This window comes from Geotrypetes seraphini, chromosome 4 (genome assembly GCF_902459505.1).
Source record: "Geotrypetes seraphini chromosome 4, aGeoSer1.1, whole genome shotgun sequence".
Classification (NCBI taxonomy): Eukaryota; Metazoa; Chordata; class Amphibia; order Gymnophiona; family Dermophiidae; genus Geotrypetes; species Geotrypetes seraphini.
Window position 1 is genome coordinate 73,909,524 of NC_047087.1, and position 60,948 is coordinate 73,970,471.

The 60,948-nt window shown below is 45.5% G+C and overlaps 1 protein-coding gene across 3 annotated transcripts; it reads right to left on the bottom strand.

Annotated features, from left to right (window-relative positions):
* Nucleotides 1-23,534: 23,534 nt before the first annotated feature.
* On the bottom strand, nt 23,535-60,586 carry NSUN3 (NOP2/Sun RNA methyltransferase 3). Of its 3 annotated transcripts, none has more exons than XM_033943669.1 (6): nt 60,488-60,586; nt 60,027-60,258; nt 52,378-52,709; nt 50,404-50,558; nt 44,110-44,231; nt 23,535-24,148 (listed from the first exon to the last, which is right to left on the bottom strand). In XM_033943669.1, the coding sequence occupies exons 2-6, from the start codon at nt 60,119-60,121 to the stop codon at nt 23,890-23,892; spliced, it is 963 nt and encodes a 320-aa protein (XP_033799560.1). In that variant the 5' UTR covers nt 60,122-60,258; nt 60,488-60,586; the 3' UTR covers nt 23,535-23,889. The 3 variants fall into 3 exon arrangements, 2 of the variants coding, with proteins under 2 accessions (XP_033799560.1, XP_033799559.1); XM_033943668.1 differs by lacking the exon at nt 60,488-60,586 and adding an exon at nt 60,410-60,428; XR_004539351.1 differs by lacking the exons at nt 60,027-60,258; nt 60,488-60,586 and adding exons at nt 41,288-41,346; nt 59,709-59,922 and having other exon boundaries at nt 24,078-24,148.
* Between the last annotated feature and the right edge of the window lie 362 nt (nt 60,587-60,948).

Sequence of the window (60,948 nt, forward strand, 5' to 3'; positions counted from 1 at the left end):
GTCTACAGAACACCTCCCACAATCTCTGGCGTGTTGTGAAGGGATTGAATTATGGAAGAGGCATGTATTGGGCACTGGTTGAGGGGGCGGGCCTGAGGTACAGGCAGTAGCCAATGGAGAGGTGTCATAAACATATCCTGCTTTGAAAGGCTCTGGGTCATGTGTTTGAGAGCGCAGGTTTCCCGCAGGAAGCAGCAACCTCTCTCTTCCAGTTCAGGCCCAGCATTCTAAGCTGCAAGTTCTTTAACTACAGATGCAAGAGATCTGCTTTTTCATGATTGAGGGATTGTAATAACAATACTGAGACCAGGAGAAAGGGGGGGGGGGAACATTTTCTTTCTTAAGAATTTTACAGACGCTTTTAGCATATGTGGCCCTAACTGTGGGTCAGGATCCCAGATGGGGTTTCAAAACTGCCTGAGGGAGTCTCCATAGGTGCATTATTCTTCACCTAGGGTGTGGAATAGTTGCATAGATTGATAAGCAGTGCCCTAAGACAGTTTGGCTAAATGCCTAGGGTCTCGGTATTTATTAGGGACTTCTCAAGTTCTCATATTCAAGTGTCTGATCGTGCAGTCCCATGTTTTGCTTACAGTTTGTTATTTTCAGAAGATGATTAATGCACGAGGATGGAGCGTGATATGGTGTCTCAGGGTAAGGAAGGATCTATACTTCTACTAAGACTAAGTATCTTAATAAAAAATTTGGCCTGCGACTTAGCCTGTGTTTTAGATTCCGGCCCCTTATGTAATTGAGTTTGACATCCCTGCCTTAGAGCAATAGAGGATGATCTCAGTGGGCTGAGAAAGCCCTGTACATATCTCACCAATAATGCCAAGTACTTATTTTAACATGAACAAGCCTATAACTACCAGACCATGCCTTGAGGTTTTTCCTTCCCAACCTCAACATTTGATTACTTTATATAACATTTCTAGTTCTTTTTATGATGAGCCATTAATCCTTGATTGATTGCAGTGGAGAAGGTATTTGGTTGGCAAGCCCATAACTATCCCAGGCCCTTGGCAAGGTACCTAAGACAAGAGGCTGACTCCTTCCCTCAGGTATGTGATGAGGTGGGCATTATGAGTATGGTGAAAGAAAAGCAGGGGGGTTCAACCCTCCTCCCCTCCTGCAAGGGAGTATAATGGCCTCTTTTCCTAGACTTGGCAGTACATTGAACATACCCCCAACTATCGCTAGCTTAGGCTGATCATCTTTATAGGAATTGATCTGATTAGTGCTGCTTATGTTTGTTCAATAAAGATGCAACTGTTATTTCTCTACATGTCTTTACTGTGTTAATGCTACACAGGTAGCAGATGGGGGATGGGGGTTGGAGAGAGAGATAGAGAAACAGGAATGGACACAATTCTTCAAGACCTCATGCCAAAGTGCCTGGGAGCAGACCTGACATGGAGGAGTGCCTCCCTCTCTTCCACCCCCTCATCTGCCATTCTCACCAAGCTTCCCTTTTACTCTCAGCTCACTTATAGCTAATAACTGAGCAGCAGCAGAAACTAAGGTCTAGATTCATTAAACCTTCCGATCCTGTAAAGATGATCACAAAACCAGTCTTACTGGTTTTGGGATCGTTCCTGTTCCCCGACCCAATTCACAAAATGGCCCGCTGCCCACTTAATGATCTTATCCGATCCACCCATGCCAATTGCTGTAGACCTGTTGGTAACAGTTTTGAGAATTTATATCTCCTGTCTATATTTTGCACTATATGTGTCTATTTTACTATAGTTGTTACTGAGGTGACAATGCATATTTTAAAGTCATCTGCCTTGACTTCTTTGGAAACCCCCCCCCCAAAAAAAAAAATATAAATGATAATTAACATTTTCTCTGTGTACAGTGTGCTTTGTGTTTTTTTTTATTTTATGGTTGCCATTATGTATTAAGATTATATTGTGTGTACAGTATATGAAAAATGGATGGAAGATATTGCATTACAATTAGTACTATTATTATGGGGGTGGGGTCAGGGGCAGTGCTTGGGTGGGTCTGGGGCTGAGCCTGGGCAGGTCTGGGGTGGAACTTGGGCAGGGGTACTCGGCTGATATTTATTAGACTTAGGGAGTACTTGGCTTGAAGAAATTGAGAAACACTGGCCTAGCCCTATACTTGCTTCTCACAGGTCTCTCACATAACCTTCTCTCTCCCCTTCAATCCATTCAAAATTCTGTTGCACAACTTATATTCCACCAGAGTCGCAATACTCACCTCACCCTTCTCTTCAAGTCACTTCATTGACTCCCTAACCATTTCTGCATTCAGTTCAAATTCCTCTTATTGACTTACTATGCAGCTCCTCAGGTACAAAAAAGTAGAAACATGATGTCAGATAAAGGCCAAATGGCCAATCTAGTCTGCCCATCCGCAACACCCACTATCTCTTCCTCTCTCTAAGAGACCCCACATGCCTATCCTATGCTTTCTTGAATTTAGACACAGTCTCTGTCTCCACTACCTCTTCCATGATACTGTTTCATGCATCTACTGGCACCTTTCAATGAAAAAGTATTTCCTTAGATTCCTTCTGAGCCTATCACCTCTTTACTTCATCCTAGAGATACGTCTAGAGAAAGCACAAGCGCAGGCGGAAGAGTATATAGCTAAAAATGAGAGACAACAATTTTTTCAGATATATTAGTGAAAGGAGGAAGATGAAAAATAGAATTGCTAAACTAAAAGATGCTAGGAACCGATATGTGGAGAGTGATGAGGAAAAAGCAAATGTGCTAAACCAATACTTCTGTTCTGTGTTCACCGAAGAAAATCCCAGAGAAGGACCGAGATTGTCTGGCAAAGTTAAGCAAAAAAATGGAGTAGATTCTGCACCGTTCATGGAGGAAAGTGTTTATGAGCAACTTAAAAAACTGAAGGTGGACAAAGCGATGGGATTCTTCCCAGGATACTGAGGGAGCTCAGAGAGGTTCTGGAGATGGGAGTGGTTCCTGGGGATTGGAGGAGAGCGGATATGGTTTAACTCTTCTGGGTATGGCGGTATACAAGAATAAAGTTATTATTATTATTATTATTATTAACAAAAGTGGTCACAGAGATGAAGCAGGAAACTACAGGCCAGTAAGCCTCACTTTGGTTGTTAGAAAAATAATGGAAGTGTTGCTGAAAGAAAGGATAGTGAACTTCCTAGAATCTAATGGGATACAGGATCCGAGGAAACATGGCTTTACTAAAGGTAAATTGTGCCAAATGAACCTGATTGAATTTTTTGATTGGGTGACTGGAGAGTTGGATAGAGAACATAAGCTAGATGTCATTTGCTTAGATTTCAGAAAAGCCTTTCACACGATTCCTCATAGGAGGCTCTTGAACAAACTTGAAGGGCTGAAGTTAGGACCCAAAGTAGTGAACTGGATTGGAAACTGGTTGTTGGACAGACACCAGAGGGTGGTGGTTAATGGAAGTCGCTCAGAGGAAGGAAATGTGAGTAGTGGAGTCCCTCAGGGTTCGGTGCTCGGGCCGATCCTGTTCAATATATTTGTAAGTGACATTGCTGAAGGGATAGAAGGTAAAGTTTGCCTTTTTGCAAATGATACCAAGATTTGTAACAGAATAGACACTGTGGAGGGAATGGAAAACATGAAAAAGGATCTGCAAAAGTTAGAGGAATGGTCTAATATCTGGCAACTAAAATTCAATGCAAAGAAATGCAGGATAAAGCATTTGGGGATTAATAATCAGAAGAAACCGTATGTGCTGGGAGATGAGAGGTTGATATGCACGGAGGGGGAGAGGGACCTTGGGGTGATAGTGTCTGAAGATCTAAAGGCAAAAAAACAGTGCGACAAGGCAGTGGCTGCTGCCAGAAGGATTCTGGGCTATATAAAGAGAGGCATAACCAGTAGAAGAAAGAAGGTGTTGATGCCCCTGTACAGGTCGTTGGTGAGGCCTCGCTTGGAGTATTGTGTTTAGTTTTGGAGACCATATCTGGCGAAGGACATAAGAAGACTTGAAGCGATCCAGAGGAGGGCGACGAAAATGATAGAGGGTTTGCACCACAAGACATACGAGGAGAGACTGGAAGCCCTGAATATGTATACCCCAGAGGAAAAGAGGGACAGGGGAGATATTATTCAGACGTTTAAGTACTTGAAAGGTATTAACATAGAACAAAATATTTTCAAGAGAAAGGAAAATGGTAAAACCAGAGGGCAAAATTTGAGGCTGAGGGGTGGGAGACTCAAGAGCAATGTAAGGAAATTCTTCTTTATAGAGAGGGTGGTGGATGCCTGGAATGCACTCCCAAGAGAGGTGGTGGAGAGGAAAACGGTGACAGGGTTCAAAAAAGCATGAGATGAACATAGAGGATCTAGAATCAGAAAATAATAGTAAATAGTGAAGAACTAAGGCCAGTACTGGGCAGACTTGCACGGTCTGTGTCTATATATGGCCGTTTGGTTGAGGATGGGCTGGGGAGGGCTTCAATGGCTGGGAGGGTGTAGATGGGCTGGGGTGAGCTTTGAAGGAGACTTCAGTAGTTGGAACCTAAGCACAATACCAGGCAGAGCTTTGGATTCTTGCCCAGAAATAGCTAAGAAGAAGAAAAAAAAAAATTAAATTGAATCAGGTTGGACAGACTGGATGGACCATTTGGGTCTTTATCTGCCATCATCTACTATGTTACTATGCCCTCTCATTCTACAGCTTCCTTTCAAATGAAAGAGACTCAACTCATGCGCATTTATGCCATGTAGGAATTTAAATGTCTTTCAAGATCAAAAAGTAGTGACAGTAAAACCAAAAAATTACAAAAAATGTCACTCACTAGCAGTGGGCTACCTCTCTAAGATCCAACATTGAAATTCAAAAACAGATAGAGAAAAAGCCTCTAAAACGTTTTTAGCATGCAGCAATCATTGATGATTCACAGCTGCCATTCTTTTCTTATCATAGGCAAAAACCTCACACCTGCAGCACAATGTAAAAAGATCTAAAAGGGGAAAAACCCCACTACTGTGCACAGTATTTTAATTCTTTTTTATAATACATTTTTCTGTAAAAACTTTTAAAACTTTTTATATAGAAATATATCAAAATACAAAATCGCTGAAAAAGAAAGCAAAATACTTAGCTCTGGCACCAGAGGACGTAACTGGGAAGGATTCACCTGTACAGACTTCTTTTTCTTTTTCCAATGGCAAACATTACACAGCTGAGTCCATGACAGAGCCAAAACCTCCAACAAGCACTCGTTTCACCAACACATTTGGTTTCTTCAGGGATTCTCAAAAAAGCTTCCAACAGCCAAAAAGTTTCACACCCACTTCAAACGTGCACAATAGCACAGAATAACCAGGAAGTAGAAATAGCAGGCTCAGGGCTAACTTCCGGGACACTCACTTCCGGTATGAAATCAGATATTAGTAGAAAGCACACCATTTGATTTTTTGATTTAATCCAAATGTCTTTATCATATTACCTCTCTCCCGCCAAGTCCAACTTTTCTGTCATGCACATAAGTTCTTTACTCCCTAAACTGCACCATTTCCTCAGGTTTTTGCAGCCCAAATGCATGACCTTGCATTTCTTAGCATTAAATTTTAGCTGACAAACTTCAGACCATTCTTCATGCTTCGCTAGGTCTTTGTTCATGTTATTCACACTAGAGAATGACACGGTGACAAAATTCATCACCGTTTCCGTCCCCGTGGATAACCGTGGGAAATAATCTCATTTCATTTTTTAGTGTCTATTTCAGCCTCAGTCCTTCTACACCATCATTCTTCAGAGCACAATAGGAAGAGACAGGAGGAAGGGCTACAAATTATACAAAGGGAAACTAAGGTAGGGCAGAGCACAAGGGAAATATCCACTCCTGGGGCAGGCACTGGTACCCAGTGGCGTAGCAAGGGTAAGAGGTGTTCCCTCCCTGCCCTCTTCTCTCCCCCCACCTCTACACGCTCCTTCCCCACTCCCTCCTGCCATGTGTGCATCGCTTTACTTCCCCCATAACTCTGTAACGTTCCTGGCACCAGCAGCAATCCCAAGCTGATGTTGCACCAGCATCGTATCTTCCTCTGACATCACTTCCTAGACGCAGGTCCAGGAAGTGACATCAGAGGAACAATCAACACTGGTACAACAGCAACTTAGGGTTGCTGCTCGCACTAGGAATGTTACAGAGGGAAGGGAAGTGGTGCGCATGTGCAGCAGTGGCGGGGGGAGAGAGGAGGACAGGTGCCTGCACCCTCACCAAGATGGCTCCTGGGGCAAACCGCCCCTCTTTGCCCCCTTTTTCTATGCCACAGCTGATACCCACCGCTTATGATTACAGGAAAATAAAATAAAGGTGGTTTAAAAACTTACTAGTTATTACTAGAAAAAAAGTGAGATTTGAGTAATGATTTAAACTTGTCATAGGAAGTCTCAAATCTAATATGGGGGAGAAGGCAGATACACTAAAACATGAGGTACAGATTCTATAATTGGGTGCCTAAAACGACAGGTGCCTACAGTTTGGCACCTATTTCATGTCAATCACACTTAGGCACCCATTAAAGAATCATGCCTAACTAAAACGTAGGCACCTACAATGTAGGCAATGGTTTTCAAAGCCTACATTAAAGGTGCCTAAGGACTTTAGAGAATCACGCCTAAGTCATTCTCCACCCCCTAAATCTACCTACTTTGGAGTTATGCGCGCATCTTATGTGGAATTGCTTCTAAGAAGATAGGTGCCTATCACCCAAATTTTTATTTTTCAAATTAAGTTGGATGCCTTTAATAGAATTTCCATCTGCCTAGTATTCTCAAATAAACCTGTCAATAAACAGAAACAGATAAAAATATTCTGTTGGGATAATCTAAGGGCTCTCTGTGGCACATATGGAATCGATGATTAGCTAAAAGTCATCAGCAAAGACAATGATTTCTGCCAACTACCAGCAGTGCTCAGGCTTTGGACAAGGGACAGTCAGCAGTAGGGCTGCATGAAGAATACCAAAGTGTGAAATGTGCCACTGGGTACTGTTACCAATGTAATAATGCACATTACTGGGCGATTTGGATGAAAAAGGGAAAGCATATGTTTAGCATAGGTCTCTCATCTCTGGCTATTTTGAATAACAATTTTTGTCTTTTGTTTGTTTACTCCTTTCATAGGATTCCCTAGTGATCGCAGTCTATTCCCGCTGCCTCCCTGGCATCTGCTTGAAAAAGAGAATGGATTCATTGGAAGCGCACTAGCATCTGCTGTGAGTCCTGACTTGACTCGCTGTTCTCTGGAAGCAGTTCTCCACGGAACTAAAGCTTCTCTTCTATTAATGGCAGGCACAGAAAGAACCATGCAAAATAATGTATTATTATCTTTCATTGCTTTTCATTCGCAGCAAGATGGAAAGCGTGAACAGCCATGGCAATCAGTTATCAAGTGGTCATTAGACCGATAAGCAGATTAACTATCAGTGTCTCCAAGAAAGAAAATAACTAAAAGCTTGAGTTGATTAAGAACAAAAATAGAAATTGGGGTCTTTTAAGATCCATAGTTAGAGGAAAGAATCCAGTCATGAGGGATAGAGAATGACACGGGGACAAATTTTTCCCCATCCCCGCAGATAGCATAGCTGATTTTAAGAAAGGTTTGGACAAGTTCCTGGAGGAAAAGTCCATAGTCTGTTAATGAGAAAGACATGGGGGAAGTCACTGCTTGCCCTGTATCGGTAGCATGGAATATTACTACACCCTGGGTTTTGGCCAGGTACTAGGTACTAGTGACCTGGATTGGCCACCGTGAGAACGGACTACTGGGCTTGATGGTCTGACCCAGTAAGGCTATTCTTATGTTCCCGTCCTGTCCCTGCAAGTTCTTTTCCTCTCCCTGCCCCATTCCTGCAAGCTCTGTCCTCATCTGCACAAGGCTCAAAAACTTTAAAATCATAAGCGTTTGAGGCTTGTGCGGTTAAGGCAGAGCTTACAGGAATGGAGCAGAGACAGCAACAGCAACAAAAAACTCACAGGGACGGGACGGGGAAATTGAGCTCCTGCGGGGACAGGGACAAATTTGTCCCCATGTCATTCTCTAATTCTGAAGTAGGGGGGTGCAGAGTATGAAGTAACCTCAACAGCAGAGATGCTCCCCCTCCCCACCCAACAAGCTGAAAGGGCACATTGTTACAGGATACTTAAGGTAGCCAGAAAATCAGGATTTCAAAGGTAAAAGATATAACAACATCATCATAAAAACAGTGATTTTGTGAGTGGGTCTCTTAAAATAGACTGCACTTGAATGCAGTGAAGTCTCCAGGGCCTGTTACTCAATTAGAGAAGAAATTTGCCAGAGGCACAAGATGAGACAATCAATGGGCTCTGAGTGATTATTGGGTTCTCTTTTAGAATGTGCAGACAGAGGCTAAATCTTTAAAGTTTCAACTATAGCTTACATAAAACCTGGAGTGAGAGAGGCAACCTGCATACTGCTTAGTACAGGTAATCTTATTCCCTATTGCAGAGTTTGATGGGAAGAATACAAAGTCAATTAAGATCCAGGGTTTTGGTGCCATTTTGTCTCTGCAAAATGTATGCAACCATTTTCCAGGCCATTAGTCAAATTGTAGCTCTTAAGAAGTATAACCTAGCTGAGAATGCAAAAGGCAGAAAGATCCTTCCCTGCAATCACCAAGGTATGGATTGCTTAAAATGCCCAAGAACTTTTCAACATAACCACATTAGAACAAAAGTCTTGCGCTGAAAAACGAGCCCTCTGCATTCATGTGTGCCAAAAGACAAGACCATCAATAATAGTTGGCTCCTGTGAAATTAATTCTTAATTACCAGTGGTCAAAGAAATAATACAAATGTATCTACAGAGAACCAATGCACCTCTCACAATTACATATGCCAGGGGGAACAGCAATGTTCTACATCAGTGTATCACAAACATCTGGGTGCCTTCTGGCCGTGGCACTGGGGTTAGTGTGCCCCACTGCCGAAAAGTTTGAAGGACACTGTTCTACATTGTTAAAATCACTTTAGGGGCAAAAATAGATCATGTCCATGATAGGCCAAAAAATTCCCTTATATGACAGGATGCACTGCGCAATGCAAGATGCCATTTTTTAAGATTGTGGTACCAGAGGCAGGCGTGGGTGGCCATCGCTCCTGTCTCTCTTGTTAGGTTCACATCAGGTGGGTTTGGACGGGAGGATGGCACTAAATAGCAGCCCCTCCCCCTTATAGTCAGCCAGTGGCAGTCGGTGTTTTTTAAATGCTTACTGTTGCCTGCTAAATTAACTCCTAATATTCACTGCTGGACCATGTCCGAGCAGCACTGAATATTGGGGTCTATATCTGGTCAGAAAGTCTGCTCAGAGCTTATGTGGGTCCACCCAATATTCAGCCAGTCCTGCATAAGAGTTATGCGGGCCCTGCCTTTATTAATAAAAATAAAAAATTCTGTGCCCCCTCTTGACTCCCCTCCACAAATGCCTCCTCTCTCCACCTCCTCTCTGCTGGTGTCAAAGACCCACCCTGCCTGGCCACCTCCTCCCAATTTGTAAGTAGCCCCCCGGGCCTACCCACATGCCTGGTGGTCCAGCAGGGTCTTCAGGGACACGAGCACAGCTCTCTCATGGCACTTTCTCAAAATAGTTCGAGTATAGAATATCTTCATTCAGTTTTAAACATCAATATATACATAGATGTAGTGGGTTGCTAAGAAAGCATTTATATCACCAAGAGAACGTAGCAACGGGAGTTCAGATTTTGACCTTAGAGTATAGAGTGCTCATTCGGTCTGTCATTCGTCATTAATCCCTGCTAGTGTTCTCATATTCTTATATATTTTTTTAGAATCTTTTTATAATCTTTTTGTTGTATATTATATCATTTAAGTTATCAATAAACTACTGTTTATCTATAGTATGTTTTGATCACTTAGCTTTTTTTGCGTATCTGCATTCTGTGATCTACTGGTTCACCAGTGCTGTCCCAGCATTAGATTAAATATTCCCCCATGCCAACGCGTTTCGCTTAGCTTTGTCAGGGCTGGGGAATCTGCGGGAAACATAAAGCACAGAGAAAACCTATTACTGTATAGTAGTAGTTGCATAAAGCAAAGTATTCATAAATTAAAACATCTTACCATAGTTTTAAACTTCCATACTATCACGCCGGCAATAACCAAAAGATGGCCGCGGCGTGCACCCCACAATATAAATACACACATCCCTTGACGTCATCTCCAATAAGGAGCGAACAGCTGAGAAGTACAAAACTGTCAGAATACTAACAGGCTAGTTAGACGTCAGCCTGAGCTAGCCAATCAGAGGCTTCATTCAACCCCTCAGGAGCCATCGACCCTAGCATGAACATCCAGCGTAATTCTTTTAAATTTAGATTCCTCTCTATGTTTCCACCCTCCCACCCTACGTAGACAGAGTCTAAAACCCTCCACCTAAGGTCATCTAGAGTATGGCCACATAATAGCCAATGCCGGACCAAAGGGGAAGTTTCGCTTTTTGTGTGAACACGCGATTTATGCTCTGTCAAACGTGTTTTTATAGATCTCAAAGTTCTGCCTACATATAGTTTAGGACAGGGACATTGGATCAAATAGATGACATGATCAGAATTGCAATTTGTTTTAGTTTTTGAGCGATAGGACTCCCCCGTACGAGGGTGAATCCATACTTCTCAGCTGTTCGCTCCTTATTGGAGATGACGTCAAGGGATGTGTGTATTTATATTGTGGGGTGCACGCCGCGGCCATCTTTTGGTTATTGCCGGCGTGATAGTATGGAAGTTTAAAACTATGGTAAGATGTTTTAATTTATGAATACTTTGCTTTATGCAACTACTACTATACAGTAATAGGTTTTCTCTGTGCTTTATGTTTCCCGCAGATTCCCCAGCCCTGACAAAGCTAAGCGAAACGCGTTGGCATGGGGGAATATTTAATCTAATGCTGGGACAGCACTGGTGAACCAGTAGATCACAGAATGCAGATACGCAAAAAAAGCTAAGTGATCAAAACATACTATAGATAAACAGTAGTTTATTGATAACTTAAATGATATAATATACAACAAAAAGATTATAAAAAGATTCTAAAAAAATATATAAGAATATGAGAACACTAGCAGGGATTAATGACGAATGACAGACCGAATGAGCACTCTATACTCTAAGGTCAAAATCTGAACTCCCGTTGCTACGTTCTCTTGGTGATATAAATGCTTTCTTAGCAACCCACTACATCTATGTATATATTGACTTTCTCAAAATGGCTGCCAAGACCTCTCGCAGCAACTTGGAGTACTTTTGAACAGTCCTAAATTCACCCACTCATCTTATGCAGACCACGACTGAATATCACCAGAGCCCACATAAGCCCCAGCTCCTCCCCAGCACTGCCCCTGACTGGCCCATGTTTTGGGAGGCCAGCCAGAACTGATATTCAGTGGCACTAGTGTTGTTCAATATTGGTGTTTAGCTGCCAATGGGCGATTTAAGTGTTTCAGAGTAGAGAGCTGCATGGGAACGGGGATGACGGGAATCCCGCGGGACCCGCGGGGATCCCGCGGGTTCCCCCTTTGGGTCACGGGGATCCTGTGGGGACGCCCCCTAGGGTCGCGGGGATCCTGTGGGGACGCCTCCGAGGGTCGCGGGGTTCCTGCGGGGTTGGATCGCAGTGCACTCGAGCCGCGAGGGTAGTCTCCTTCTCCTTACCTGCCCTGTCGCAGCACACAGCCGAACGGAAATCTTCCCGATGTCAGCGCTGACGTCGGAGGGAGGGCTTAAGCAAAGCCCTCCCTTCCTCCGACGTCAGCATTGACATCAGGTGTTTGATCGTCTAGACCACAGGTGTCAAAGTCGGTCCTCGAGGGCCAGAATCCAGCCGGGTTTTCAGGATTTCCCCAATGAATCTGCATGAGATCTATTTGCATGCACTGCTTTCAATGCATATTCATTGGGGAAATCCAGAAAACCCGACTGGATTCCGGCCCTCGAGGAGGGACTTTGACACCCCTGGTCTAGACCACCAGTACGTCTATCTTTATACCACATTCTCAACCAAAAATTCATCCAAGTCCCAAACATCCAGAACAAGACCATTTGGATATGGGAGGGGCCAGCATTGTGATGGACTGGCCTCCCAGACATGGCAACAGAGCATTGGAGCACTGCTGTGAACTTCACAAAAAGGGTGCCACATAAACATCTCGCCAGAACTCCCTTATAGAATATGGTGTGCTCCCTAAAACCCACTATACCCACCTGTCTACAACCCCAATACCCCTTATGGCTGCAGGTACCACCTATATGGCAGTACAGTAAGATTTGGGTTTTATTTTGTGGGCTTACATTTTCCACCATTAATGTAGTGGTTAAGAGTGGCTTATGGATCTGGATCCTCCTCTCTATGGTTCACTAGCACCCCCCCCCCCCCCCGACTATTTAAGCCACCTCTCTGCACCTCTACTAGGCTTTCCTATGCCAGGTGTTGATGTTCTGGAGACAGGTATGTACGTTTTGATTCTGCTCTTTGTGGGGGTGCAACAGGGTCATTGAATACGGGGGGAGTGCGTGGGGTCTTTACTTTGTCTCTGCAGTGGTTATCTGATCACTTTGGATACCTTTTGGGCACTTATACCTGGTTTTACACTGCTCCCTTGGTATTTACAGGGGTTAGGGGCAGAGCTGGACCGCGAAGTGTGAAAAATCGTGAATAACTTTGTGCCGGCTCTGACCTACTTCTAGACCTTATCTGGTGGTCTCCGCCTCCTCCGATCACCTCCCTCCTTGCATGTTGTGTGCTTGTGGGGGAGGGGGGGCAGTGTGGGTGCTTCAGTCTCCTCTTTCCCTGCTTTGGTGTCGGGCTGAAGAAGCGGCAGAGGGAGGATGAAGGTAAGAGGCGCTTGCCGGGGAGGGGGGGGGGGTTAATAAAGGGCAGCAAACCCGAATCTGTGTCCCTGGAACTTACCTGGTGGTCTAGCGGTGAAACAGGGTAGGAGTGATCTTCCTATGCTTCTGCCCCATGCAGAGCCGTCATCAGAATGGCTGCTGGGAGTTCCCATTGTAATCTTGAGACTACAACGGGAACTCACGGCAGCCATTCTGATAACAGCTCTGCACGGGGCAGGAGTATAGGAAGATCGCTCCTGCCCCGCTTCACCGCTAGACCACCAGGTAAGTTTCCGGGGAGGCTTGGACGGCTTAAAAATAGCCAAAAAATGAAAATAGGTTTTTTGTAAAAAAAAAATTGCGAATAACCGAATCCACGGATACTGAAACCGTGGATTCAGAGGGAGAAGTGTACATTGTCTAAGTCACAACGTATAAGTTCCATCCAGGAAGTCTCGTTAAACCTTCGATTATCTCTGCAGGATGACCAAGTCTAGGTCAGCCCACATCCTTCCCACCTCCTGCACTAACCACGCCTTCAAAAGCTGTTTCGATTATCGGCACTTGACTGACCTGTCTTTTAGATTGTCCAAGTGCCAACTTGGGTGGGTTTTTGTATGTATTTCAGTTTCGATTATGAGCCCCATAGGAAGCTTTCTGTGCCAGCTTCAGACCAGAAAGATGCACAAGTGTTAAGTAAAATGAAAAAAACTTCAGGTCATCTTTTATTACTTTCCAGTCTAAGCTTGAATATATCACAGACTGCTGATAGGCTGGTCTTCTTTCTAGACACAAATAGCTTGGAGTTTCTGGAAGGCTTGATATATTCATGAACATACTTCAATATTATTGCTACTTGAAGTGAATTAGGTGGGTTATATTTTGCCAAGGTGTTTACAGTAAGGAGAGTCTTGTTTTTATAAAGTAGACAAAGGAGCCAACTTTTCAAAATGATTGGAGGTGCTATAAGGCACAATGAAAATTTACCTCTCCCTGAATACAATCAAGGAGTTTGGTCAATATTGAGCTGGCTCCTATGACTACAGAGGTCAGCAACTATTAACACTTTCTTCATTCTCCCTTTTCGGGTGAACTACATTTGAATAGCATGGGACTGTAATTTTTTTGAATGGCCTTTGTAATAGCAGGTTATCGGAAGTGTTCCTGGTGAATGGCATGCTGTGTAACACATACTCCAGAATAATTGATAACAGCACTACTCTGTTCATGAAGGGGTGTTGCATAATGGCAGCCAGAAAGAGCCCAATGAGATCTAATTTGTACTTGGCAGTATGATGAGCCTCCTTATTCAGTGAACTGTGATTTGACCTCGGAGTTGATGGGTTTTACAAGAGATAGAATTGCAAGAGAACTTAGGTTATTATGTACGATTTCCACAATCATATTACATGGAGATTTCTCTGTTTCAGGCTAACTGCAAGCTTACAAAAATAGTAAGTGGGGGTACATGTGTTAAGGAAAAAAGAACCACAGCTGGGTTCTTTCAGGCCTGGATTCTCTAACCAGCACTGATTTTTTTAGGCACTGGTAGGCAATCAAATTCAGTAAAAAATAAAATAAAATGTCATTGAAACGTTTGAAACTGAGTTTCAAGGCACCTACCAGCGCCTATAAATTGGTACCGGAATCACGCCTCTGTAGGCGCTATAGGTTGCCTAATGCCACTGTGGGTGTGCCTAATGCTAGAAGGAGCATAAGGAAGTCCGTGATTAGCCAATCAGGGACTTCCTTAGGCTCCTTGGCTAAGGCCCAGTGGCATAGCGCCCAGAGGAGTAGGAGGTGTTTTCGTTATCTCCTGCTCCCAACTTTGAGGTACAGGCACTGAGGCTGTGAGGGGAAGGGGGCACTGCGGTGGCAGGAGGGAGTGGGTATCCCTCCTGCTGTTTTTTTGGGGGGAGGGGGCGGGCAGAGCCTTCATGGCAGCAGGGAGTGGGCATCCTGAATTCTGATGAGAATTTCCTACCAAACAGAAAACAAAGAGGAAGAAAAGGGTGGGGGGCATTGTGCCTTTTTATGGGCTGCTGCACCCTTACCTATTGTTTTCTGTATTCATTTAACTATATGTCCATACTCTGCCAATTTCACTCCAGCTCATCTGATTTTATACTGAGATTAAAATTCTCAGATAACTTCCTTAACCTGTACTACACTCTTTTGCATTAAGGTTAATATTGTGCTATGAACCAGTGGTTCCCAACCCTGTCCTGGTGGACCAACTGGCCAATCGGGTTTTCAGGATAGCCCTAATGCATGGAGCAGATTTGCATGCCTGTCACTTCCATTATATGCAAATCTCTCTCATGCATATTTATTAGGGCTAGCTTGAAAATCCGATTGGCCTGGTGGTCCTCCAGGACAGGGTTGGGAACCACTGCTATGAACTACCAGCTAAAATGAGACACCCTCAAAGTGCTTTTATAAGCTGGACTTTCAACATCATGTTGACTTGGGACTGAACTGAGAGTGTAAGACGCAGAGGCAGCCCACAGCTCATATGTTTTCATCGAAAGTGCATCGTTAGCAGTAAGTAAAATAAAATGACTTGTCGTCTTCAGCAAAAATGTCATCATTCTTTTTTTCTGGGTTAAGAACCTTGAAACAGACAAGAAGGTGAATCAGTTTCAACTGATTTCACCAAACTTCCAGTGCATGGCTTTATTATTAGCATAATAATTCAAAGACCCATGTGTAACTTGTGAGAGAGATTTCTGTTGTCATGAAGAAAATTAATTGTGAGGTTGTCTTATTTAGTCTTGTAAAATTGTAATCACCTTTGATCTGATTATCATGGCACTTATATTCTTAGGTCACTATAAAGCATAGGTGTCCAACCTTTTGGCTTCCCTGAGCCGCACTGGCCGAAAAATTTTTTTATGGGGCTGCGCAAACGCTGCAGCAAGACAGAGGAGGGAGCCGGCAAGACAGTAAACACCCGGGGGCAGCAGAAGAAAACACTGCATCGCCCTCGACCGGGGCCGCAGGTTGCACACCCATGCTATAAAGTCTCTCTCTTTCTCTACACTTCTAAAACAGAAAGATCCACGAAGAACTGGGAGGCAGGGGCTTTGATGAAATATTCTCATTACATGAAAGGGCCAATTCAGGTTCCCACATCACCCTCTCTTCAATAGTGGAATCCATGAAGCTTTAAGGACAATGGGCCCATATTAAGAACATGTTGAGCTCTTAAATTTATGCCTTATTTTCAGCCCAAATTAAAATGAATTTTCAGCTGAAAATTAATTATAATTTAGGAGTTTAAAGTTTATGCTAATAAAGGTAAGCCTGCCATCCGTTTGCCTAGATTTATAAGCCTAATTTATGAGTCTAGTGCTGAAAATCAGTGCTAAGCTCTTAATTGTCTTGCTCAAAACCTGCCTTTGCCACCCACTTTTTATGCTTCTAAATTTAAGAGTTTAGTGAAATTTTGAGTAAAACAATACACTATTTAGCTATAGTAAATTTCAGAGAGGATAATTTATGAGCACAACTCTCAAAGTTAGCAGCATAAATCTTCGAACATCACCAGGCCCTATATTTTTCTTTTTCAATAGCTTGGTTTGCCACTTTACATTTTCTTACATACTCTTCAAATGGGTTTGTTTTGTGCATAGCATGACAGGAAATGAATAATACTGTTTTTCTTTGAAATAAGTGACTACCGTACTTGAGAGGGGCACAGCTCCCCCCCCACCCCCCCCACTGTGTTGGCCCGGCCTACTCTACCTCATGGATCCATCCCCTCATATACCTCAATCCCAAGGCCATTCTAGAACCTTATTTACACCAGTGACAGTAGGGATGAGGAAGTATTTCAGTGCACTCTTTCCTCCAGGGTGTAACCATGAGGGGGCCTTCTCCCCCCCCTGCAATTTGGACAAGCCTTCTACAAAATTCCAGTGCCATTTGAATAGCGGGCAGATTCCCAAGCTCTGCTAGCAAAAGAGGTCCACTGCAAGAGCCCCCTACCATGCTGTTTGTGCAGTATGGAAATCAGTGGTGTGCTTCATCCATTGATGCTGACACTGACACATGTGCTTTTAGATACTTGAATATGGAAAATAAGATACCTTTATACTGGACTAGATACATTTTTTGATTAGCTTTCAGAGGCCAAACACTTCTGCTTCAGGTCAGGTCAGTATGTTGCTGTTATTGGATCCTCTACTGACATGAAGAACCAAGGAGCTTTTTTGTTGACTGCCAATGCCATGAGAACGAAAGTCAGTCACCCCCAGCGTTTCAGTACAACTGAAGGCTCTTTGGGACAATGACCATTCCCCTGGATCCAGTGTCTGTCTGCAGAGGTAGTTGGCCTGGTCATTGTCCACTCCCACTACAGGTGCTGCTATTATTGTCTGCAAGTGGGCTTTTACCCACCAAAATAACAATTTTGCTTCCAACTTCAGGGCAGGACTCTTGCTGCCCCCTTGCCTGTTGACGTACACCACCAGTCACATTGTCCGAGGGTTCTGGAAACCACAGTCCTTAGGGGTATTTTAGTCTTTCCGTGGCTGCAAGGGGGCATTACACAGTATGGGGCTCAAAATAAAATAAAAACAAACCGTCCAAATAGTGGCCTATATCAGTACTTGGACAATCAAAAAGACAGATCGTCCAAGTACCGATAATCAACAGCTGGTTTAGATGTATCTAAAACCAGCTTAGGCCTTTCCCCTGCCTCTGAATGCCTAGAGCGAAAAGAGGCGTTTTTGGTTGGCGGGAGGTGAACTGACCTAGATTAGTTGTACAGCAAGTATAACCAAAGGTATAACAAGGTTGCCCAGTCGGAACATATACGTTTTGACTTAGACCAAGTCAAAACAGGTATAAGTTGCAAATAGAGGCCACTGAGTTGATCGCGGCTGCCGCGATCAGCTTATCAGCCTCAGCGACCTGCCCACCCCCTGCCATGATCACGATCCCCCCCCATGAACTGCCACGAATACTGGCAGGAGAGATGCCCAATCTCTCCTGCTGAGGCGCACCCTCGACACCCCACCCCTCCCGCGAATAACAGGAGAGATGCCCAATCTCTCCTGCTGAGGCGCACCCCCAACACTCCCACCCCCTCAAATACCGGCAAGAGGGATCCCAGGCCCTCCTGTCGAGGCCCACCCCCCCTCGAATACTGGCAGGAGGGATCCCAGGCCCTCCTGCCGAGGTGCATCCCTGGAACCCCCCTCTTCCCCCACCCGGACAACACCAGCAGGAGGGATCCCAGGCCCTCCATCTGAGGCGCACCCCCTTCCCAACTCCGTAGGAGGGATTCCAGGCCCTCTTGCCGAAGACGGCCCCCACCCCCGAACAACCCCACCACCCCAGACTAACCTTTAACACTGGCCGGCCGGATGGGTCCCTGGTCCGGCAGGCCCATCCTTGGAATGGCAGGCCTGCCTCTTCCTGGTGCATTGTGGGATGCACCAGGGAGTGGTCTAGTGCCTGATTGGCCCAGTCACTTAAGGCCCCGCCCATAGGAGGGGCCTTAGGCAACTGGACCAACTGGAATTGGCCCAGTTGCCTTAGGCTCCTCCTATGGGCAGGGCCTTAGGCACATGGGCCAACCCATCCCAACAAATGGATAAGAAGGTCCTGGAAACAGTGAAGAGAATAGAGAGAAGGAACTGCAGTCAGGGTCTGGGAAAAGATGATTAAAAAAACATAAAATCACCAGACAATGAAGGTAGGAAAAATGATTTTCAGTTCAGTGATTAAAAAATGTCAGTTTTGAGAATTTATATCTGCAATCTATATTTTGCACTATTCAGAAAAAAATGCATTTCTCTCTATTTCTATGTGGTATACTACTTATAGAGTCTGGCATCATGGGTTTCAGTTGTGTATATTAGGACTTTTAGTTTGTGGTCCTGTAGTATTTGCATAGGGTTCACTGTGTGACCAAGGTCAGGTGTTCTGGTAGGAATGAATGTTGAGAAGCATTATTGCCAAAATGGTCCCAAGTAGAAAGATATTTGTCGGCTCTCTTTCAGCCCTTTTGGACCTAAAATGGTCCTTGTTTAAAAATTAGCGAAGACCACTGCTCTACATTGCCTTTATCCATTCAGGGGCATAGCATCTTAAATGGGACACCTGCATAAAGAAATATCATCACTTGTTTTCTACTGGTTATGTGGCCTTGCCTCCTGTACAGCACTTATCTATGTGGGCTTACATTTAGGTATTATCTTTGTACTGAATGATGATGGAATTTTATTTTGTTGCCTTTTTGTTATTTATACAGGTTTGTGAATGAAAAAGGAGAAATTAGGTTCTTACCTGCTAATTTACTTTCTTTTAGCTTCTCCAGACCAGTAGAGGTTAACTTTACGATTGGGTATATATCTAATCATGACCAGCAGGTGGAGACTGAAAACAAAACTTTGGGACAGTATATCCTAGCCCCTCCTCTCTATTTCCCTCAGTCTGCCGAATAGCCAAGCAGAACCAAGAACTGGAAAACAACAGAGAGAAAAAACAATACTCCGAAAGGAGTAACAAATAACATACCCAAAAACGCTGTTGGAAAATGCAGAGGAAAAATTCCCGAAGGAAGAAGGTCCCCACAGCTCGCCAGCTAAGCCAGCCGAGCCACAGCCGCTGTTCTTCAATACTCCCCGGCCCTAGAAAAATACTAGAACCCGCAGCAAAAACCAAAAACTGCCCGCGCAACAGCCCCAACAACAACAACAACAGACAGGGTGGGGACCTCTACTGGTCTGGAGAAGCTAAAAGAAAGTAAATTAGCAGGTAAGAACCTAATTTCTCCTTCTTTAGCACTCTCCAGACCAGTAGAGGTTAACTTTACGATTGGGACGTACCAAAGCAGTCCCCTCACGGGCGGGACCCCCGAAGGGCCGATACCAGTACACGTTCACCGAACACCGCGTCCCGACGCGCCTGAACATCTACCCGATAATGCCGAACAAAAGAATGCAAGGAGGACCAAACCGCAGCCTTACAAATATCCACCGGAGGCACAAGCGACGACTCAGCCCAAGAAGCCGCCTGACCCCTAGTGGAATGAGCCTTGAGAAACTCCGGAACCGGCTTCTGACTCAGAAGATAAGCGGAAGCAATCATCTCCTTGATCCAGCGCGCAATAGTAGCCTTAGAAGCGCCAGCCCCCCGACGAGGACCCGCCAGAAGCACAAAGAGATGATCGGAGCTCCGAAACTCCCGGGTCCGCTGCACATAAGCATGGAGGACCCGACCGACATCCAACTTGCGCAGCTGTCGTTGCTCAGAAGAACCCTCCCGACTACCCAAGACCGGGAGGACCACCGATTGATTGACATGAAAAGGAGAAACTACCTTCGGCAGAAAGGAAGGAACAGGCCGCAAAACAACCCGCTCCTTAGAAAACTCCAGGAAGGGAGCCCTACAAGAAAAAGCCTGTAGCTCCGACACCCGTCTAGCGGAAGTAATGGCCACCAAAAAGACCGACTTCAGCGTAAGGTCCTTCAACGAACAGCCATCCAACGGCTCGAAAGGAGGGCGCACTAGAACAGAGAGAACCAGATTGAGATCCCAAGAGGGAACCGAGGGCCTTATGGGAGGCCGGAGCAACTTGGCCGCCCTAAGAAAGCGAATCACATCAGGAATGGCTGACAAACGCTGACCTGTCACCAGCCCCCGAAAAGCCGACAGGGCCGCCAGATGAACCCGAAGAGAAGACCAGGCCAGGCCCCTATCCAGGCCATCCTGCAAAAACTCTAGAATGTTAGGCAGAGAAGCGCGAAAAGAGACCACTCCCCGCGCTCGGCACCATTCCTCAAAAAGACGCCAAACCCGTACATACGCCCGAGAGGTAGAAAGCCTCCGGGACCCCAAAAGTGTAGAGATCACCTTGTCGGAATATCCCTTCTTACTCAGGCGGCCCCTTTCAAGAGCCAAGCCGTAAGACAAAAGGGAGACGGGTCGAACATGGGAATGGGACCCTGCGTCAGAAGATCGCACCCGAGAGGCAGAGGAAGAGGATCCGCCACCAGATGCCTCACCAGATCCGCATACCACGGACGACGAGGCCAATCCGGAGCCACCAAAACCACCAGCCCCGGATGGCGAACAACGCGAAGCAGTACTCTGCCCACTAATGGCCAAGGAGGGAACACATACAACAGCCCCTCCGTTGGCCACGGTTGGACCAGAGCATCCAGACCCTCGGCCAGACCGTCCCTGCGACGACTGAAGAAGCGGGGTACTTTGGCGTTGCCACTTGTAGCCATCAGATCCATCAGGGGCTGCCCCCAAGCACGCACTAGCAACTGAAACGCCTCGGCGCCGAGACACCACTCTCCCGGATCCAAGAAATGACGACTGAGGAAGTCCGCCTGAACGTTTTCTACCCCGGCAATGTGAGAGGCCGAGAGGTCCAGAAGATGCGACTCCGCCCAAACCATGAGCCGAGCCGCCTCCTGCGCCACCAGAGTGCTCTTGGTGCCCCCCTGACGATTGACATAAGCCACCGCCGTGGCATTGTCCGACAGGACTCTGACCGACTTGCCCAACAAAAGGGAGTGGAAAGCCACCAGCGCCAGCCGGACCGCCCTGGTCTCCAACACGTTGATCGACCAGGAGGCCTCCTCCGTGGACCAGGTTCCCTGAGCTGAGTGACCCAGGCACTGGGCCCCCCAACCCAGGAGACTCGCATCCGTAAGGAGCACCGTCCACTGCGGAAGATCCAGACCCACCCCCTGAACTAGGTGAGGGGTCCGGAGCCACCAACGCAGACTGCAGCGCGCCAAGCCTCGCAGGGGAACCGGAACATCCATCCCGTGCCTCTGGGGAGACCACCTCCGGAGCAGAGCATACTGGAGAGGACGCATGTGGGCCCGCGCCCACCTCACCACGTCCAGGGACGCCGCCATCGACCCCAGGACCTGGAGGAAATCTCGCGCCCGAGGACACCGGGACGCCAAAAGCAGGCGAATCTGAGACTGCAATTTGCTCACCCGGGCCTCTGGGAGGAAGACCTTCCCCAAGGAGGTGTCGAACAGCACCCCGAGGTACTCCAGACGCTGAGCCGGAACCAACCGACTTTTGGAAAGGTTGACCACCCAGCCCAGCGACCGGAGAAACTCCACCACCCGAGCCGTAACCCGGGAGCTTTCCTGCAACGACTTGGCCCGAATTAACCAGTCGTCCAGGTAGGGGTGTACCAGGATGCCCTCCGACCGCAAGGCTGCCGCGACGACCACCATCACCTTGGTGAACGTCCGGGGAGCCGTGGCCAGCCCAAAGGGAAGCGCACAGAACTGATAGTGCCGACCCAAGATCGCAAAGCGCAGGAAACGCTGATGAGAGGCCCGAATGGGAACATGCAAGTAGGCCTCCGTCAGATCGAGAGAAGTGAGAAACTCCCCCGGCTGAACCGCCAGAATGACCGACCGCAGAGTTTCCATCCGGAAAGAGGGAATCTTGAGAGCCCTGTTGACCCCTTTCAAATCGAGGATGGGCCGAAAGGTCCCCTCCTTCTTGGGCACCACAAAGTAAATGGAGTACCTGCCCGTGCCCCACTCCGAAGGGGGCACCGGAACAACTGCCCTGAGATCTAGCAAGCGCTGAAGGGTCTGGCGAAAAGCCTGCGTCTTCCCCGGAGTCTGACATGGAGAAGCGAGGAAAAAATCCGGCAGAGAGCGGGCGAACTCCAGGGCATAACCGTCCCGCACCACCTCCAGGACCCACTGATCGGACGTGATCTCGGCCCATTTGGGGAAAAATTCGCGCAACCGAGCCCCCACCGGAACCAAGGGGGGCGCCGGCAAGGCGTCATTGTGCAGGACGGGAAGCGGGGGAACCGGCGGAGGGATTCCCTGCCCCCCGACGGGCCCCCCGAAAGGGCTGCATGCGCTGGAAGAACCGACCCCGGGAAAACCCCGGAGACTGGAAAGAAGCAGCCCCACGCCCAGGGCGATACTTGCGAAATTCCCGCAAACGCCCCCGGGCCGCACCACCCCGAGACGCCGGGCGGGCACGGTCCTCCGGCAAACGGGGAACTTTCGAGTCCGACAGAGTCTGAATCAACTTATCCAAGTCCTCTCCAAATAAAAACGACCCCCGAAAGGGAAATTTAGTAAGCTTAGCTTTGGACGCAGAACAGACTCCACAGGCTCTCGAAGCAATATGCCTTGCTTGATTTAGGGGGCAAGGCTTACTGCTGAGGCTCCTCTAAAAAAATATGGGGAGGTGGAGGAAGTGGGGGGAGGGACCCCGCTCGTGACCCGCCGGGTTTGACACCCCCGAGGTCGGACGAACCCCCAAACAGAGTCCGTCCAAGCTCCGTCCGGCTAAAAACAGGGACAATAAACCCCTAAACAAATTCCAACAGCCCTACCAAGGGAGATGGGTACAGATCACTCAACACCTGCTGGAGACTGAAAGAAGACTGAGGGAAATAGAGAGGAGGGGCTAGGATATACTGTCCCAAAGTTTTGTTTTCAGTCTCCACCTGCTGGTCATGATTAGATATATACCCAATCGTAAAGTTAACCTCTACTGGTCTGGAGAGTGCTAAAGAAGCTGATGTTTTTCTCTCATGCATTCAAAATAATAATAAAGAAAATAATTAATCTGCTGTGTACTGGTTAGGATGTTCCCAGTCACTCAGTACATATACAGAATACTGTGGATAAAAAATATAGCTTTAAAACAATTTATTAAACAAAATTATTAACACTATTAGATCATAGAGTTTGGCCAGCTAACATTTGGAGTTAATAAACAAAATCTGATGTTTATAATTTTCTCCATCCCCATTTCCTGAGTTTTTTCTGGGCAAATCAATGCCTGGAAACAATTTATCTGCTAAAAAAAAGCAGCAGTGGTGGAGGTTTTACCAGGTTACACATCTCCTTTTCTAGGCATTGCAGCTGTTAGGGTAACCTAGACTGCACATTCAAGTGGCAAAGTTTTGGGCTGAATATATGAACAGAGTTAAATGGATAAATCTGTCTGTTTAACTTCATCTGGAAACCACCAGCTCTATATCAACCTCTATATTTTCTTTAATTTAGCAACATACATAGGACCCCAGGCTTTGCCTTTGTCTGGGAGGACCAACAGTCCGTGTTGTATCCCTGCAGCTAGTGTGAAGTCCTGAGAGACAGCAGCAGCTAAGTTACTGAGATCCTCGGCCTGAACATTACCACAGCAGTCCAAGATGCGTGCAACTACATTGTCATTCTCTGCCCCTGACAATGTACAAGTAGAATAGACCAAAGATCCCCCAGGCCGCAGCGTCTCGATAGCAGACCTACAAGAAATCAAGAGCATAGACAAAAAACAAATGTTAGATCTTTCTGCAGCAGAATGCTGGAAACATTAAGACGATGAATAACCATATAGGACAATTCACAACCCTTACCAAAATAAAGTCAACAAGTATTCCAACACTTAACTCTGGAACTTTTGTATGATATATTTGACCTCATTTCTATTACTATATCCATCTGCTCTGGGTATCTTTGAAACCAAGTGCTGCTGTGTTTATTTATTGCAAAATAACACAATTCATCTGTTGGCTCAATAATGCTCATTGTACTGTAGCATACACAAGAATTAGCTGGGCTGTCATCAGCATTTGTGCAGTCTTAAGATATAAATGTATATATTCAAAAGAAATGTTTATCTGAAATAGAGGCAGTACATGTAGGTCTCTCTTGTGGACATTCATTGTGGACATCTTGAAATCCCACCTGGCTTGGGGTGCCCTGAAGACTAGGGCCTCCTTTTACGAAACTGCGCTAGCAATTTCTAGCGTGAGGAGCTGCGCTGAATGGCCTGCGCTGCTCCCGACGCTCATAGAGTTCCTATGAGCGTCAGAAGCAGCGTGAATCATTCAGCATGGCTCTCTGCGCTAAAAACTGCTAGCGCAGTTTAATAGAAGACGAGGTAGGTTGAGAAACACTGTTCAAGATGGCCACTTATAAAAGCAGTACTCTTTTATGTATGGCCTGGAGGACAGAGGTAGCTTACAAAGACCCTCACCAGTGGCATCTTAACTCTTCTCCTCTAAAATGCTGTGTGTCTCTACCCCCCTCTCTTTTCCAGAGAATTTCTGTCTCTAGATCAGCTGTTCTGTTTTCTTCTGGTGCAACCCAGCTCTCAAGTCAGTTTGAGCCATGGAATGTCTGAACTCTTGTGGTGTTCAAAAAATTGCAAGAACATGATGAGAACTTGAGCAATGTGAGGTTCAAACTCACTGGAGAGCCAACTGGTATCAGAAAAAAAGACAGAACAGCTATTCCAGAGGTAGCAATGAGCTTCTGGTGGTGAGGAGATTGAAAAGTTGTGTGTGTGTTGGGGGCGGGAGGGGGGGAATAAATTTATTATTTTATTTATTATCCACCAATACAGCTAATAGATGACCTAAGCAGAGTATATCAAATCAGCTGTAAAATCATATGCAAAAATCAACATACACTTCTCCCTCCGAATCAGCGGTTTCAGTGTCCGTGGATTTGGTTATTCGTGATTTTTTTTTAGGGGGGAAAAGAAACGCTGCATCCCGGACCTTACCTGGTGGTCTTGTGGGCTTTCGGGGCAGGAGCAATCTTCCTATGCTCCTGCCCCGTGCATATCACTCATACAAAATGGCTGTCATGAGTTCCTGTAGTCTCTCGAGACTACGATGGGAACTCCCCGCAGCCATTTTGTATGAGTGATCTGCACGGGGCAGGAGTGTAGGAAGATCGTTCCTGCCCCGAAACCCGCTAGACCACCAGTTAAGGTCCGGGATGCCGGGGGAAGGTGGGAGAGGGGGACAGAGCCGGCCTAAATGTTATTTGCGAATTTTCAATATTCACGGGCCGGCTCTGCCCCTAACCCCTCGCAAATATTGAGGGAGAAGTGTACACTTAAAAAAAAACAAAAGATCATAATGCATGCCTGTCTCACTTCTGTCTACTAAATGTACACGAAGAGATGTACACCCTCAGTTCCTTTCTGACTGGGATGGCGTGGAAGAGATTTGTAAGTGCAAGATCAAGTGTGGAGAAGAGAGTGAGAAAGACCGGAAAGGAGAAAGATGAACTGAAAGGGAGAGTGTGCGAAGAGGGAAATGAGTTGAAGGGGAAGACAAAATGCATAGCAGCAGACCTTAGTTGCACCAGTCACTTTGAAGTGTTCTTCAACAGCCAAGCCATACCAAAAAGGAACCCACACCTTGCCTAGGGAACCAGCAAAATTGTTCAATGATAGTCTTGGCGCTCATATTGACATTTTAATACCAAAGTAACTCAGAACTGAATAACATTAAAGACCAATGGGTTATAGGAAGATACTGATTAACATCAGATACACATACTGTGGCAGGACTTGCTTACCACACAAACTCTACCACATCTGAGTGGATTTGTAGCCTAATGGTTAGAGTAGTGGGCTGAAAACTAGGGGAACTGGGTTCAATTACCACTGCAGCATTTAACATTCCATTGCCCAAGGTATAAAACCTATATTTAAGCTCACAAGGGACAGAGAAAATACTTGTATATAATATACAAACTGCTTTGACTGTACACCAGAAAAAAGGTATATCAAATACATGACCCTTATCCTAAGGATCCTAATCATTTCTGGATGAGAAGCTAAGGACTCTAGCTAAGATCAGCTACATGCATCTTCACTGACAGTAACCCATGTTACTCTGACTTTAGATTCCACCTCTTGCAGCCTATTAAGATGTTTTAATCAAGGCTGTGGAGTCAGTACACCAAAATTTCAACTATGACGACTTTATTTTTCTGCTGTCTGATCCCCGATTCTGACTCCTCTTGGACAGGCCAAGGCCAGGCCAGGCTTTTACAAAGTTGCACTGCAGAGCATAAGAACATAAGAATAGCCTTACTGGGTCAAACCAGTGGCCCATCAAGCCCAGTAGCCTGTTCTCACGGTGGCTAATCCAGATCACTAGTACCTGCCAAAACCCAAGGAGTAGCAATATTCCATGCTACCGATCCAGGGCAAGCAGTGGCATCCCCCATGTCTTTCTCAATAACAGACTATGGACTTTACCTCCAGGAACTTGTCCAAAACTTTCTTAAAACCAGCTACGCTATCCGCACACTAAAAGCCAAACCGCTCATAGGAATAAACAGACAGCATTTAGCGTACATTGCTTGTCAGTTAATTACAGAAATAAAGACTATTTTTTATGTACAAAATTAGGAATAATAGACCACAAAAAAAATTTATTTGAACTCTGAACAAAGAATCTGAACAAAATAAAAATACTATCATGAAAATATGCAATACACTGTTGTAAGTTTTTAATTTTGAAACTCCACCCAAAATTGCTTCCGGACACAAGTTCCACAGTCATAGTTTTAAAGTGTTGATACTGTAAGTAACATACTATACTGTTATTTAAATATTTTATTACTGTAAATCAGTGGTCTCAAACTCAAACCCTTTGCAGGGCCACATTTTGGATTTGTAGGTACTTGGAGGGCCTCAGAAAAAATAGTTAACATCTTATTAAAGAAATTATAATTTTGCATGAGGTAAAACTCTTTATAGTTTATAAATCTTTACTTTTGGATAAGTCTTAATAATAATATTGTAATTTATAGCTAAAGAGACATATGATCAAGAAACTGTTTTATTTTACTTTTGTGATTATGATAAACATACCGAGGGCCTCAAAATAGTACCTGGTAGGCCGCATGTAGCCCCCGGGCCATGAGTTTGAGATCACTGCTGTAAATTATTTATTGCCTATATGCAGATTATACCTGTTATATACTGCCTTGAGTGTGTTTCTTCAAAAAGACAGTAAATAAATGCAAAGATATAAATATATTTCCATGTGTCAGAAATCTACACTGTTCTCAGAAATGGCTGATGGTGCCATCAGTGTTGCCAAATTCACAAACTTGCCAATTTGTTTTTCAAACTGTAGTTCAAAGGTAGCCCTTTCTGTGTAAAGCAAGGACCTAATTACTGTACTAACAAGCAAAATGCACAGAAAAATAATTACTCTTATGTCACAAAGCTAGTGCAGTTCTTCTGCATATTAACCTTCCTGGAGTAGGTTGTTGCACTATTACTCGGTGGAATACTAAGACCCACAAGGTAACTTGTGCATTTATCCTCCTTTTAAACCTGGGGATTTCTAATGCAGCAGCTGTCTTTGGTGCTGTCTGCATTCTGACAGAAGGGTCAGCAACAATTATATCAGCAATGTAACAGTTTTTGGTTCTAGAAGGAAGCAGAGGGAGAAAGGGTACCATAGAACAACAACAGTGCCATCTTTTGGTACATGCTGAGATTGCTGTTTAACAGCTAGTAAGTGGTATGCAGAGGTTATACTTTATTACAAACATTCCCAAAAGGTGTTTGCCAATACATTTCCTTCCACTATTTCCCCAAGTCCCCTCCTCATTAAGCTAGATGAAAAGGATGTGGAAATTTTTAATGAAGCTGTACTGGAGCATGTCCACAAAGTCTACCTAGGGATGCTCATCTACTGCTTACTTAAGTCACTGATATGCAAAAAATTAAACCTTCTACACATATGAAGACACAAGATAAATCCTAGTGTTTGTTACTTTAATAAAAGAAAATTATTCCCAATTACCTACTAACCTGAAGGCGGTACAATACTCTTTAAAGCCAGAGAGTTGAAAGGCAATTTATTAGTCTAGCTCCTCACAGAAAAACTGGACTTTTAAAATTATTCATTTCAATATTCAAAAAGATTTAACAAGGCAGGAGAGGCTCCTGCCTAGTTAAATCATTGTGGCAGATCCAAGAACAGATTTTCAGTGGCACTTAAGAACATAAGAATTGCCGCTGCTGGGTCAGACCAGTGGACCATTGTGCCCAGCAGTCCACTCACACGGCAGTCCACTCAAAGACCAGTGCCCTAACTGAGACTAGACTTATCTGTGTACCTGGTTCAGCAGGAACTGGTCTAACTTTGTCTTGAATCCCTGGAGCGTGTTTTCCCCTATAACAGCCTCTGGAAGAGCGTTCCAGTTTTCTACCACTCTCTGGGTGAAGAAGAACTTCCTTACGTTTGTAAGGAATCTATCCCCTATTAACTTTAGAGAGTGCCCTTTCATTCTCTCTACCTTGGAGAGGGTGAACAACCTGTCTTTATCTTGAATGTTTCGATAATGTCCCCTCTCAGTCTCCTCTTTTCAAGGGAGAAGATGCCCAGTTTCTCTAATCTCTCACTGTACGAAAACTCCTCCAGCCCTTAACCATTTAAGTCACTCTTCTCTGGACCCTTTTGAGTAGTACCTTGTCCTTCTTCATGTATGGTGACCAGTGCTGGACGCAGTATTCCAGGTGATGGCGTACTATGGCCCGGTACAGCAGCATGATAACTTTCTCCAATCTGTTCATGATCCTCTTCTTAATCATTCCTAGCATTCTGTTTGTCCTTTTCGCCGCCACCACACACTGTGCGGACAGCTTCATTGACTTGTTGACCAGTACTCCCAAGTCTCTTTCCTGGAGGGTCTCTCCAAGTACTGCACCGGACATCCTGTATTCGTGTATAAGATTTTTGTTACCGACATGCATCACCTTACACTTATCCACATTAAACCTCATTTGCCATGTTGCAGCCCATTTCTTGAGCGTGTTTATGTCACGTTGCAGGTCCTCTCAATCCTCCTGCGTCTTTACTACTCTGAATAACTTCGTATCATCTGCAAATTTAATCACCTCACTTGTCATACCAATTTCCAGGTCATTTATAAATATGTTGAAGAGCACGGGTCCAAGCACCAAACCCTGCGGCACTCCACTCGTGACGCTTTTCCAGTCCGAGTATTGTCCATTTACCCCCCACTCTCTGTTTCCTATTCACCAGCCAGATTTTAATCCACGTGAGTATTTCACCCTCAATTCCATGGCTCGCAATTTTTCGAAGTAGTTGTTAATGCGGAACATTGTTGAATGCCTTCTGAAAATCCAGATATATGATGTCGACTGGGTCACCCTTGAAGAAGTGCAGCAAGTTCGTCAAGCAAGATCTTCCTTTGCTGAAGCCGTGCTGGCTGGTCCTTATCAGATTGTGTCCGTCAAGGTGATCAATGATTCAGTCCTTTATCTGCACCTCTACCATCTTTTACGATACCGAGATCAGACCGAGGTCTGTAGTTTCCCATATCTCCCCCCGAACCTTTCTAGAAGATCAGCAATGAAGGTATACTGCCAAATCTTGTCTGTACCCACATGTCATCTAGGCATGGCCAGATATTCTGACCTAATTCTCCATGACAGTCAGTGTTGTTAAATATGCTGATTTGCTACAGGCCCAAAATTGGGAGTTAAGAGTTGAAAGCAGCATCAAAAAAGTGGGCTTTTAGCTTGGATTTGAATACTGCTAAAGACAGTGCCTGATGTAAAGACTTATTCACTTATATATGTGGTCTGGATATTATGTTTAAAGCAACAGTTCTTATTATTGTGTATAAGACGCCTCAGCCCCACCACTCCACCGCAGAAAAATTTTTTTATCTCGCGGGAAGCATAGTGTGGTGCTTCATCATTGGCTGTCAACACTTATTTTATTGATATTATCTATCCCAGGGAGTTGTATATGCAATAACTTGTCCATGTGATCTCATATACATTGGCAGAACAAATCGGAAGATTAAAGCACGTCTAAACGAACATAAGTCCAGAATTATTAATGAAGTTGTCCAGGCTCCCTTAGTAGAACACTGGTCGAAATGTAAACATTCGGTGGATCAGTTGAGATGGCGAATTATCTATATGATCAGTGAGGTGGAAGGGGGTCTGAAGAAATTGAATGAGGAGGAGCAGAGATATATTTTTAAATTAGACACGGTAACACCACGGGGATTGAATAGTATGATTGAGTGGGGTTCCCTGGTATGAATGGTTCTCGGTGTCTGTCCAATGGGCGGCAGGGGGCGGAGTCTTTAACGAATGGAATAATTATTTAAATCGAGGTCTGAGGACGCCGCCGCCATCTTTTGCTTACTAAAATTCTGGAGTCGGATGACGGCGGCGACCTCGGTAAGTCACTTGGAATAGCATACCAACTGAAGGAGAGGGGGCTGTTTTTAACTTTGTATTTCAGCCCTGCTTCGGTAAACGATCACAGTTTTTTATTTGTTTCAGGGAGACCCTTGAAAAAGCACGATTGCCGTGCGAAACATGTCGGGTCTGGCTCCCTTGGTTTGGCTGAGATAAGTACTGCTTGAACTATTTATTATTCATATTACTAAGACAACTATAAGAGAAGCATTACAGAAAAACACTAAAGGATACATAAGTAAACAGTATACGATAGATAATATCAATAAAATAAGTGTTGACAGCCAATGATGAAGCACCACACTATGCTTCCCGCGAGATAAAAAATTTTTTCTGCGGTGGAGTGGTGGGGCTGAGGCATCTTATACACAATAATAAGAACTGTTGCTTTAAACATAATATCCAGACCACATATATAAGTGAATATTACTGGTTATTTCAGAGGCTGGATTACATTAATAAATATTAGTGGCCATTACAATAGGTGCTTGATGTAAAGACTTAGGCAGTTTTTTCCAGGCATATGACACAGCAAATTAGAAGGGACAAAGTCTGGAGTAAGCAGTGGAGAAGGGTACGGATAGGAGGGACTTGCCTGATGAATGGAGTTCACAGATAGGAGCATAGGGAGAGAGAAGTGTGGAGATATACACTGTGAACCGAAGAAACACATCAAAATGTTTTTGTCATAGTATTTGGCCAATTCCTATGAAATTTAGTGCATCGTGTCCTGAATGAAGTTGATGTAAAATGTTGTAAATATTTCCTACTGCACCACAACACTACCTTGTGACAATGAATTGTGAAGTGAATAAAAACACATCAAAAATTTTTGTGGCGTATCTTGCAAAAAAATGTAAAATCAAAAAGTAATGTTTTAATTAAGCAGATGTTCGAAGTGCACTTCCTTTACATGAAGGCACATCCTGAACCTTGGCCGCCACTGATCTATGGATTTGTCAACAACACTCTGTTTCAGTTCAGCCCAAACAGAGATGAGGCGCTGTTTAAGGTCTTTGATGGCAGATATTGCTGTCTGTTAGACAAGTTCCTGATCCGGTAGCCAACTGGGTTTAGATCTGGTGAATTCTCAGGCCAGATGTCTGGGGTCTCCTGATGTAGCAGTTCTACAGTGTCCTTTGTCCGAAGTGATAGGCATTGTCCTGTTGGAAATTAAAGTAGTCTCTCGATATACAATGAATTGCTGGCAACATCTGCATCTAGAGGACATCCTGGTAGCATGCACCGTTGATCTTAACCCCAGGATTGATGAAGAACAGATCTGTGAATCCGAGTTTCAAGATTGCAACTGAGACCATAACTGATTGGCTGAAGGTCAGCATTTGGTATTAACCTGACCGCTTCAATGTTGCTGAAGGTACATAGAGGTGATCATTCTGTGTATTAATCGGTGGAGCTACTACAAATATCTTTTCATCTGTAAACCAGATGAAGCTGACACTGTACACTGGGTACTTGGTCAAAAGCTATTTGCATTGTTTTAGGCTGTTTGCATCGTTTGTTGTATAAAGTTAATTCTTGGGCACAATACTTTTTAAGACACTTTAATTTCAGATCGACGTGAATGATCCTACCCACAGCTGTCTGGCTTATTTCTGCTTCTCTTGCTATTTGGCTAATTGTTTGGTGTGTTTGTGGTGTGTCCTCCTGGCTTAGTACACGATCATATACAATGTCAATGTGCTCTTGTGTGCAAATCAAGCGCGGTCGACCATTGTCTGGCTTATGATCCACAGTGCCCGTTGCTCAGAACTTGCATAGCAGCACATCAAGGCCATTTTGTGGGAACTCTTTCAACAATCATCGACTGCTATAACCTTTTAGCAGTACCAAGTTCTTTATCAGAATTTGGTCTTCTGGAGTGAAAACCATTTTGATACAGAGTGTTTACAACCTATTGTCTGCCTCTGTGTATATCCCATAGCAACATTTCATTTTCTCAAGATAGTGATATGGTGCAGTGGGAAATAATTACAACATTTTACATCAATTTCATTCAAGATACAACACACTAAATTTCATAAGAATTGGCCGAGTTCTGTGGAGGATACGACAAAAAACATTTTCGTGTGGGTTTTTTATGGTTCACAGTGTATTGAGGGGCTGAAGATTGAGTGTGCACTTATACATCAGTAAGAGAAGTTTTAACTGTGTACAGAAATGGATGGGGAGCCAGTGAAGTGATTTGAGGAGAGGGGTAATGTGAGTGTGGCAGCTCTCACAGAATATAAGTTGTACAGCAGAATTTTGCACGTACTGAAGGGGAGAGAGATGAGCAGAAGACCTGAAAGAAGCAAGTTGCAGTAATCTAAGCGAGAGATAAGAGCATAGATAAGAGTTTTGGTAAAGTGTTCAGAAAGGAGAAGTCAGATCTTGGTAATATTATAAAGGAAGAAGCGACAGGCTTTAGCAATTTGTTGGATCTAAACAGAGAAGAAGAGAAAGACAAAGATTACCCCAAGGTTACGAGCTGATGAGACAGGTGGAAGAGAGTGCTGTCCACAGAGATAGAAAATGGGAGGAGGGGGAAGTGGATTTAGGTAGGAAGATAAGGAGCTCAGTCTTAGCCATATTCAGTTTTAGATGGCGATGATACATCCAAGCGGCAATGTCACATAAGTAGGCTGAAACTCAGGCCTGGACTTCTGTAGAGATATCTGGTGTGGAGAAGTAGATTTGGGAATTATCATGGGAGGAAATCAGTGCACATATATGGAGAAAAGAAGAGGTCCTAAGACAGCGCCTTGAGGTATACCAACTCAGAATGGGATAGCAGTAGAGGAGGATTCCCCCACTGCATACATTGAAAGTGTGATGGGAAAGATAGGATGAAAACTAGGTGAGAACAGAACCTTGGAATCCCAGTGAGGATAATGTATCAAGGAGTATGTGGTGATCATTAGTATTGAAGGCAGTAGATCGAGAAGGATGAGGATGGAGTAGAGATAATTGTATCTGGCCAGAAATGAAATATTAGGCTCTTACTTTTGCTAATCTTCTTGTAAATCCATGCTCTATTCCTGGACAGCACAGTTACTTACCGTAATAGGTGTTATCCAGGGACAGCAGGCAGCTATTCTCAACATGTGGGTGATGTCATCCACGAAGCCCGGATGTGGACAGTTTTGCAAGCAGACTTGCTTGTAGAACTTTAGAAAGTTTGCGACTGCCGCACTGCGCATGCGCGAGTGCCTTCCTGCCCAGTACAGAGAGTGCATATCCTCAGTTCAGATAGCTAGCAGAAAAGCTAACCCATGGAGGTGGGTGGGTTGTGAGAATAGCTGCCTGCTGTCCCTGGATAACACCTGTTACGGTAAGTAACTGTGCTTTATTCCAGGACAAGCAGGCAGCCTATTCTCAACATGTGGGTGACCTCCAAGCTAACTAGAATTGGATGGAGGGATAATTGGCAATTCAGGAAAATAAATTTTGTAACACTGCCTGGCTGAAATGGCCATCAAGTCTGGAAAAAGTATCCAGACAATAATGAGAGGTGAATGTATGAACCAAGGACCAAGTAGCAGCTTTGCAGATTTCCTCAATAGGAATAGATCTGAGAAAAGCCACTGATGCCGCCATGGCTCTGACTTTGTGGGCTGTGACTTGACTCTGTAGATGCAGTCCAGCCTGAGCATAGCAGAAAGAGATGCAAGCCGCTAACCAGTTGGAGATGGTGTGCTTGGAAATCGGATGTCCCAACTTGTTTGGATCGAAGGAGACAAAAAGTTGGGGAGTAGATCTATGTGGCTGAGTGCGATATTGCTGCCTTTGCATTTGATGATTTTGTACCAAGTTGTACGTGCCATCGACCATTTTCAATAAAAATATTTACAAAAAAAAAAGCTAAAGCACGCTTACAGTCCAGAGTATGAAGAGCTGTTTCTCCATGATGAGAATGAGGCTTTGGAAAAAAACACTGGAAAGACAAATGATTGGTTGAGATGAAATTCTGAAACCACTTTAGGTAGGAATTTAGGATGAGTACAGAGGACCAACTTGTCATGATGGAATACTGTGAAAGGTGGGTCCGCTACTAAAGCTTGTAGCTCACTGACCCTGCGAGCAGATATAAGAGCAATGAGAAAAACCACTTTCCAAGTGAGGTATTTAAGATGAACCTTATCCATTGGTTCAAAAGGAGGCTTCATCAATTGAGCAAGAACATTGAGATACCAAACCACTGGAGGAGGTTTGAGAGGTGGTTTGACACTGAAAAGTCCTTTCATAAATCTGGAAACCACAGGATGAGCAGAAAGAGGTTTCCCTTCAATAGGCTGATGAAAAGCAGCAATTGCATTGAGGTGGACTCAAATGGATGTGGATTTGAGGCCTGATTGTGATAAGTGGAACAGGTAATCCAAAACTGAAGACAAGGAGAAAGATTGAGGCTCCTTGTGATGTATGGTGTACCAAGCAGAAAATCTAGTCCATTTCTGATTGTAGCGTTGTCTAGTGGTAGGCTTCCTAGAAGCCTCTAAAATGTCCTGTACAGGTTGAGAAAACTGTAGATTGGCAGTTAGGTGGAGAGGTACCAAGCTGTCAGGTGTAGAAACTGCAGGTTGGGCTGAAGTAGAGACCCCTGACTCTGTGTAAGTAGAGAGGGAAAAACTGGTAGAAGCAGAGGCTCCCTGGTGCTGAGTTGAAGTAGAAGGGTTGTCTGGGCCACCGAGGAGCTATCAGAATCATGGAGGCATGCTCCTGTTTGAGTTTGACAAGAGTCTTGAGAATCAGAGGAAATGGAGGGAATGCATAGAAAAACTGATTCGTCCATTCTAGAAGGAAAGCATCTGCCTCGAGGCGATGAGGAGAGTATATCCTGGAGTAGAACTGTGGCAGTTTGTTGTTGTGGGGAGATGCAAAGAGATCTATCTGAGGAGTTCCCCACTGAGAAAAAATGTTATGGAGAAGCGAGGAATTGAGTATCCATTCGTGAGGTTGCAGAAGATGACTCAATTTGTCCGCCAGACAGTTTTTCTCTCCTTGAATGTAGACTGCTTTCAGGAAGGTGTTGCGATGGATTGCCCAGTTCCACACCTTTTGAGTTTCCTGGCAAAGAGGGAGAGATGCTGTTCCTCCCTACTTGTTGATGTAGTACATGGCTACTTGGTTGTCTGTCTGAATGAGGACTACCTGGTCGTGAAGAAGATGCTGAAATGCTTTGAGAGCACTGAAGATCGCTCTGAGTTCCAACAGATTGATGTGACACTGATGATCCATGCTGGAACAATGGTCTTGAGATGAGCCCCCAAGCATAGGTGGAGGAATCTGTTGTGAGGACCTTCTGATGAGGGGGCGATGGAAACAATAAACCTCTGGAGAGATTGGAAGAGAGAATCCACCAGTGGAGAGACTGTTTCAACAAAGGTGTTACTGTAATGTGTTGAGAGAGTGGGTCGCAAGCCTGCGCCTACTGAGATGCCAGGGTCCACTGAGGAATTCTGAGGTGAAGTCTGGCAAAAGGAGTCACGTGAACTGTAGAGGCCATGTGACCTAGGAGAACCATCATGTGTCTTGCTGAAATTGTAGCCAAGGACACCTTGTGGCAGAGACGAATGAGAGCATCCTGACGTTGTTGAGGAAGGAATGCTCTGAGTTGGACAGTGTCCAGGACAGCTCCGATGAACTATAAAGTCTGAGAGGGCTGGATCTGGGATTTGGGAAAGTTGATTTAGAACCCAAAACTTTGTAGGAACCACGTAATCCATAGGGTCACTACAATAACCCCTTGAGATGGTGAATCTTTGATGAGCCAATCATCCAGGTACGGGAATACCTGGAGCCCATGGTTCTGCAGAGCTGCTGCTACTACAACTAAGCACTTGGTGAACACTCTTGGAGATGAAACCATGCCGAAAGGCAGCACTCTATACTGAAAATGCAGATTTCCCACCCGAAATCTGAGGAACTGTCGAGAGGCTGGATGAATGGGAAAGTGAGTGTAAGCCTCTTTGAGATCTAGAGAACATAACCAATCATTCTGATCTAGAAGGGGGCATAATGATGCTAGAGACAGCATTCAAAATTTCTTTCTGACAAGAAATTTGTTGAGGGCTCTGAGATCCAAAATGGGTTGCAGATCACCCGTCTTCTTCGGAACTAGGAAGTAACGGGAGTAAAACCCCCTGCTCTGCTGTTCCAGTGGAACTTCCTCGATGGCAGAGACGAAGCAGAGCTTAAGCTTCCTGAAGAAGAAGGGCGGTCTGGGATGGATTGGAAGGATACTCTCTTGGAGGCAGATCTGGAGGAACCTGGATGAAATGAAGAGAGTATCCTTCCCTGATGATGGACAGCACCGAGGTCTGATGTAATGATCTCCCAGCATTGGTAAAAATGATGGAGACAACCTCCAATGGAAATGGAAAGGACAGAGGCAGAACGATGGAGGTTATGCGCTGTATTAGATGGTCAAAAAGACTGAGATGCCTTAGGCACAGTAGAAGTCTGAGGTTTCTGCTGCCTCTGTTGCTGTGGTTGTTTCTTAGGAGGCGCCCTGGTATAAGTAGCTGCCCTCTGTGGGAAACGCTGCTGGTAAGATGATAGAGGCCTGAAACCCTTAGAGGTGGAAGGCTTAGGCTTAGGACGAATGATGGAAGCAAATGACTTCTCATGTTCAGACAACTTCTTAGTGGCCTCCTCGATGGAGTCATCAAACAAGTCATTGCCTTGACAAAGAATGTTGGCGAGGCGATCCTGTAGATTAGGATCCATGTCAACAGTGCAAAGCCAGGCAAGCCAGCGCATAGCCACTGAGAAAGCGGTGACCCTCGAGGAAAGCTCAAATGCATCATAGGAAAACTGAAGGAGATGCATGTGAAGTTGATTCAGAGTAGTAATGGTATTCTGAAAACCTGTAAGACGGTGTTGAGGAACATACTTGAAATATGCAGGCAGTGAGTGTGTCAACTAAATGCTTGAAATAAGAAATGAAGATAAAATTGTAATTCAAAACCCTAGTTGTCATCAAAGAATTCTGATACAAACGGTGACCAAACTTGTTCATGGTCCTGCCTTCTTTTCCTTGTTCCTTTTCAAAGAGGACTCCACGAGAAGGGACTGATTTGATAATTGAGACTTCTCGAAGCCCTTGCAATGGACTATTCTGTAACAGGATTGCAGCTTGCTTGAAACAGCAGGAATGGAATAAGGTGTTTCAAGGTTCCTCTTGAAAGTTTGAGAAAGAAGTCTATTAATGGGTATTTTAAGAGACTCCGCAGTCCAAATTAATCTTGAGTTCCTTACTCATTTGACGTACAAAAGAAGAGGATATCTGTTCCAAGGTAGGCTGACCTCAAGGGGAGGGTGATCTTGAAGTGCTTCGAAGAGCATAGAACGAGGACGAAGCTTCCCTGGAGTACTCACACCTGAGGTCTGAATATGCAGGGATAGATGACTCACTGGGAGAAGAATCCCTCGTAGGAGAAGCAGATGGAGATGGCGTCCTCGACTTCGGAGTAGAAAGCCTCAAATGGCCTCGAGGTGTAGAGAGATGAGGCATGTCTCGAGAAGAGGATCTGTGCCTCGATGGATGCCTAGACTGATGTGGAGAACTGTGCCTCGAACCAAGCAGGTCTCGGTTAGAAGAAAGTCGAGGAGTCTTTGCCCTATGCCTCGGGAAGCGCGATGCCTTATGCGAGGAATGAGGGCTGGAGGCTGGAGATTGAGATACCACAAGAGATTAAACTCCTGGTGTCGAGTCATCTCGAGGCACTGACAAGGACTCGGCTCCTTGAATAGCATGATTATGCTCCAGATGAGACACTCGCAAAGAATCGACTCCTTGCATACAGAGTATGGAATCCCCTCGAGACACTCCCAAGGAATCGACTCCTTGTATAGAGTGAGGAGAATCAACTCGAGCCTCAGCCAAGGACGCGACTCCAGGTGTTACTGCTGAGTGCTCAGGCTGGACTGCAGGAAGCAGAGTCGAGGCAGGAGTATTTTTGGCAAGGATATTGCCCAACTGACAATCCAAAATGGTCTGGATCAGAGCCTCCAAATGTGACTGAGACCGGAGGATCTGGCACTTTTGGCATAGCAACAGCCTCCGAGGAAGAATGACTCTTCAACTTGGAGACATGCTTCTTAGGCAGCTTGATAACCACTGCAGGCACCTGACCTGAGGGAAGCAGCGAGGCAAGCGTCTCATCAGACTTGGCAGATTTACTTGAGGACGAGGTCCCGAATGATGCAGGCTTGATCAAGGATGAGGCCGAGGCAGAGGGCGGACCCCGGTAAGCTTGACCGGATGCAAGGTTGAGATCGAGACCGGAGCAAAGGGATCCATACCGCCAAAGAGTTTCTCCACCTGAACTTGATGCTTGCGGGCTCGAGGTTGAAAGGTAGCACAGCAAGTACACGACTCCGGACGATGGTCAGGTTCCAAACACTGAATACACCACCTATGTGGGTCAGTGAGGGAGATCACACGCTGGCAACAGCTACACTTCTTGAAGCCTGTGACTGGCCTGGACAGAGACGGAAAAATGGCCTCAGCAAAATCGAAACCCGCCAGCGGAGGCCACAAAGCAGGGCCTGCCATGACAAAAGAAATAAAATTAAAGTCTTTTTTTTTAAAAATGAAAAACACACAAAAAACACAGCGACCCTGAAAAATAAGAAACATAAGCCACAATGAGAGAAGGCACGAAGTTTAGAATTGAGTCTAGCGCAGAGCATCAAAAACATTACTTCTCGGCTCCGCGGAAAACTGAGAACTGAGGAGATGCGCTCCTTGTATTGGGCGGGAAGGCACACGCGCATGCGCTGTATGGCAGTCGCAAACTTTCTTAAAGTTCTATAAGCAAGTCTGCTGGCGAAGCTGTCCGCATCTGAGCTCCATGGATGACGTCACCCACATGTTGAGAATAGGCTGCCTGCTTGTCCTAGGATAAAAGTGGGTTATGCATCATGAGACTGCTTGTAGGAGGCCTTATTTACATAATTCTTTAGACCCTCCCTTCTTACCTCAGAACTGTCCTCAGGTATTCAGTTCATAGGAAAGAAGAGTTACCTCTAGAGGACACAAACAAAAGGGAGGGGTACGGGGAAACTCTCTGACAAATCAGTTTAATCTGCTCATAACAATCATTAACAATTGACACAGGTTATTAAACAGTATAAACCTGAAAGAAACTGTGCTAAAAGGAGAGACAGCCTGCACTAACAGCGGGGGATGCCACAGCTAGTGACCCCCAAAACAAAATGTACACCCTATTCTGATGATACCGTTAGAAAGGCTGGTTAAGAAACCATAAGACCAGTTTAACTGTAGTTACAAAGGCAGACAAGAGGCAAATCAGAAATCCTAGGGCGGGTTCCAGGAAGAGAGCGTGGATTTACATGAAAAATGATTAGTAAAAGTAAGAACCTAATCTTTCGTTCTTGTACAATCCCGCTCTATTCCTGGACAAGTGGGACTTAACAGAGCAGTCCTGTAGAATCAGGGTGGAACTGATGAGTCTGCTGCCAAAAATGGAGGAACCAAAATCAGCATCTTGCTTGGCCACATCGATCCTGTAAAACTTGGTAAAAGTATGCAAGGAGGACCACATAGCAGCCTTGCAAGTGTCCTTTGGTGAGATTGCAGACGACTCTGCCCAAGAAGAGGAAACACCTCTGATAAAATTAGCCTCTCTGGCAGCGACATAGGCAGAAGAAATGGCCACACAAATTGATCTTGAAATGGTGGTTTTCAAAGCCAGCCTGCCCTTAATGGCAGGACCCACCAATATGAACAGGTGGTGAACAGGTGGTGGGAGACCCCAAACTCATTCATGACCTTCAAGTACCACAACAAGAGCCTACGCACATCCAGCAACCACAACACTTGGTCCTGTTCCCTCGAACTGAAGGGAATGAAAGTAGGCAGCTAGACCTCCTGGTTGATGTGGAAACTGAATATCTGAGGGTAGTCCTGAGGAAAGAGGAAGGGTCTAAAATATATGTAAATGAGGCTTCCTACAAGCAGTCTTGCGAATGGGAATGCATAACCAAGAATAAAGCGAGATTGTACAAGAATAAGTCATTAGAGACTTTAGCAAGGGCAGTTTCTGTGGAATGGAGTGGGTGAAAGTCCGATTTAAGGGGGTCAAGAATAGCTTGAGATGAAAGGATTCCATTTCTCTTAAAAGTTGGTCTTCTGTAAAGAGCATATTTATCTTCAACAAATCACAAATCAAAATATAAACTCTTCCTCCCAAACCCCAAATTTCTTCCAAACTCATCTAATTCAGTAGAGCTGTCACAGCACCTTACTTCTCTAAAGTGGACAGTTATTATCAAACTTCGCTGTCAAAATGTTTTCTGTTTAAGGATTATAATCTGGACTGATTTAAACAAATATGCACAACTTCACCTCATGATGAATGCTTCCTTTAGCCAGAAGTTCACAAATTGGATTTTACATGTCAAGTACTGAAAAGGAAAATTGTGAAGGAGGTCAGTGTGCTTACATGTGATTGATTTCTTCACTGGGAATGAATGACATGATACATTACTGCAATAAGACACTGAAATATTTCTGCTATAAATCATGGTCATGAGTCGGCCTTTCTTCCCTCTGGAAGTCCCACAGAACCATCCTGCTGTTCCTGTCAGGTGAATTTGCTTTCCAATCTTTTCACTTTATTTTCTCCCATTTCCCTTAACAGATAAATCCTTCTTGGGTGAAGACCACAGAAGACTTCCAGGAGCACTAGGTTTGTTGCTCAGTGTTAAGATAGTTGTTATTTAGCTCCATGATCCTTTTGGGGGTCTGTCTTACTACATTATCATCATATTTACATACTTTTTTGGAAGAAGAAATGCATACTTTTCATTGTAGCCACAGCTCCATTAAAAATGCTCTTTCCAGGAATGCCCTTCTAATTTTCTCTTCTGAATTCACATTTAACATGAGAGCTGATTGGGATTCTGATAAAAAAGAACACAGCATCCCCCTAATTATTTAAATTCACATTGGGGGAGAATGGCTAAGCATAGCAGGCTGAACTTTTAGAAATGTCCTCAGGAACTAAATGCAAGTCATCAACTGAGTTATTTATTCCTGACATAATTCTACATGACCGCACAATGCAGAACTTCTGCAGAATTCCCTTTTCCCATGCAGAATCTTGACCATGTCAGTTTCTTTGGGTTGTAGTATCAGCAGCAGCTAGTTTCTTAAAGGTTTGTTTAAGAAAGTTTATTTGGGTTGTAGTATTAGCAGCTAGTGGCAGGCAGCATGTGGGAATCCACATGCTGCCTGCCACTAGCCTGGAAATCTCTCTGTGGCAGAGGGGAGGCTGCTGGGTTAGTGGCAGGCAGCATATAAGAGTCGCTGCCGATACTGCGACCCGAAGAAACAAGCTTTAAAGTACTGGGGAGAAGAGGAAGGAAAGTTGCTAGCACAAGAGGGGGGAAGGGGTGAGAGGAAGTTGCTGGCACAGGGGAAGGAACGGGTGAGAGGAAAGAAATTTGCTGGCATCGGGGGAGGGGTGAGAGGAAGGAAAGTTGGTGACACAAGGGGAGGGATGAGAGGAAGGAAAGCTGGCACAGGGGGAGGGGTGAAAGGAAGGAAAGTTGGTGGCACATGGGGAGGGGAGAGGTGAGAGGAATGAAAGTTGGTGGCACATGGGGAGGGGAGAGGAAGGAAAGTTGGTGATACAGGGGGAGGAGAGAGGATGAAATCACATAATGGAGGTGAGGAAGGGAGAGATATTGCATGGAGGAAGATAGAGAGATTTAACACAGGGCATAAGGAAGTGAGAGAGGTGTTAGACATAGGAACAGATGAGAGGAAGGGAGAGATACAAAGGAGGCAGATGGGGAAAAGGAAGGAGATGTTGGATCCAGGAGCAGAATGGATTGATGTAATGATGCCTGGAAATGGGAGTGAGAGAAATGGGGGAGAGTGCAGCATGGAAGAGATAGGGAGATGTCAGGATACAAGGGTGGGGAGAGAAGGAAGAGAGAGCCGATGCTGGACTATAAAAGTAGAAAAAGGAAGATGCTGAGAATGATAGAACCCTGAGGGGGGAAGAGAGGGTGGTAAGGAAACAGATGAAAGGATAGATATAACAGAGGGTAGAAATATGGTAATGGAGGTACACTGAAGATGAAAAGGAATGGAGCGCTGAGAACGGAATAAAATGGGGAATGAGAAAGAAATTTGATAGGTAGCTGAAAAGTGAAAAAGAGGAGAAGGGTACGAAAGAGGCAGAAAAGAGCTAAAAAGGAATGATCAATATATCTGAGGCAGGTGTAGTGAGGAAAGCCAGGAGAGAGTAGAAAAGACAAATGGATATCAGCCACTTGAAGGACAACAGAAAAGTAGAAAAAAGAAACTGGAACTAACATGATGGAAAAAAGCATCCAGACAACAAAAGTAGAAGAAAACCATTTTATTTTAAATGGTTTAAATGGAATATGGATAATAATCAGCAAAATTATTGTTTAAATTTTGATAAATAAACTTACAGAATTTTGCAGAATCTACTAATTTTGTACATAGAATTTTTAACTTTTTTGTGCAGAATTCTGCCAAGAGTAGTTATTGGAAATATTCTTCACTAAACACCAATGCTTTGAAGGCTAATGCAAGTTTTCAGCAGCAGTTAGAACAGCTAAGACTGCATTTCAGTCTCACTGCACTGCTGTCTGCTTTGCGCAAATAACCTGTAATTTAACAGATAAAAATGAATAACCTGTCAAAGTCTCTATCGTAGAGCTTTTCAAAAGATATTCTGAAAAAGGTGTTGAGAATTTAAAAATAAAATGGAAGGATTGCATTCTCCCTCTAAACCTTATTTTTTTGTTTGGAAGACTCTGTATGTCTGAAGCGATGTGACAGGATGGTCGGGAGACTGATGCTGCTTATCATTTCTACTACTAATCATTTTTTTCTATAGCGTTACCAAACTGATGCATAAGACAACTGCTATTTGTGGCCTTTAGATTTACCTTTCATCATGCTTTAACCCTATTTTATTTCCATCTTTAGCACAGCACAAATCACCTCAAGGCAAACTAATGGCCACCTATCACCCCTCCCCCCCCACCAACCCCAAAAATGAAACAGATGGCGAACAAAACAACAAGGAAGCAAATTTGCCTCTTTCAGAAACTATTTTCAGTACCATGGGTATAGTGTACCCGCTTCCCTCCCCCTTTTTATTTATTTATTTATACTTTTCTTACCTAAGTAACTGTATCTGCAGGGAAGGAAGCTCACTCCTTTGGGATATTCTAAGGGTAGCCTGCTGGATATTGGAGTTAAAGAGCCAACTTCTGTCATTGGAGCAGGGAGCATCCACTAATACCTACAGTAGCACAGAAACAAGCAAAACGTACTCATCTACAAGTCAAATTAGTCTCAAGGGAGAAAAGAGGAAACAACCATACACAGCCTTGGTGGAAAACTTTTTAAAGCATCAAACTACTACAGTTAAACTGATTGCAGAGAAATAGCTTATTCCATATTTAGGGTTTCTGACTATAGGTGTTTATAAACTGTAAATTTAGGTGCTTAATTTTTAGGAAATTAAAGTAGGCTTTACAAAGCTGGATTGCCAAGCAGCACATGCTAAATGCAGAGCCGTCCATAGGGACAGAATGGGTGGCTCGGCATTTAGCGTGTGATGTTTGGCAGCGCATCTTTGTAAAAGGACCTGCAAGTCTTTTTTGAGGGCATTGAAAAAGGGTGTATATTGCTGTTTTGGTGTTGCAAACAATACTTCTAGATGCATTTTTGGATGGATATTTAAAAAATGGTAAAACAAACTGATTTAATAAGCTAAAAAGAAAAAAAAAGCACACAACCACTTAAGTCATTACAAAAAGACATATGAAAGCCAAACAACAGGTTGCCAATCCTATCCCCAATCTGTTGAAAAGGCTGACAGGAGTCCTGGTCTTGGAAGTGTATGGAATAATCAAAACTACAACTCCATACATACAGATCGGATGAGCTATCCACATAATTCATTAAAACCCCTTCCTCTTACACTACTGGGGAGAAAAAAAAAATCAAAGGTTTGCACAGGATTTACTTGAAATTGAAAAAAAAAGCTTTGGCCTAGACCCAAGAAAATTGGGATTCTTTTATGTTTAATCAGAGAACTGCTGGTGCTGATCAGTGATCCATTTTCCTGTGGGAGCTGCATCTCCAGATTGTGGGGAGGAGACCATCCCACAGAGGGGACTGATGTAATAAAACACAGAATAATTTGTGAACGGAATCTATGCTAAGCTGTATACAAAGGCTCTTGTACTTTATTACACTGAATTAGGGTTACCACCATCCAGGAAAACACAGACATGTCCTCTTTTTAGAGGACTGTCCAGGTGCCCGGACAGACTTTCCAAAGCCCAGCAGTTTGTCCAGGTTTTGGAAAGCCCCAAACTCCAGCCACATATGGAGTGTATTAGTATGTTTAGAGATGAGAGATCTAGAAAGTTTGATAGAGAGCGGATCATTCGCAATCTATGAAAACATTGTTGAACAGTGGGGCTAATCTACTTTTCCATGTCTTCCCTTCCCTTCCTATCTCTCTCCTTCCCTCCCTATTTCCATGGTCTGATATCTCTTTCATTCCCTCCTTCCCTCCCAGTGGTCCCACATCTCTCTCCTTCCTTTCCTCCCTTCCGTTTAGCATCTCTCTCCTTTCCTTCCCATAATCTGGCATCTCTCTCTACTAAAGCTCTACCTGATTCCCCTCATTCTCTAGTCTGATATCTCTCCCTTCCTTTAGTCATCTCTCCTCTCCCCCTCCCCCCCAGTGTAACATTTATCTTTCCTTTCCTCCTTCCTGCCCCCTGCAGTCCATCTCCCTTCCTCCCAGTCCAACATTTCTACCCCCCTTTCCACCAGTCCAACATTTTTTTCTCTCTTCCTACTGCGTGCTTCTCCTCTGGTCCTCCTTCCCTCCCCCAACCAACATCTCTCTCTCCCTCCCTCCATGAGTCCAACTTTTCACTTTCTTCCCTCTCCCCCTCCCTCAGAGTGTAACATTTCTCCTTCCCTCCTTTCTGTCCTCCCCATCCATGTCGCCCTCTCCATGAGTCCAACACTTTCTGCCTCCTGCACGCTTTCTCTGTCCTTGCCTCTTCCCTCAAGTGGCATCCTTCCTTCCTACCCCAACATGTTCTCTCCCCATGCACCATCTCACCCTCCCCATGCACTTCTCCCTTCCTTCCTCCCTCTCTCTCTCTCTCAGCAGTACCACTTCTCCATTCCCTGCTCCCCATGTTCAGCAGTACCCCTTCTCCCTTCCCTGTCCAGCATACTTCTCCTCTCTCTAGGCTAGCGGCAACTCACTGTGTAGTTTTAACTTAGCCACACAGCTGTCACTAGGATTAGTTTAGCCACAGTTTCATCAGGCAGCCTCGGGGCTTTTGCTAGGCCAGCCTGCCTCGCATCATCAAAGTGAACCGGCCTAGCAAAGGCCCCGCGGCTGCCTGATGAAACCGTCTAAACTAATGCTAGCGGCAGCTGTGTGACTAAGTTAAAAATCACACTGAGCTGACGCTGCTGGTCCGGGGGTAGGGAGAAAAGCTACCAGGACTCCTGCTTGCTTCTTCTTCTCTGATTTTAAGCGTGCCATGGAATACAGGGGCAGGAAGAGAGGTGCCGGCGTCAGCTAACTTGCAACTTCCTGCCTTTTGCTGCCGATACTCCTGCTTTCATATTGGCAACAGAAGGCAAGAAGTTGCAAGTTAGCTGACGCTGGCGCCTCTCTTCCTGCCCCTGTATGCCACGACACACTTAAAATCAGAGAAGAGGCAAGTAGGAATCCCAGTAGCGTATCAGCAGCAGAAGGCAGGCAGTTGCAAGTTATCTGATGCTGGCACCTCTCTTCCTGCCCTGTATGCTGCGGCACACTTCAAATGTTAGGAAGCACACTAGTGTGCTGTGGTACACAGTTTGCAATGCAGTGGTTTAAAAGGATTCTATCGTTGTCCAAAACAATTACCATGCAATAGTTCTCAAAAATGAACTGTTTCAAAATGTTGATATATCCACTCCAGTCCGTGATAAGATCTCACACACTTATCATCCACTTCCGCATACAGTTCAAACTCCTCTTATTGAGATACAAGTGCATTCACTCTATAACACCTCAATATCTTGTCTCTCCCTATACTCCTCTCTGGGAACATAAGAACTTAAGAATTGCCATTACTCTGTCAGACAAGTGGTCCATTGTGCCCAGCAGTCCGCTCACGTGGCGGCCCTTAGATCAAAGACCAGTGCTCTAAATGAGACCAGCCTCACCTGCATACGTTCCAATTTAGCAGGAACTTGTCCAACTTTGTCTTGAATTCCTGGAGGGTGTTTTCCCCTATAACAGACTCCGGAAGAGCGTTCCAGTTTTCTACCACTCTGGATGAAGAAGAACTTCCTTACGTTTGTATGGAATCTATCCCCTTTCAACTTTAGAGAGTGCCCTCTCGTTCTTCATACGGGCAAATCTCTCTTATCTGTACCATTCTCTATTGCCAACTCCGGACTACATCACTTCTCTCTTGCTGCACCATACGCCTGGAACAAACTATCTGAGTCAGTGCATCAAAGTTTTGTCCCTGGAACTATTCAAATCCAGACTAAAAGCCTACCTCTTCGAGAATGCATTTAACTCATAACACTCACACCCTAAGTACCCTGAAAAACTGCCTAAGCCCCTACCTATCCAGTTGTCTCTTAATTAGACTGTAAGTTCTACTGAGCAGGGACCATCTCTTAAATGTGTTGATGCATAGCGCTGCATGTCTATCAGCGCTACATAAATGTTAAATAGTAGTAGTGGGCACCTACATTGCGGACACCTTGTGATGCCTAACTTAAATCCACGCCTAAGCTGTTTTTTTAATGGGATAAATTGGGTGTAGTTGACCACACCATTAAAAACTCATTAAAAATTATTTTATTAATTTGGGTTGCACGCAGAATATTGTGTGATGCATATCAACGCTTATCAACACTTACCTGAAAAGTAGATGTGGTTAGGGGCAGAGAATAGGCATGGTTGATTTAAGCATCGTTAGACATATGAGGTAGGTGCTGGGAAATTAGGCCAATATACCTAATATACTAACGCCTACCTCTAGGACGCCTGGCAATGCTAAGCGTGATTCTATAAACGGCACGGCACTGACCAGTGCCTACATGTTAGACACCATTTATAGAATCAGGCCCTAATGGTCACTCATTCATTTCCCCAATAATGTGTGAGCACTTAACTACTCTATTTTGTAGGCGGTAAGGTCTCACACGTTAACCACATGCTGATAAGTTAGCATGTAACAATGAAGTTCTGCTAACCAATTAGCACAGAACATGCCTATTCTCCCACACCCCAACCCACCCCTAACACAGATTAGTAAAATAAGAATAATATAATAACTTTATTTGTATACCACAAGCAGTTCAGAGCGGTTTACAGAGAATGAGACTGTACATATACAGCGATGTTACAGAAAATATTGTCAAGTACATTGGTAACAAATTTCAATTACATTAGTAAGCCGAGAGAGATTAGGTATAACCGGAAATATGTTAGAGATACAGCAGGTAATTCAGAGATATATATAGCAAGGTGGGAAGGAGTCAGAGAAATTTATCAGAGATAGGTTTTAATTGATTTTCTGAAGGATTGGTAGGAGGGTGCACTTGAAATGAGAGTGCTTAGACATTATTTCATTTGCCAGCTTGGAACGACAGTGTTCTATCAAGGAATCTCTTGTAAACACAGCCCTTGAGTTATCAAATATCTTTTTTATTGGGGAAGGGGGGTTAAGTGGAATTTAATATTTAAATGACACTTTCTTCTTCTTTGTGGGTGTAGGTACATTATTCTCCAATCTAAATCACTGTTGTGTCGTCACATGATCCTAGGATATTAACAAAAAGGGGAGCATGACCAGATAGCAATATTCCACTTGTTCATATCTGATAAATTGTGTATATCTGATAAATTGTTTGTATCTGATAAATTGTTGTAAATCTGCGTGTCAACGCAGATACTACTTTAATTGATGTAAACCGCCTAGAACTCACTGGGTATGGCGGTATATAAGAATAAAATTATTATTATTATTATTAAATGTTGAACTAGTTAAAAATGAGGTATTCTCTCCCAAGCCCCATGAGGTTATTTTTCAGTTTGTAACAAAATAACTGTTTGTAGCTTAGTGGTTCAAAATGGTGCAGTATAGCACTAAAATTTTTTTGTTTACAGGAATGTACATATGACATAAATGTTGGCATCTGGGGCTTCTTGAAGCAGCAATCATGAAACGTGGTCTGTGTCAGGGTCCTACAAAGATAAGTTGATTCATTTTTAATTCATTTTGATACACATATGGTGTTCAGCTGTTGATATTTATAAGTCTGCAGTGATTAAATGTATATATAGAGACTGATAAGGCTCTTTATACCTGTGATTGTTCCAAATGGTTATGATCACAATAATTCAAAATTTTGTTTAAATTAACATAACTAGGCTGATAACATGGATTTATTTTCCATTTTTACTGTGGGATATTGTGAAGTGATATACATGCAGTTTTCCTCAAAAGTGTGATATATCAATTTCCCCTATTTCATTTGGTGCATTTTCATATACAAACAATAAATTTTCTTTTTCAGATTCCTTTTACATCTTGACAATTTTTCTATAATAAACAGATTTTCTTAGACTCTCGTTTGCAATGCACTGCTCAGGCAATGGGCCGCCGTGGGAGCGGACCACTGGGCGCGATGGACCTCTGGTCTGACTCAGCGGAGGCAACTTCTTATGCAACTTCTTATGTTTACATGGACTGGACTGTAAGCTCTAAAAAGTGAGGTCTGTTTATTTTATGTGTCTACATATCATTGTGTACACCTGGTAGTGCTTTAGAAATTATAACCCACTCACCCCCTTTTACAAAACCATGAAAGCAGTTTTTAGCACAGGCCGGAGAGCTGAATACTCAGCACTGCTCCCGATGCTCACAGAGTTCTATGATTTTGTGATTTTGTAAAAAGGGGGGATAAGTAGTAAATAGAATATGTTCATAATAGATGGTAAATGTTTGCTTTATTCTGAGGCTCTTGAAACTGATTTACACAAGGATTTTGCCTATTCTTTGCTCCAAAGAACATTCATTCATCTTCTGTGAACTACTTTGAACAATGATTTTCTGGGTTATATTTAATATAAATATAGACTAGGCCCCTTATTTTCAGTATCAATCCTCATAACCTTGAAGTTTCTAATGGCAAGCAATGACAATCAAAGTATAAGCAAGTTTTCAGTAGAACTGAACTGTTTGTATTTGGCAAGAGAATAGTAATTGTCAGACTGTTCTTGCAGTGAGGTTGGCTTTAGTATCTCAGAAGTCCCTTCCTGTTATCCATAAACGACTACATGCTGAAAGAGTATGGAGAAACACAAGGCTACAGCAAATTTCCAATGCTTGCTCAATCTTCTAATCCCCTCCAGCATTTACCTTGTCAAACATACCAGGCCTAAGCTGCCCAAACTGCCTTCCATCCAACTCCAATGTGGTCACTGAGTTCATCAAGTGGTCTGGAATAAAAGACTCCAGAGTTTGCTGCAGCCATCGTGATCTCACTCTGTCTTGCTCATTGCAGTAGAGTTGTCCTAAGCAGAAAGGCCCAAAATGATTATATATTATTTAAAACATTCCAGTTATTAATATCCTTCTACTGAGTTTTATACCATTTGACTCATTCCCATCCATATTAGACTTCCCAACAGACACTTCTGCATATGTAGTTTCACATCATACCTTATGTTATGAGTTTAAATTGTTGAGCAGGCTGGATGGATCATACAGATCTTTATCTACTGTCTTCTACTATGTTAAAAAATAAAATCCAAGGAATAAATTTGACTGATGATTAAAAAATTTTTGATAACATAGTAGGAGGATAATAAACAGAAAAAAATAATAATAGAGGAGAATATGATTGAGATCAACAAAATTCTGAGTGGTATAGAATGGGTAAAGTGATTCAATTTTTTTACTTTTAAAAAGTACAAAGAGTAGGGGACACTCAATGAAGTTACATGGTAATACTTATAAAACAAATAGAAGAAAATATTTTTTCACTCAATGAATAGTTAAACTCTGGAACTCATTGCCAGAGGATGTGGTAACAGCACTTAGCATATCTATGTTTAAATAAGGTTTGGACAAGGTCCTGGAGGAAAAGTCCATAGTCTGATAGTAAAAGAGACATGGGAGAAGCCATTGCTTGCACTAGGATTGGTGGTTAGATCTATAGCTTCAGCACCCTGTGTCAAATCCCATGCTGCTACTCGTGACCTTGGGCAAGTCACTTAATTCCCCATTGTCCCAGGTACACTAGACAGAGTATGAGCCCACCAGGACAGATAGGGAAAAATGCTCTGAGTACCCGAATATAAAACACTTAGGGGCTCAAAATAAAAAAAGTCTAAAAAGTGGCCTAAATAGGTACTTGGACGATCAAAAAGCATGATCGTCCAAGTACCCATTACCAAAGCTGGTTTTAGACGTATCTAAAACCAGCTTAGGCCTTTCCCCTGCCTCTAAACGCATAGAGCAAAAAGAGGCGTTTTTAGAGGGGAAAGGGCGGGAGGTGGGCCGACCTAGACCTAGGCGTACAGCAGGTATAACCAAACATTTTGACAGGTTGCTTAGTCGGCACTTATACGTTTTGACTTAGACCAAGTCAAAACAGGTATAAGTGCTGAAAAAGGGCCCACTGAGCTGATGGCGGCTGCCACGATCAGCTCAATGGCCCGACAACCTACCCACCGCGGCAGGAGAGATGGCTCATCTCCTCTGCCGTGATGCGATCACCCCTCTACCCAAACTGCCGCGAACCACAGCAGGAGAGATGCCCAATCTCTCCTGATATGGCAGTTCGGGTAGAGGGGTGATCGCATTGCAGCAGGAGAGATAGCCAATCTCTCCTGTCGCGATGCATCACCCCCCCCCAACAATCCAAGCAGGAGGGAGCCCAAGCCCTCCTGCCCTGGCGAGCCGCGATCCCCCCAACAACATCAGGGCAGGAGGGAGCCCAAGCCCTCCTGCCCCAGCGACCCCACCCCACACAACGATCTGGGCAGGAGGGAGCCATTCGAAGTGCAGTGAGGGACCAAGAAGGCACGCAAAAAAGCACGCACCTGCCTCGTGTACCGCTGCTGGAAGAGAGCAGGGGAACCGAGGAAGAAACGCGGAAAGCACTCTGGACCGCCGGGATGGGGAAAAAAGGGTTTTGGGTTTTTGTTTTTTTTTATATATTCGCTCCTTAAGATGCACCCTTTTGGGGGTGGAAAAAGTGTGTGTTATGGAGCAAAAAATACAGTAAATTTTAAATCCAAATATGGCTTTTTAAAACTATCTAACAGTTCTCCAAACACAAAGAAAAAGCTTTTGTCTTCTAGCATGTTAATTATAATGGATGCTGACCTGGATAGGCACACTGCAACACTGCTATTGATTTTCCACCGGGAGCTGCACATAAGTCTAAGATATAGTCTCCATCCTTTGCATCCAGAGCAAGCACAGGCAACAAAGAAGCAGCATTCAAGAGATAATAATCTTTCAGTTTTCCAAACTTGTGTCTTTGATTAGGGAACCTGCCAGCTGCGTCACTGATATAACATTTTAGGGAAGACAGCTTGTGCTCAAAGAGACGGCGATAGCCCTTTAAAAGAAGATCCTTTTCTAGTTCTGATTGAGAACTGAATCTGTTCAGTAGCACAGCATATTGCCAGTACTGCGATGATGTAAGCACCTCCCTAGAGATGTAAAAACAAATTAATGTACAAGAGAAAGATTAATTTAGAAAGTTAGGCAAACGCTAATATAAACGTGATATAATGTTTTATCAAACTTATCCCCTCTCCTCCCTTTTACTAAACAGCGCTAGAGTTTTTTTTAGCATGGGCTGGTGAGGTAAGTGCTCCAATGCTCACAGAAATTCTATGAGTGTCGGAGCATTTACCTCACCGTCCTGCACTAAAAACTTCGAGCACTATTTAGTAAAAGGAGCTCTAAACCCCTCCTTTACAAAGCCACACTAGCATTTTTAGCATCAGCCATGGCAGTAACAGCTCAGACGCTCATATGAATTGCATGAGCATCGGAGCTGTTACTGCAGCGGCTGGCCCTAAAAACACTAGTGTGGCTTTGTAAAGGAGGGGTAAATGTGCAAATGTGTACTAAAATAACACATAATAATTTATGCTTCAGTATGATATAGGAGTATGCTTGATGCTAACATCAGAAAGGCATGTTTTCATATGAGTGTAAGGGGTGTTATAATAGCAGGAGAAACATCTGTATTAAGATCCTAAGCAACCTTTTTCTTTAGAGGATTGTGAAATTAAACTAATGAATCTAAAAGGGAGCAATTTCCTATTTAAAACCTGAAGGCTGTATGTATGTGTTTGTCTAATACAGGCCCTCCTTTACAAAACGGTGCTAGCATTTTTAGCGTTGGCCACGGTGGTAAGATCTCCGATGCTCATACAAATTCCTTTTGCTAAAACAGCATGTATCCCCTCCCACTTTTACAAAGTCACGCGGCAAAAACCCCACAGTTACCCCCCTCTTTTACAAACGCATAGCGTGGGTTTTAGCGCTGGCAGCGGTGGTAAATGTCCCGACGCTCATAGAATTCATATGAGCATCGGAGCTGATATCTCCACTGCCGGAGCTAAAACTCGCACTATGCATTCGTAAAAGAGGGTGAGCATCAGGGCAGTTACCACCGCTGCTGGCGCTAAAACACGCGCTATGTGTTCATAAAAGGAGAAATTAGGTTCTTACCTGCTAATTTACTTTCTTTTAGCTTCTCCAGACCAGTAGAGGTTAACTTTACGATTGGGTATATATCTAATCATGACCAGCAGGTGGAGACTGAAAACAAAACTTTGGGACAGTATATCCTAGCCCCTCCTCTCTATTTCCCTCAGTCTGCCGAATAGCCAAGCAGAACCAAGAACTGGAAACAACAGAGAGAAAAAACAATACTCCGAAAGGAGTAACCAATAACATACCCAAAAAATGCTGTTGGAAAATGCAGAGGAGAAATTCCCGAAGGAAGAAGGTCCCCACAGCTCGCCAGCTAAGCCAGCCGAGCCACAGCCGCTGTTCTTCAATTCTCCCCGGCCCTAGAAAAATACTAGAACCCGCAGCAAAAACCAAAAACTGCCCGCGCAACAGCCCCAACAACAACAACAACAGACAGGGTGGGGACCTCTACTGGTCTGGAGAAGCTAAAAGAAAGTAAATTAGCAGGTAAGAACCTAATTTCTCCTTCTTTAGCACTCTCCAGACCAGTAGAGGTTAACTTTACGATTGGGACGTACCAAAGCAGTCCCTCTCACGGGCGGGACCCCCGAAGGGCCGATACCAGAACACGCTCACCGAACACCGCGTCCCGACGCGCCTGAACATCTACCCGATAATGCCGAACAAATGAATGCAAGGAGGACCAAACCGCAGCCTTACAAATATCCACCGGAGGCACGAGCGACGACTCAGCCCAAGAAGCCGCCTGACCCCTAGTGGAATGAGCCTTGAGAAACTCCGGAACCGGCTTCTGACTCAGAAGATAAGCGGAAGCGATCGTCTCCTTGATCCAGCGCGCAATAGTAGCCTTAGAAGCGCCAGCCCCCCGACGAGGACCCGCCAGAAGCACAAAGAGATGATCGGAGCTCCGAAAATCCCGGGTCCGCTGCACATAAGCATGGAGGACCCGACCGACATCCAACTTGCGCAGCTGTCGTTGCTCAGAAGAACCCTCCCGACTACCCAAGACCGGGAGGACCACCGATTGATTGACATGAAAAGGAGAAACTACCTTCGGCAGAAAGGAAGGAACAGGCCGCAAAACAACCCGCTCCTTTGAAAACTCCAGGAAGGGAGCCCTACAAGAGAAAGCCTGTAGCTCCGACACCCGTCTAGCGGAAGTAATGGCCACCAAAAAGACCGACTTCAGCGTAAGGTCCTTCAACGAACAGCCATCCAACGGCTCGAAAGGAGGGCGCACTAGAACAGAGAGAACCAGATTGAGATCCCAAGAGGGAATCGAGGGCCTTATGGGAGGCCTGAGCAACTTGGCCGCCCTAAGAAAGCGAATCACATCAGGAATGGCTGACAAACGCTGACCTGTCACCAGCCCCCGAAAAGCCGACAGGGCCGCCAGATGAACCCGAAGAGAAGACCAGGCCAGGCCCCTATCCAGGCCATCCTGCAAAAACTCTAGAATGTTAGGCAGAGAAGCGCGAAAGGAGACCACTCCCCGCGCTCGGCACCATTCCTCAAACAGACGCCAAACCCGTACATAAGCCCGAGAGGTAGAAAGCCTCCGGGACCCCAAAAGTGTAGAGATCACCTTGTCGGAATATCCCTTCTTACTCAGGCGGCCCCTTTCAAGAGCCAAGCCGTAAGACAAAAGGGAGACGGGTCGAACATGGGAATGGGACCCTGCGTCAGAAGATCGCACTCGAGAGGCAGAGGAAGAGGATCCGCCACCAGATGCCTCACCAGATCCGCATACCACGGACGACGAGGCCAATCCGGAGCCACCAAGACCACCAGCCCCGGATGGCGAACAATGCGAAGCAGTACTCTGCCTACTAATGGCCAAGGAGGGAACACATACAACAGCCCCTCCGTTGGCCACGGTTGGACCAGAGCATCCAGACCCTCGGCCAGACCGTCCCTGCGACGACTGAAGAAGCGGGGTACTTTGGCGTTGCCACTTGTAGCCATCAGATCCATCAGGGGCTGCCCCCAAGCACGCACTAGCAACTGAAACGCCTCGGCGCCGAGACACCACTCTCCCGGATCCAAGAAGTGACGACTGAGGAAGTCCGCCTGAACGTTTTCTACCCCGGCAATGTGAGAGGCCGAGAGGTCCAGAAGATGCGACTCCGCCCAAACCATGAGCCGAGCCGCCTCCTGCGCCACCAGAGTGCTCTTGGTGCCCCCCTGACGATTGACATAAGCCACTGCCGTGGCATTGTCCGACAGAACTCTGACCGACTTGCCCAACAAAAGGGAGTGGAAAGCCAACAGCGCCAGCCGGACCGCCCTGGTCTCCAACACGTTGATCGACCAGGAGGCCTCCTCCGTGGACCAGGTTCCCTGAGCAGAGTGACCCAGACACTGGGCCCCCCAACCCAGGAGACTCGCATCCGTAAGGAGCACCGTCCACTGCGGAAGATCCAGACCCACCCCCTGAACTAGGTGAGGGGTCCGGAGCCACCAACGCAGACTGCAGCGCGCCAAGCCTCGCAGGGGAACCGGAACATCCATCCCGTGCCTCTGGGGAGACCACCTCCGGAGCAGAGCATACTGAAGAGGACGCATGTGGGCCCGCGCCCACCTCACCACGTCCAGGGACGCCGCCATCGACCCCAGGACCTGGAGGAAATCTCGCGCCCGAGGACACCGGGACGCCAAAAGCAGGCGAATCTGAGACTGCAATTTGCTCACCCGGGCCTCTGGGAGGAAGACCTTCCCCAAGGAGGTGTCGAACAGCACCCCGAGGTACTCCAGACGCTGAGCCGGAACCAACCGACTCTTGGAAAGGTTGACCACCCAGCCCAGCGACCGGAGAAACTCCACCACCCGAGCCGTAACCCGGTAGCTTTCCTGCAACGACTTGGCCCGAATTAACCAGTCGTCCAGGTAGGGGTGTACCAGAATGCCCTCCGACCGCAAGGCTGCCGCGACGACCACCATCACCTTGGTGAACGTCCGGGGAGCCGTGGCCAGCCCAAAGGGAAGCGCACAGAACTGATAGTGCCGACCCAAGATCGCAAAGCGCAGGAAACGCTGATGAGAGGTCCGAATAGGAACATGCAAGTAGGCCTCCGTCAGATCGAGAGAAGTGAGAAACTCCCCCGGCTGAACCGCCAGAATGACCGACCGCAGCGTTTCCATACGGAAAGAGGGAACCTTGAGAGCCCTGTTGACCCCTTTCAAATCGAGGATGGGCCGAAAAGTCCCCTCCTTCTTGGGCACCACAAAGTAAATGGAGTACCTGCCCGTGCCCCACTCCGGGGGGGGCACCGGAACTACTGCCCTGAGATCTAGCAAGCGCTGAAGGGTCTGGCGAAAAGCCTGCTTCTTCCCCGGAGTCTGACACGGAGAAGCGAGGAAAAAATCCGGCAGAGAGCGGGCGAACTCCAGGGCATAACCGTCCCGCACCACCTCCAGGACCCACTGATCGGACGTGATCTCGGCCCATTTGGGAAAAAAGTCGCGCAGCCGGGCCCCCACCGGAACCAAGGGGGGCGCCGGCAAGGCGTCATTGTGCAGGACGGGAAGCGGGGGAACCGGCGGAGGGGTTCCCTGCCCTCCGACGGGCCCCCCGAAAGGGCTGCATGCGCTGGAAGAACCGACCCCGGGAAAACCCCGGAGACTGGAAAGAAGCAGCCCCACGCCCAGGGCGATACTTGCGAAATTCCCGCAAACGCCCCCGGGCCGCACCCCCCCGAGACGCCGGGCGGGCACGGTCCTCCGGCAAACGGGGAACTTTCGAGTCCGACAGAGTCTGAATTAACTTATCCAAGTCCTCTCCAAATAAAAACGACCCCCGAAAGGGAAATTTAGTAAGCTTAGCTTTGGACGCAGCATCCGCCGCCCAAGCGCGCAGCCACAACACACGCCTTGCGGCCACGCCAAAAGCCATGGACTTAGCCGAGATCCGCACCAAGTCATACAGAGCATCCGAGAGGAATGAGGCAGCCATCTCAATCTTTGCTACCTCCTGATCCACCAGAGACCAGTCGTCAGACTCTCGATCCAAGACCCGCTCCGCCCACCGAAACACGGCGCGAGCGACCAGTCCCCCACAAATAGCCGCCTGGACCCCAAAAGCAGAGACTTGAAAATTTTGCTTAAGGATGTTCTCCAATTTGCGCTCCTCAGAGTCCCGCAAGGCAGAACCGCCCTCAACAGGCACGGTATGCCGCTTGGAAATAGCCGAGACCACCGCATCCACGACTGGCGAAGCTAACGTAGCCCGATCCCCTTCAGGAATGGGATACAGGCGAGCCATGCTGCGCGCCAGCCGAAACGGCGTCTCCGGCGTTTTCCACTGCTCAAGAATAATATCCCGAATATCCTGATGCATAGGAAAAGAGCGGGAAACGGAACGGATCCCTCGTAACAGAGGGTCCCCCACACGCGGAGTCTCCGGCGGCGCGTCCTCAAAACGCAAAGCCGAAGAAACCTGTTGAATAAGGTCAGGCAGCTCATCTCTCTGAAAAAGGCGCACCACGGACGCCTCGTCACTGGAGAACGGGAAACCCGACAACCCGCCGCCAGCTTCCGTCCCCTCCAGAGGGTCCTGGAATTCCTCAGAAGGGTCCAGGTCCTCCTCCATACCGACACGTTCCTCCGACCACAAATCCTCGTCCCACGACACCCGCGGACGCTTGGACAAGAGAGGCGGCGGAGGGGACGTCACGTCAGACGAGAGAGGCAAAGCCGCAGGGAGCGCGGAGGAAACCCCACCCCCCGAGACCCCCTGGGCGCAACCGGGACCCCCAGCCGCCTGAAAATAGGCTTTGCATAATGAAAAGAAAAAATCAGGGGAAAAACCCCCCGAGGGTCCCAAGGGACTCCCTGCCACAGCAGGGGACCCAGCAGAAACCTGCCCCTGCTTAGACAAAACAGGGGGAAGGTCACCTGAGGTGGAAGACAAAATGGAGGGGCCAGACAGAGAAGATGGCGTCTTTCCCGCCAAAACAGCTCCCTCCACAGCCTGAAGCGGCTGAGAGACCTGAATAGTCTCAGCCGCTAAAACAGGCAAGCCGGCATCAGCTGTCAAAATATCAGCTGAGAGGGAATCCTCTAAAACCCGACCGTCGGCGGCTCGGGGAATCCCTCCGTGGGCGGACGGAGAAGACCGGGCTTCTCCACCGTTCCCTGCCGACTCGCGAGGCACCATCGGCGGGGAGCTCTGGGCGCCTGCAGCCGCTGCCGACGGAGCTCCTCCACCGCACCGGCCTGAACACCGCTTGCACAGGCCGGCCGCGAGTGCCTCGCGTCTGGAGCACAATGAGCACTTTTTCCCTTTAGAAGTGCTCATTGCTCCATACGCGACCTAGCTGTAAAAAAGTGCCGGTTAGTTGAAAAAATACAGTAAAATACAGTTTTCTTAAAGGGATACAACCCTCCAGACCAGCACTACCTCAGGATTTTTTTTTTTTTTTTTTTTTACAGAACAGACTCCACAGGCTCTCGAAGCAATATGCCTTGCTTGATTTAGGGGGCAAGGCTTACTGCTGAGGCTCCTCTAAAAAAATATGGGGAGGTGGAGGAAGTGGGGGGAGGGACCCCGCTCGTGACCCGCCGGGTTTGACACCCCCGAGGTCGGACGAACCCCCAAACAGAGTCCGTCCAAGCTCCGTCCGGCTAAAAACAGGGACAATAAACCTCTAAACAAATTCCAACAGCCCTACCAAGGGAGATGGGTACAGATCACTCAACACCTGCTGGAGACTGAAAGAAGACTGAGGGAAATAGAGAGGAGGGGCTAGGATATACTGTCCCAAAGTTTTGTTTTCAGTCTCCACCTGCTGGTCATGATTAGATATATACCCAATCGTAAAGTTAACCTCTACTGGTCTGGAGAGTGCTAAAGAAGAGGGGGTTACTGCAGCAGGCTAGTGCAGCTTTATAAAGGGTGGGGGAGGGGGAAGTTAATGCGATAATGTTAATCTTTTTGATTTTCATGTTAGTTTTAGAAGATATTTTCCATTAGGAGGCCGTACCTTTCCCAAAGTGCTAAGCTGTATATATTAAATCCAATCATTAAGCCCAACAATTGGGGAATACAGAACAGCGGCTTTTTGCCAGTCCATTTGAGTGAGGATCCCTTCGGTGTGATGGATATAGAGCCAGGGGTGTCAAAGTCCCTCCTGTTGGGCTGCAATCCAGTCGGGTTTTCAGGATTTCCCCAATGAATATGCATGAAATGTATGTGCATGCACTGCTTTCAATGCATATTCATTGGGGAAATCCTGAAAACCCGACTGGATTCCGGCCCTCAAGGACTGACTTTGACATTATAGACAGACTGCGGTGCTCACCTAACGGTGACCCAGGCCTCCCCCAGCTCCTTCCCGTAGTTCCTCTCAAAATGAGCCAGGACGAACTGGCAGATCTGTTTCTGCAGCTTTCCCATGGGCGGGCGGCGGGACTGAGAGCCGCAGAGTACGTCACAGGCGTGACACTGTATGAGCGCGAGAGTAATTCCTCTCTTCTAGTCACGAAGGGTCTCCAACTTCACTCCCGGTAGGGTCGATGGCTCTCGGCTGGTCCCTAGAGAAGGGAGAACAAAGAAGACCAAACAGGGCGCTTTACAATAACCCCTAGAGCCGAGGACTAAAGTCTGAGGAGGCAGATTAAAAAACTCCTTGGTGAGAAAGGAGTAGCTCGACAGCGATTTAAGGAATACAGAAAAATAAATTACTCCTCAATTAGAACAAAACTCTGTCCGACGGCAGCGCCAGTGACACGCCTCACGTTACGCCAAGAGCAATCTACGCACCAGTCTCAGCTATCTGCTCAACGCACAGCGCCCCTAATGGCCCAGGAAAGCGTCCGCCCGTCGCTGCAAAATTCTTCCTGCGCCTTGTTCCATTATGTAATTGTAAGACAATACTCAGATTTTTTTTTTTTTTTTTTTGGGGGGGGGGGGGAGGTTTGTTTGTTTTTTTACACACCTGATGGACAATTTGCATATGTGTAACACACTAAACACTAAAATTCACAGCTGATCAAAAAAACTTCTAAATATTTCATTTAAGAATAAATTTGCCTACCATATTAACAAATGGTACGTAACACAGTCCCAAATTTATCCTTTAACATACAAAACAAATATGTATTCAAATTCTGGTGTTAGCAACAAAATCCATCCACTGCTAGACACTGTGAATACAAAACCCTGCAAATCAGAACTGTAGCAAACCTACAATAAGAGCCTGACTTATGTCTCCCTCTTGCAGG

Excerpts from the sequence above, each read along its gene's own strand:
- NSUN3 (XM_033943669.1), bottom strand. The coding sequence starts at position 60,121 with ATGGGAAAGCTGCAGAAACAGATCTGCCAGTTCGTCCTGGCTCATTTT. Across the intron at positions 52,710-60,026 it reads GAGGCCTGGGTCACCGTTAG|GGAGGTGCTTACATCATCGC; the intron begins GTGAGCACCGCA and ends TTACATCTCTAG. Across the intron at positions 24,149-44,109 it reads CTGCAGATACAGTTACTTAG|GTCTGCTATCGAGACGCTGC; the intron begins GTAAGAAAAGTA and ends GATTTCTTGTAG.